This window comes from Triticum aestivum, chromosome 5B (genome assembly GCF_018294505.1).
Source record: "Triticum aestivum cultivar Chinese Spring chromosome 5B, IWGSC CS RefSeq v2.1, whole genome shotgun sequence".
NCBI lineage: Eukaryota > Viridiplantae > Streptophyta > Magnoliopsida > Poales > Poaceae > Triticum > Triticum aestivum.
The window spans coordinates 599,090,211-599,161,801 of record NC_057807.1 but is presented as its reverse complement, the minus strand read 5'-3'; the positions used below and the strand labels follow the sequence as shown (position 1 = coordinate 599,161,801).

Sequence of the window (71,591 nt, the reverse complement as noted above, 5' to 3'; positions counted from 1 at the left end):
ATTATATTTGATTTGATTTGAGCATGGAACTGGGCATCCCAGTTACCAACCATTTTCTTGTGAATGATGAGCGGAGTCCACTCATCGTGAGAATAACCCACCTATCATGGAAGATACTGACAGCCCCTAGTCGATACATGAGCAATTCGGGCATACAAAACATATTATTATTTGAAGGTTTAGAGATTGGCACATGCAAATTTACTTGGAACGGTAGGTAAATACCGCATATAAGTAGATATGGTGGACACTCATGGAAGAAACTTGGTTTAAGGGTTTTTGGATGCACAAGTAGTAACTCTACTTAGTACAAAAAATTTGGCTAGCAAAAGATTCTAAAAATCAAGCACCACGTGTTGGAGGATCCATAGCAATATAACTTCTATACAAAAATACCCAAACATAACTCATTAAGTTGTCTTCCTTGTCCAACTTCAACTAATTTGATCAAGTTTGAAAATAATTAATGGGGCTCACAATCATAGAAGATGTCCAAGATAGTATATTTATATGTGAAATCTCTCTTCCTTCAATATTCTTTGATGAATTGTTCAATTGACCAATACTATGTTTGCTAACTTTCAATAAATTTACCACCTCTACTTCTTATAAGTGAAGTCATTACTCCCCACGGTATAAGCATATGAAACATATATAAATTAAGATTTATGGTATCTAATTCATTCAACCATTTACTCATAGGATATAGGTGAAGCACAAGAGTAAATGACAAACTACTCCAAAAAGATATAAGTGAAGATCAATGAGTAGTCAAACAATTATTTAGCTATGTGAAGACTCTCTCCCATTTAGAAAATTTAGATCTTAAGTATTTTATTTAAAAATCAAGCAAAACAAAATAAAATGACATTGCAAGGATAGCACATATCATGTGAAGAAGCAAAAACTTAGGCTCAACCAAAACTGACCGATCATTGTTGAAGAAGAAAGGTGGGATGCCAACCGGGGCATCCCCAAGCTTAGATGCTTGAGACTTCTTGAAATATTAACTAGGGATTCCTTGGGCATCCCCAAGCTTGAGCTCTTGTGCCTCCTTAATTCCTCTTGTATCACGGTTTTCCTAAATCTTAAAAACTTCATACACACAAAACTCAACAAGAACTCGTGAGATAAGTTAGTATAAATCAATGCAAAACCTTATCATTTTCTACTGTAGAGAATCACTAAAATTATAATTTGACATTGCATACTAAATGCCTCGTCATATTCAACACTCCTATCCTCAAATAGAATAATTAACAAGCAAACATATGCAAACAATGCAAACATAACATCAATCTGTCTAAACAGAACAGTCTATAAATAATGCAAGAGGAATCATACTTCCCGAACTCCAAAAAATTCTGAAAAATTACCACAATTTAGAAAATTTGTTGTACCTTATTGTGTAAAAATTTCAAGATTTTATCATGTTCTGACTATTCACCAATATTCAAAACATAACATCAAACTTTCTATTTTCAAACAGCAACATATAGACTTGTAAAATAAGCATGGTAAAGGCTATACTTGACCTTTTTATTGAACTAAAAGATATAAAACATGTCTCTGAATAACAACAAGCAAATAAACAAAAGAAAATGATGCTCCAAGCAAAACACATATCATGTGGTGGATAAAAATATAGCCTCAAGTAAGGTTACCGATGAACGAAGACGAAAGAGGGGATGCCATCCGGGGCATCCCCAAGCTTAGTTGCTTGGATCTTCCTTGAATATTACCTTGGGGTGCCTTGGACATCCCCAAGCTTAGGCTCTTGCCACTCCTTATTCCGTAGTCCATTGAAACTTTACCCAAAACTTGAAAACTTCACAACACAAAACTCAACAGAAAATCTTATGAGCTCCGTTAGTATAAGAAAATAAATCACCACTTAGGTACTGTTGTGAACTCATTCTAAATTCGTATTGGTGTTATATATACTGTATTCCAACTTATCCATGGTTCATACCCTCTGATACTACTCATAGATTCATCAAAATAAGCAAACAACACATAGAAAACAGAATCTGTTTAAAACAGAACAGTCTGTAGTAATCAGGAAACTTCGTATACTTCTGTATCTCCAAAGATTCTGAAAAATTAGAACAACATAGAAAATTTGTATATCATTAATGTGTAGAAAATTCATATCAAAAGCACATTCTAGTGAATTTTCAAAATTCCTGGACTGAGAGCAAAAGTTTCTGTTTTTGCACAGAATCAAGTCAACTATCATCCACACTATCCCAAAGGCTTTACTTGGCCCTTTATTGAAACAAAAGCTATAAAACATGATTAATACAGTAACATAATCATACGAACACACAAAAACAGTAGGGGTAAATATTGGGTTGCCTCCCAACAAGCGCTTTTTGTTAATGCCTTTCTAGCTAGGCATGATTATTTCAATGATGCTCACATGAAAGATAAGAATTGAAACATAACAGGAGCATCGTGAAGCATATGACTAGCACATTTAAGTCCCACCCACTTCCTATGCATAGGGATTTTGTGAGCAAACAATTTATGGGAGCAAGAATCAACTAGCATAGGAAGGCAAAACAAGCATAACTTTAAGAATTTCAACACATAGAGAGGAAAGTTGATATTACCGCAATTCTTACAAGCATATATTCCTCCCTCATAATAATTTTTAGTGGCATCATGAATGAACTCAACAATATAACCACCACACAGATCATTCTTTTCATGATCTACAAGCATAGATATTTTATTACTCTCCACATAAGCAAATTTCTTCTCATCAATAGTAGTGGGAGCAAACTCAACAAAATAACTATCATGTGAGGCATAATCCAATTGAAAATTAAAATCAAGATGACAAGTTTCATGATTATCATCATTCTTTATAGCATACATGTCATCACAATAATCATCATATATAGCAACTTTTGTTCTCATAATCAATTGGAACCTCTTCCGAAATAGTGGATTCATCACTAAATAAAGTCATGGCCTCTCCAAATCCACTTTTATCATTATAATAAGATTCAACACCCTCCAAAATAGTGGGATCATTACTTACTAAAGTTGACACTCTTCCAAACCCACTTTCATCAATATAATCATCATAAATAGGAGTCATGCTTTCATCATAATAAATATTCTCATCAAAACTTGGGGGACTAAAAATATCATATTCATCAAACATAGCATCCCCAAGCTTGTAGCTTTGCATATCGTTAGCATCATGGATATTCAAGGAACTCATACTAACAACATTGCAATCATGCTCATCATACAAAGATTTAGTGCCAAACAATCTATTGACTTCTTCCTCTAACACTTGAGCACAATTTTCCATTCCATCATTTTCATGAAAGACATTAAAAAGATGAAGCATGTGAGGCAACCTTAATTCAATTTTTTAGTTTTCTTTTATAGATTAAACTAGTGATAAAACAAGAAACGAAAAGATTCGATTACAAGATCTCAAGATATACCTTCAAGCACTCACCTCCCTAGCAATGGCGCTAGAAAAGAGCTTGGTGTCTATTCCCTCCGTTCCTAAATATAAGTCTTTGTAGAGATTTCACTATGGACTACATACGAAGCAAAATGAGTGAATCTACACTCTAAAATGCATCTATATACATTCGTATGTGGTTCATAGTGGAATCTCTCCAAAGACTTATATTTAGGAACGGAGGGAGTACTACGCAACCTACTTCTTGTAGACTCGTGTTGGGCCTCCAAGCACAGAGTTTTGTAGGACAGTAGCAAATTTCCCTCAAGAGGATTACCTAAGGTTTATCAATCCGTGGGAGGCATATTATGAATATGGTCTCTCTCAAACAACCCTGCAATCAAATAACAGAGAGTCTCTTGTGTCCCAACACACCCAATACAATGGTAAATTGTATATGTGCACTAGTTCGGAGAAGAGATGGTGATACTAGTGCAATATGGATGGTAGATATAGGTCTTTGTAATATGAAAATAAAAAACCGCAAGGTTAGTAATAAAAGTGAGCAAAAACGGTATTGCAATGCTTGGAAACAAGGCCTAGGGTTCATACTTTCACTAGTGCAAGTTCTCTCAACAATGATAACATAATTAGATCATATGACAATCCCTCAACGTGCAACGAAGAATCACTCCAAAGCTCCTATCACGGAGAACATAAGATGAAATTGCTTGTAGGGTACGAAACCACCTCAAAGTTATTCTTTCTGGTCGATCTTTGGGCTATTCTTATAAGTGCCACAAACAGCCCTAGAGTTCATACTAAAATAACACCACATGACACACATCAATCAACCCTAATGTCATCTAGATACTCCAATGTCACCACACGTATTCGTGGGTCAATTATATGATATGCATCAAACAACTTCAGATTCATAATATTCAATCCAACACAAAGAACTTCAAAAGTATCCCAAGATTTCTATCGGAGAAAGGAATATGAAAACGTGTACCAACCCCTATGCATATATTACCCCAATGTCACCACAGGAATCCGCAATTTGATAACCAAAATATACATGAAGTGGATCAATAGAACATCCCATTGTCAACACGGATATCCCATCGCAAGACATACACCAAGTGCTCTCACATCCAAAGATTCAATCCGACATAACAAAACCTCAAAGGAAGAGATTCAATTCATCACAAGGTAGAGAGGGAAGAACACCATAAGATCCAACTATAATAACAAAGCTCGCGGTACGTCAAGATCGTGCCAAATCAAGAACACGAGAGAGAGAGAGAGAGAGAGAGAGAGAGAGATCAAACACATATCTACTGGTACATACACTCAGCCCTGAGGGTGAACTACTCCCTCCTCGTCACGGAGAGCACTAGGATGATGAAGATGGCCGCCGGTGATGGATTCCCCCTCCGGCAGGGTGCCGGAACGGGCGCCTGATTGGTTTTCCGTGGCTACAGAGGCTTGCGGAGGCGGAACTCCCAAACTAGTTTTCTTTCTGGGGGTTTATGGATTTATAGGAATTTTTTGCGCCGGTTTCACGTTAGGGGGGTCCATGAGTCAGCGACAAGGCAGGGGGTGCCCTAGGGAGGTGGGCGCGCCCTCCACCCTTGTCGTTGACTCGGGACTCTTCTGGCCCAACTATTTTGCTTCGGGGGCTTCTTTTGGTCCATAAAAAATCACCATAAATTTTTAGCTCCTTTGGACTCCGTTTGATATTCCTTTTCTGCAAAACTCAAAAACAAGGGGAAAACAGAAACTGGTACTGGGCTCTAGGTTAATAGGTTAGTCCCAAAAATAATATAAAATAGCATATAAATGCATATAAAACATCCAATATGGATAATATAATAGCATGGAACAATTAAAAATTATAGATACGTTGGAGTGGTATTAGTGGCGGCGAGACTGAGGATCCGCCCGTGTCGCCCCTGGGGGCAAAGCGGGGGCAACTGCCTTTTTCTTTTGATGCATTTATTGATGCTACCATTGGCACAACAACAACTTGGCAAGAGATGGGGCATGTCATCATGTTTATTGACATTATTCACTCATTGTGCATGCCATGACAATCTTTTTTTGAAACATGTAAGGCGTCAAACAAGATTCATGGGCTAGCATGTTGTACTTGGGCAGTGGGGGAGGATAGGGACTATGGAACATGCAGAGAAAGTAGGCCCTACATAATTTCTCAGTGGTGGGAGGCACCTGCTCGCCCTCATCGTCCTCATCCTCATCCACAAAGGTCTCTTATTGCTCTCCATCATGGATGAAGATCGTGCAACGGTTCATTGATAGCCTGACACCACCTGTTCATCCTTAATGGACTCGAGATGGCGCGATTTTCAGCAATGAAGACCGGGTCGACGCAGAGCTTGGTGAGAGCGATAGTGCCTGCTCGTTCTGCCTCAAGCTCCACCTCTACCATGAGGTGCTTCTCATCCATGATGAGGCGGAACGACTACCGCAAACCTAGGGCAGGTGTGGTCAACCATTGGGACCAACGAGATAGCCTAGTGATAACCCTTAAGTATAGGGGATCAGTTGTAGCCTCTTTCGATAAGTAAGAGTGTCAAACCCAATGAGAAGCTAAAAGGTAGAACAAATATTCCCTCAAGTTTTATCAACCACTGATACAACTCTACACACGTTTGACGTTCGCTTTACCTAGAACAAGTATGAAACTAGAAGTACTTTGTAGGTGTTGTGGGATAGTTTTGCAAGATAATAAAGAGCATGTAGGTAAGAACTAGGGACTATTTAGATAAATAAACAATTAAGTTAGTATAGCAAGTCTGGAAAAGTGGTGGTAGGAGTTGCGGAATTGTCCCTAAGCAATTGACTATGTTACTAGACCGATAGCAAGTTTTTATGTGGGAGAGGCCACTGCTAGCATGTCATCCTTTACATGGAATTCTATGCACTTATGATTGGAATTATTAGCAAGCATCCGCAACTAATAATGTTCATTAAGGTAAAACCCAACCATATCATTAAGATATATTGGTCCCCCTTCAATCTCGTATGCATCAATTTCTATGCTAGGCTGAAGCTGCTGTCACCCTTGCCCTCGAATACATAGTCCTATCAACATAGAATTAACCCTATGGTGTGATCCACACGCGCGCTCGTATGATGGGCACTAAAGTACATCATAATAACCACAAGCAAATTAAACCAATCATGGCAATTCACCAATCACTGATAGGACAACAAAAATCTACTCAAGCATGATAGGATGGCAACATATCATTGGATAATAGTATGAAGCATAAAGCACCATGATCAGGTAGAGAGTACAACGGGCTACAGGAGAGTGGGTCGTGCTAATTCTTGAGCTTCCGTTGTTTTTCCCTTGAAGAGGAAAGGGTGATGCAGCAAGGTAGAGATAAGTATTTCCCTCAGTTTGAGAACCAAGGTATCAATCCAGTAGGAGAAGAACGCGCAAATCACCAATACCTGCACAAACAATCAAACACTTGGACCCAACGCGAGAAATGGGGTGTCAATCCCTTCACGGTCACTTGCAAAAGCGAGATCTCATAGAGATAGATAAACAAAAGATAAAATATTTTTGGGTTTTTGATTTATAGATCTGAAAGTAAAAGATTGCAAAATAGTAGATCGGAAACTAATATGATGGAAAATAGACCCGGGGCCCATAGGTTTCACTAGAGGCTGCTCTCTTGAAGGCAAATAATATGGTGGGTGAACAAATTACTGTCGAGCAATCGATAGAAAAGGGAAAAGTTATGATGATATCCAAGGCAATGATTATGCAATATAGACATCACGCCCGTATCAAGTAGACCGACTCCTGCCTGCATCTACTACTATTATTCCACACATCGACCGACTCCTGCATGCATCTAGAGTATTAAGTTCATAAATAACAGAGTAACACATTAAGTAAGATGACATGATGTAGAGGAATAAACTCAAGCAATAATGTAAACCCCATGCTTTTATCCTCGATGGCAACAATGCAATACGTGTCTCGCTACCCCTACTTTGTCACTGGGTGAAATCACACAAGATTGAACCCAAAGCTAAGCACCTCTCCCATTGCAAGAAAAACCAATCTAGTTGGCCAAACCAAATCGATAATTTGAAGAGAAATACAAATATACCAAATCATGCATATAAGAATTCAGAGGAGATTCAAATAATATTCATAGATACGCTGATCATAAATCCGCAATCCATCAGATCTCGACAAACACACTACAAAATAAGATTACATCAGAGAGATCTTCAAGAACATCGAGGAGAACATGGTATTGAGAATTAAAGAGATAGAAGAAGCCATCTAGGTACTAGCTATGGACCCATAGGTCTGTGGTGGACTACTCACGCTTCATCGGAAGGGCAATACAGTTAATGTAGATGCCCTCCATGATCAAAACCCCTCTAGCAGGGTGCTGGAAAAGGCCCCAAGATGGGATCTCACGGGAACAGAAGGTTGTTGGGTAACATAGTAATTTCAAAAAAAATCCTACGCACACACAGGATCATGGTGATGCATAGCAATGAGAGGGGAGAGTGTGTCCACGTATCCTCGTAGACCGAAAGCAGAAGCATTAGCACACCGCGGTTGATGTAGTCGTACGTCTTCACGATCTGACTGATCAAGTACCGAACGCACGACACCTCTGAGTTCAGCACACGTTCAACTCGATGACGTCCCTCGAACTCCGATCCAGCCGAGCTTTGAGGGAGAGTTCCGTTAGCACGACGGTGTGGTGACGATGATGATGTTTTACCATCGCAGGGCTTCACATAAGCACTGCTACGATATTATCGAGGTGGATTATGGTGGAGGGGGCACCGCACACGGCTAAGAGACCCAAGGGATCAATTGTTGTGTCTCCATGGGGTGCCCCCTCCCCCGTATATAAAGGAGTAGAGGAGGGGAGGGACGGCCCTCTCTTGGGCGCACCATAGGTGAGTCCTACTCCCACCGGGAGTAGGATTCCCCCCCCCCTTCCAAGTTGGAGTAGGAGAAAGGGAAGGCAGAAGGAGAAGGAAGGAAGGGGACGCCCCCCTCCCTAGTCCAATTCGGACCAGTCCATGGGGAGGGGTGCGGCCACCTTTTGAGGCCTTTTTCTCCTTTCTCGTATGGCCCATTAAGGCCCACTACGAATTCCCGTAACTCTCTGGTACTCCGCAAAATACCCGAATCACTCGGAACCTTTCCGAAGTCCGAATATAGTCGTACAATATATCGATCTTTACGTTTTGACCATTTCGAGACTCCTAGTCATGTCCCCGATCTCATTCGGGACTCTGGACTACCTTCGGTACATCAAAACACATAAACTCATAATATAACCATCATCGAACTTTAAGCGTGCAGACCCTATGGGTTCGAGAACTATGTAGACATGACCGAGACACGTCTCTAGTCAATAACCAATAGCGGAATCTGGATGCTCATATTGGCTCCCACATATTCTACGAAGATCTTTATCGGTCAAACCACATAACAACATACGTTGTTCCCTTTGTCATCGGTATGTTACTTGCCCGAGATTCGATCGTCGGTATCTCAATACCTAGTTCAATCTTGTTACCGGCAAGTCTCTTTACTCGTTCCGTAATACACCATCCCACAACTAACTCATTAGTTACAATGCTTGTAAGTCTTATAGTGATGTGCATTACCGAGTTTGCCCAGAGATACCTCTCTGACAATCGGAGTGACAAATCCTAATCTCGAAATACGCCAACCCAACAAGTACCTTCAGAGACACCTGTAGAGCACCTTTATAATCACCCAGTTACGTTGTGACATTTGGTAGCACACAAAGTGTTCCTCTGGTAAACGGGAGTTGCATAATCTCATAGTCATAGGAACATGTATAAGTCATGAAGGAAGCAATATCAACATACTAAGCGATCAAGTGGTAAGCTAACGGAATGGGTCAAGTCAATCACATCATTCTCCAATGAAGTGATCCCTTAATCAAATGACAACTCTTTGTCCATGGCTAGGAAACATAACCATATCTGATTAATGAGCTAGTCAAGTAGAGGCATACTAGTGACACTCAGTTTGTCTATGTATTCACACATGTATCATGTTTCCGGTTAATACAATTCTAGCATGAATAATAAACATTTATCATGAAATAAGGAAATAAATAATAACTTTATTATTGCCTCTAGGGCATATTTCCTTCAGTCTCCCACTTGCACTAGAGTCAATAATCTAGTTCACATCATCATGTGATTCAACACCAATATTCACATCAGTATGTGATTAACACCCATAGTTCACATCGTCATGTGACCAACACTCGAAGGGTTCACTAGAGTCAATAATCTAGTTCACATCGCTATGTGATTAACACCCAAAGAGTACTAAGGTATGATCATGTTTTGCTTGTGAGAGAAGTTTAGTCAACGGGTCTGTCACATTCAGAGTCGTATGTATTTTGCAAATATTCTATGTCTATAATGCTCTGCACGGAGCTACTCTAGCTAATTGCTCCCACTTTCAATATGTATCCAGATTGAGACTTAGAGTCATCTGGATCGGTGTAAAAGCTTGCATCGATGTAACTCTTTACGACGAACTCTTTTATCACCTCCATAATCGAGAAACATCTCCTTGGTCCTTACTAAGGATATTCATGACCGCTGTCCAGTGATCTACTCTTAGATCAAAATTGTATTCCTTTGCCAAACTCAGAGCAAGGTATACAACAATTTTGGTACACAACATAGCATACTTTATAGAACCTATGACTGAGGCATAGAGAATGACCTTTTCATTCTCTTTCTATTTTCTGCCTTGGTTGGGTTTTAAGTCTTACTCAACTTCACACCTTTGCATCACAGGCAAGAACTCTTTCTTTGACTGTTCCATTTTGAACTACTTCAAAATCTTATCAAGGTATGTACTCATTGAAAAATCTTATCAAGCGTCTTGATCTATCTCAATAGATCTTGATGCTCAATATGCAAGCAGCTTCACCGAGGTCTTTCTTTTAAAAAACTCCTTTCAAACACTCCTTTATGCTTTCTAGAAAGTTCTACATTATTTCTGATCAACAATATGTCATTCACATATACTTATCAGAAAGGCTGTAGTGCTCCCACTCACTTTCTTGTAAATACAGGTCTTTCCAAAAGTCTGTATAAAACCATATGCTTTGATCAATTCATCAAAGCGTATATTCCAACTCCGAGATGCTTGCACCAGTCCATTGATGGATCGCTGGAGCTTGCACATTTTGTTAGCACCTTTAGGATTGACAAAACCTTTTGGTTGTATCATATACAACACTTCTTTAAGAAATATCTATTTAAGGAATGCAATTTTGACATCCATTTGCCAGATTTCATAAAATGTGGCAATTGCTAACATGATTCAGACAGACTTAAGCATCATTACGAGTGAGAAAATCTCATCGTATTCAACACTTTGAACTTGTCAAAATCCTTTCGCAACAAGTCGAGCTTTGTAGATAGTAACACTACTATCAGTGTCCATCTTCCTCTTGAAGATCCATTTATTTAACTTGGCTTGCTGATCATCGAGCAAGTCAACCAAATTCCACACTTTGTTCTCATACATGGATCCCATCTCAGATTTCATGGCCTCAAGCCATTTCGCGGAATCTAGGCTCATCATCGCTTCCTCATAGTTCGTAGGTTCATCATGGTCTAGTAACATGACTTCCAGAACAAGATTACCGTACCACTCTGGTGCGGATCTTATTCTGGAAGACCTACGAGGTTCGGTAGCAACTTGATCTGAAGTTTCATGATCATCATCATTAACTTCCTCACTAATTGGTGTAGGAATCACTGGAACTGTCTTCTGTGATGAACTACTTTCCAATAAGGGAGAAGGTACAATTACCTCATCAAGTTCTACTTTCCTCCCACTCACTTCTTTCAATAGAAACTCCTTCTCTAGAAAGGATCCATCTTAGCAACGAATATCTTGCCTTCGAATAGGTCTACCCAACAGTTTCCTTTGGGTATTCTATGAAGACGCACTTCTCCGATTTAGGTTCGAGCTTATCAGGTTGAAACTTTTTCACATAAGCATCGCAGCCCCAAACCTTAAGAAACGACAACTTTAGTTTCTTGCCAGACCATAGTTCATAAGCCGTCATCTCAATGGATTTCGATGGTGCCCTATTTAAAGTGAATGCAACTGTCTCTAATGCATAACCCCAGAACGATAGTGGTAAACCGATAAGAGACATCATACGTCGCACAATATCCAATAAAGTGCGGTTATGACATTCGGACACACCATAATGTTGTGGTGTTCCAGGTGGTGTGAACTGTGAAACTATTCCGCATTGTTTTATATGAAGGCCAAACTCGTAACTCAAATATTCTCCTCCATGATCAGATCGTAGAAACTTTATTTCCTTGTTACGATGATTCTCCACTTCACTCTGAAATTCTTTGAACTTTTCAAATGTTTCAGACTTGTGTTTCATTAAGTAGATATACTCATATCTGCTCAAATCATCTTGTGAAGGTCAGAAAATAACGATACCCGCCACGAGCATCAATACTCATTGGATCGCATACATCAATATGTATTATTTCTGATAAGTCACTAGCTTGTTCCATTGTTCCGGAGAACGGAGTTTTAGTCATCTTGCCCATAAGGCACGGTTCGCAAGCATCAAATGATTCATAATCAAATGATTCAAAGAATCCATCTTTATGGAGTTTCTTCATGCGCTTTACACTGATATGACCCAAACGGCAGTGCCACAAATATGTTGCACTATCATTATCAACTTTGCATCTTTTGGCATCAATATTATATGTGTATCACCATGATCAAGATTCAATAAACCATCAACATTGGGTGTATGACCATAGAAGGTTTTATTCGTGTAAACAAAATAAAAATTTATTCTCTGTCTTAGATGAATAATCGTGTCGCAATAAACATGATCTAATCATATTTATGCTCAACGCAAACACCAAATAACATTTATTTAGGTTCAACACTAATCTCGAAATTATAGGGAGTGTACGATGATGATCATATCAATCTTGGAACCACTTCCAACACACATCGTTACTTCACCCTCAACTAGTCTCTGTTTATTCTATAACTCCTATTTCGAGTTACTAATCTTAGCAACCGAACAAGTATCAAATACTCAGGGCCTACTATAAACACTAGTAAGGTACACATAAATAACTTGTATATCAAATATACCCTTGTTCACTTTGCCATCCTTCTTATCCACCAAATATTCAGGGCATTTCTGCTTCCAGTGACCATTTCCTTTGCAGTAGAAGCACTTAGTTTCAGGCTTTGGTCCAGCTTTGGGCTTCTTCACGGGAGTGACAACTTGCTTGCCATTCTACTTGAAGTTCCCTTTCTTTTCCTTTGCCCTTTTCTTGAAACTAGTGGTCTTATCAATCATCAACACTTGATGCTCTTTTCTTGATTTCTACCATCGTCGATTTCAGCATCACGAAGAGCTCGGGAATCATTTTTGTCATCCCTTGCATTATAGTTCATCATGAAGTTCCAGTAACTTGGTGATGGTGACTAGAGAACTCTACCAATCACTATCTTATCTGGAAGATTAACGCCCACATGATTCAAGCGATTGTAGTACTTAGACAATCTAAGCACTTGCTCACTAGTTGAGCAACTCTACTCCATCTTTTAGCTATAGAACTTGTTGGAGACTTCATATCTCCCAACTCGGGTATTTGCTTGAAATATTAACTTCAACTCCTGGAACATCTCATATGGTCCATGACGTTCAAAACGTCTTTGAAGTCCCTATTCTAAGCCGTTAAGCATGGTGCACTAAACTATCAGGTAGTCATCATATTGAGCTAGCCAAACATTCATAACGTCTGCATCTGCTCCTGCAATAGGTCTGTCACCTAGCGGTGCATCAAGGACATAATTCTTCTGTGCAGCAATGAGGATACACCTCAGATCATGGACCTAGTCTGTATCATTGCCACTATCATTTTTCAACATAGTTTTCTCTAGGAACATATATAAAAATATAGGGAAGCAATAATGCAAGCTATTGATCTACAACAACATAGACATGCAAAATACTATCAGGACTAAGTTCATGATAAATTAAAGTTCAATTAATCATATTACTTTAAGAACTCCCACTTAGATAGACATCCCTCTAATCATCTAAGTGATCACGTGATCCAAATCAACTAAACCATAACCGATCATCACGTGAAATGGATTAGTTTTCAATGGTGAACATCACAATGTTGATCATATCTACTATATGATTCACGCTCGACCTTTCGGTCTCAGTGTTCCGAGGCCATATCTGCATATGCTAGGCTCGTCAAGTTTAACCTGAGTATTCTGCGTGTGCAAAACTGGCTTGCACCCGTTGTAGATGGACGTAGAGCTTATCACACTCGATCATCACATGGTGTCTGGGCACGACGAACTTTGGCAACGGTGCATACTCAGGGAGAACACTTATACCTTGAAATTTAGTGAGAGATCATCTTATAATGCTACCGTCAATCAAGCAAAATAAGATGCATAAAGGATAAGCATCACATGCAATCAATATAAGTGATATGATATGGCCATCATCATCTTGTGCTTGTGATCTCCATCTCCGAAGCATCGTCATGACCACCATTGTCACCGGTGCGACACCCTTATCTCCATCGTAGCATCGTTGCTGTCTTGCCGACTATTGCTTCTACGACTATCGCTACCGCTCAGTGATAAAGTAAAGCAATTACAGGGCGATTGCATTGCATACAATAAAGCGACAACCATATGGCTCCTGCCAGTTGCCGATAACTTGGTTACAAAACATGATCATCTCATACAATAAAATATAGCATCACGTCTTGACCATATCACATCACAACATGCCCTGCAAAAACAAGTTAGACGTCCTCTACTTTGTTGTTGCAAGTTTTACGTGGCTGCTATGGGCTGAGCAAGAATCGTTCTTACCTACGCATCAAAACCACGACGATAGTTTGTCAAGTTAGTGATGTTTTAACCTTCTCAAGGACCAGGCGTAGCCACACTCAGTTCAACTAAAGTTTGGAGAAACTGACACCCGCCAGCCACCTATGCGCAAAGCACGTTGGTAGAACCAGTCTCGCGTAAGCGTACGCGTAAGGTCGGTCCGGACCGCTTCATCCAACAATACCGCCGAACCAAAGTATGACATGATGGTAAGCAGTATGACTTGTATCGCCCACAACTCACTTGTGTTCTACTCATGCATATAACATCTACGCATAAAACCAGGCTCTGATGCCACTGTTGGGTAACGTAGTAATTTCAAAAAAAAATCCTACGCACACACAGGATCATGGTGATGCATAGCAACGAGAGGGGAGAGTGTGTCCACGTACCCTTGTAGACCGAAAGCGGAAGCATTAGCACAACGCGTTTGATGTAGTCGTACGTCTTCATGATCTGACCGATCAAGTACCGAACGCACGGCACCTCCGAGTTCAGCACACGTTCAACTCGATGACGTCCCTCGAACTCTGATCCAGCCGAGCTTTGAGGGAGAGTTCCGTCAGCACGACGGCATGGTGACGATGATGATGTTCTACCGATGCAGGGCTTCGCCTAAGCACCGCTACGATATTATCGAGGTGGATTATGGTGGAGGGGGCACCGCACACGGCTAAGAGATCCAAGGGATCGATTTTTGTGTCTCCATGGGGTGCTCCCTCCCCCGTATATAAAGGAGTAGAGGAGGGGAGGGCCGGCCCTCTCTTGGGCGCGCCATAGGGGAGTCCTACTCCCACCGGGAGTAGGATTCCCCCCTTCCAAGTTGGAGTAGGAGAAAGGGAAGGGAGAAGGAGAAGGAAGGAAGGGGGTGCCCCCTCCCTAGTCCAATTCGGACCAGTCCATGGGGAGGGGTGCGGCCACCCTTTGATGCCTTTCTCTCCTTTCCCGTATGGCCCATTAAGGCCCACTACGAATTCCCGTAACTCTACGGTACTCCGCAAAATACCCGAATCACTCGGAACCTTTCCGAAGTCCGAATATAGTCGTCCAATATAGCGATCTTTACCTATCGACCATTTCGAGACTCCTAGTCATGTCCCCGATCTCATCCGCGACTCTGGACTACCTTCTGTACATCAAAACGCATAAACTCATAATATAACCGTCATCGAACTTTAAGCGTGCGGACCCTACGGGTTCGAGAACTATGTAGACATGACCGAGACACGTCTCTGGTCAATAACCAATAGCGGAATCTGGATGCTCATATTGGCTCCCACATATTCTACGAAGATCTTTATCGGTCAAACCACATAACAACATACGTTGTTCCCTTTATCATCGGTATGTTACTTGCCCGAGATTCGATCGTCGATATCTTAATACCTAGTTCAATCTCGTTACCGGCAAGTCTCTTTACTCGTTCCGTAATACACCATCCCACAACTAACTCATTAGTTACAATGCTTGCAAGGCTTATAGTGATGTGCATTACCGAGTGGGCCCAGAGATACCTCTCCGACAATCGGAGTGACAAATCCTAATCTCGAAATACGCCAACCCAACAAGTACCTTTGGAGACACCTGTAGAGCACCTTTATAATCACCCAGTTATGTTGTGATGTTTGGTAGCACACAAAGTGTTCCTCCGGTAAACGGGAGTTGCATAATCTCATAGTCATAGGAACATGCATAAGTCATGAAGAAAGCAATAGCAACATACTAAATGATCAAGGGCTAAGCTAACGGAATGGGTCAAGTCAATCACATCATTCTCCAATGATGTGATCCCGTTAATCAAATGACAACTCTTTGTCCATGGCTAGGAAACATAACCATCTTTGATTAATGAGCTAGTCAAGTAGAGGCATACTAGTGACACTCAGTTTGTCTATGTATTCACACATGTATTATGTTTCCGGTTAATACAATTCTAGCATGAATAATAGACATTATCATGAAATAAGGAAATAAATGATAACTTTATTATTGCCTCTAGGGCATATTTCCTTCAAAGGTTGTGGCGGTGAAAAAGTGTTTTCATGGATGCTTCTGGTGGTTTGGGAATATTTACAAATATATAGAAGGAAGATCTAGGTCAGGGGATCACCGAGGGTCCCACAAGGTAGGGGGCGCGCCCTACCCCCTGGGCGCGCCCTCCACCCTTGTCGTCGCCTCGTGGGTCTTCCTGGGTGTCTTCTAGTCCAAGAAAAATCATCGTGAAGTTTTCTTCCGTTTGGACTCCGTTTAGTATTCCTTTTGTGCGAAGCTCGAAAACAAGGAAAAAACAGAAACTGGCATTGGGGTCCAGGTTAATAGGTTAGTCCCAAAAATAATATGAAATAACATATTAATGCATATAAAACATCCAAAACAGATAATATAATAGCATGAAACAGTAAAAAATTATAGATACGTTGGAGACGTATTAGACCGCTGAATGTATAGATGGGGGAAGGTGATGAAGATGTTGGGGAAGATGACACATGTGTTGGTGTAGATTGCCGTCACACGATGATTGCCCCGACGGCGTTCCGGTGCCACCGGGAGTGAGGGGAGAGAGCCCCCTCCTCCTTCTTCTTCCTTGACCTCTCCCCTAGATGGGAGGAGGGTTTCCCCTCTGGTTCATGGCCTCCATGGCGGCGGGCGGTGGAGGGGCGAGAGCCCCTCCGAAATTGGATCTCTCTCTCTCTCTCTCTCTCTCTCTCTCTCTCTCTCCCTTCTGTTTCGTGACCCAGATTCTGGCCTTTCACCGTTTCTTAAATATCCAGAGATCCGTAACTCCGATTGGGCTGAAATATTAACACGTTTTTTTTATCCGGATATAAGCTTCCATGCGACCAAAGGACACCTCCAACCGACCTTCGGGGTGGCCACAAGTCCATTGGCCGCGCCCTGGTTAGGGGGGCGCGCCTCAAGGGCTTGTGGGCCCCTCTGGCATCGTCTTGCTTTGATTCCGCTTCCTAAAAATCACATATATTCGAAAAAAAATCTCCATAAATTTTTATCGCGTTTGGACTCCGTTTGATATGGATTTTCTGCGAAACAAAAAACATGCAACAAATAGGAACTGGCATTGGATCAGTATGTTAGTTCCAAAAAATGATATAAAATGTTGCCAAAAGTATATGAAAGTTGTAAAACATTGTCATGAAACAATAAAAAATTATAGATACGACGGTGATGTATCACCTAGCCACATTCGAGCATAAATCCCCGTCCTCATCCGAGGTCAGAGAAAGGGCGTCCGCTATGCAGGCTACATGCCTGGCCAATGCAGACGAACCACTGCCACGATCTGAGGGCGACGATCTGACGGCAAAAGCTTGTAGTATGTGATCTTTGTGCACACCCTTTCACATGACAAGCTCGGGCACGGACGGGATGTGGCCGTGCACACGGTGTGAATACCCAGACCGGGGGAGGTGGTGTGAGGGTGCCTAGGGTTTGTCTCACTTAATAGACAGAGCTTGACCTCTCACACGACACGCCGAAGTGGTGCCATGAATGCGAACAACAAACTATTAAGCCTCGGGGCAGACCGACGCATTTCTGCACGGGGTCCTGCATGTTGGTCCAACATGCGAGTGCGTCTAGGCAGGCTCAAATCCGTCACACATAGGTTGGATATGAGGGATGCCAGACAGCCCGAACGTACAAGTTGGCTTTGGGGGGCCCGGTCGGGTAGCGTTTTTGGATCCGGGCAATGTCCAAGTTGTTCGTCTGGACATCAGGGGGAAGTGGCGTTATGGTTATAGGTGCTCTAATATGTCCACCCGTAATTGCATGATCACTAATATCTTGAAAAAAACTCAAAAAAGTATCTTAAAAACAATTTCTATGATAAGCCAAAATACGACTTATAAAATGAACATGGACCAAATGCAGGGTAAACAAAACGAAGGTATGAACAATAGGATACAAAATTCTCAAAATCACTAATTAAAAGGTACCCATTTCAAAGGTCATTCTCTACCTTCTATGATGCTAACTAGAGCCGCAGTCCATGTATGTCACTTCTCACAATCTAGGAGTTTTTTTTATAGATTTGTTTTTTCAAAATAGTTCATCTTTTGAACCATGCATCCAAACCCAAACCGTTTTCACCGTTGAATTTCTTGCCTCCAGATTCAAAACTAGATCCCATGTCAATGTTTCAACAAACCTTTTTTTCGAAAAAAAGAAAACCAAGAAAAAGTAGGAAACTGAAAGAAAAACGGTAATAAAAACCCAAAAAGGAATAAAAACCGAAGCCCAGAAGCATAGTTTCAGTTTAGCCTTTTTTAGGAAGCACGGGCTTTTCTTTTCCCTTTTTTCGGAGAAGCGCAATGTGTGCTTCTCACGCAAAAGGACAATCTGTGCTTTTCCCTTTTTTCGGAGAAGCATAATGTGTGGTTCTCACACAGAAGCACAAACTGTGCTTTTCCCTTTTTCAAGGAAGCATTACTCTAATTTTCATTTTTTGGAAGCATAAATATTCTTCTCGCGGAAGCAAGGCTGCACTTTTCATGACCGTGTTTATTTTCTAGGAAGCACAACTGCGCTTCTCGGAGAAGCACATGTTGTGCTCCTCGCCCAAATGCGTTGCTTTCTGGAAAAAAATGCCAAAATAAAGAGGAAGCCAAGCAAAAGCCCAAAAAACCATATAAAATCCAAAAACATGTGCAAAAATAAAAAATAAAATCCCAAATATGCGCACAACACGCGACACGTGGCGGCGGTTGGATGCACGACACACTCTCAAATTCTAGTTTTTTTTACGGAGCGGTATATCATGGAGCTATCCATTTGGCTTGCGTTTTCGAAAGCGGGGCTAAATTTTAAGGAGCGAAGTAGTCCCATACAGGCCCCTGTGGCCCAAGGAAAGTTGCTCCCAAGTATTCTGGTCATCATCTCTTACAAATACATATGGGCCAAAGAGTTAAGGCCCAACTCAGCGCATCTCGATCTGAGCCGTCCACCCCTCTTGGTTAGGGTTCCTTTACGACCTCTAATAAGTACCACACGGGAGCCATCCTCGTACACCTCCGCCGCTGCACCAAGCAGATACGGAGACCCAATACGTCACTTCTCGCAATCTAGGAGTTTTTTTAATAGATTTGTTTCTTCAAAATAGTTCATCTTTTGAACCATGGGTCCAAATCCCGAACCGTTTTCACCGTTGAATTTCTCATGTTGAGATTCAAAACTAGATCCCAGGTCAATGTTTCAATGAATTTTTGTACGAAAAAAGAAAAGCAAGAAAAAGAAGGAAACTGAAAGAAAAACGGTAATAAAGCCCCCCAAAGGAATAAAAACCGAAGCCCGGAAGCATAGTTTCATTTTAGTCTTTTTTAGGAAGCACAGGCTTTTCTTTTCCCTTTTTTCGGAGAAGGGCAATGTGTGCTTCTCACGCAGAAGGACAAGCTGTGATTTTCCCTTTATTCGGGGAAGCATAATGTGTAGTTCTCACGCAGAAGCACAAACTGTGCTTTTCCCTTTTTCAAGGAAGCATTGCTCTATTTTTCATTTTTGGGAAGCACAAATATTCTTCTCTGGAAGCAAGGTTGTATTTCTCATGAAAGCAAGGTTGTACTTTTCATGACCGTGTTTATTTTCTAGGAAGCACAACTGTGCTTCTCGGAGAAGCACATGTTGTGCTCCTCGCCCAAATGTGTTGCTTTCTGAAAAAAAATATGCCAAAATAAAGAGGAAGCCAAGCAAAAGCACAAAAAACCATATAAAATCCAAAAACATGTGTAAAAATAAAAAATAAAATCCCAAAGATGCGCACAACACGCGACACATGGCGACGGCTGGATGCACGACACACTCTCAGATTCTAGTTTTTTTACGAAGCGGTATATCGTGGAGCTACCTCATTTGGCTTGCATTTTCTAGAGCGAAACTAAATTTTAAGGAGCGAAGTAGTCCCAAACAGGCTCCTGTGGCCCAAGGAAAGTTGCTCCCAAAAATTCTAATCATCATCTCTTACAAATACATATGGGCCAAAGAGTCAAGGCCCAACTCAGCGCATCTCGATCTGAGCCGTCCATCCCTCCTGGGTTAGGGTTCCTTTCCGACCTCTATAAGTACCACGCGAGAGCCATCCTCGTACACCTCCGCCGCCGCCGCAGCAAGCAGATACCGAGACCCAGTCCGCCTGCTGCGCCGCCGCCGCCACCTCCGCGATGAGGGCCAAGGTTCGTTCCCGATTCATCTCTACCTTTTGAACCGACTGCTCGATGTGATCTAGTGGTTCTCTCGGTAGCGCGCGCGCTCGGTAGTTGTAGTTGCGTGTTTGCGGTTCTCTGTGATGATGAAAACAGATGACGAGTCCGATGCAATCCATTCTATAAACCATGTGGACAATCGAGGCATTTGTCTGAGAGAACATTGGATTTTGTAGATGCAGCTTGTTCGTTTTGAGTCTAGATGCGTTTTGCATTGATGGGATTTTTTTTGTTTGTGGTTCTCCGTGATGATCAACACTGATTAGATGTCCGATACAATCCATTCCATTCAACCGTGGGGACAACACGAGGCATTTGTCTGAGAGAACTCTGGTTTTTTTCAAGCTTTTAATTTTGTGATTGCTGCTGTGTAGATGTAGGATAAGGTTAGATTTGTTTGGCCGCCTGTGTCACTCAAGTCAACTGGGCTATTGTTCTCTATGATGATGAAAACAGATGACGAGTCTGATGTAATCCATTCTATTACACCGTGTGGACAATCGAGGCATTTGTCTGAGAGAATACTTGTCAATGCCCCCTAACTTTGTCTTCTTCTTTCTTTGACGCAATTTCTGCATGTGTCTTCATTAGATTTGCTTGACTGCTGGTGTTCGGTACAATGTTGTTAGTGTTGTGTTTGTTCTCTGTGATGATTAAAACAGATGACGAGTCTGATGTAATCCATTCTATTACACCATGTGGACAATCGAGGCATTTGTCTGAGAGAACGCTGATTGCTTAGCTCGTTTTCTCCCGCTGTTTGTTTTGTGTATAATTGTGTGGTTGGCATGATGAGGAAGACAATTGCTGTCTGATCTATTTGATGATAAAATCCTCCTACTCATTCTGAATGTCAAACCGAATGCAGATCTCTGCTTTGCTTAAGTAGTTCTTTAGATATCTTAGCATAGTTGTTTCCTATTTGCCTTTGAAATCAGCTTTAGTTTGGGATATGATGAAGAACAATTGGTCCGTGTTTCTGAAAATCATGTGATGATAACCAATGAAACACTCAAATCTTCTGATTCTAAATCACATGAACTATCTTTCCATTTTCATGATTGAATTGTTGTTATGTTCCTATGCATCTCCTAGAGTGCTCATTCTCCCTACTTTTTTTTGTATAAACAATTGCGTCGGTTGGCATGATGAGGAAGACAATTGGCGTCTGATCTATTTGATGATAAAATCCTCCTACTCATTCTGAATGTCAAACCGACTGTGATTCTATACTTTGCTTAGCTGGTTCTTCAGATATCTTATCATAGTTTTTTCCTATTTGCCTTTGAAATTGACTTCAGTTTGGGATATGATGAAGAACAATTGGTCCGTGTTTCTGAAAATCATGTGATGATATCCAATGAAACACTCAATCTTCTGATTCCAAGTCACATAGTACTATATCTCAGTTTTCATATTGGAATTATTGTTGTGTTCCTAAGCATTTCCTGGAATATTTCTAGTGTTAATGAACTGTGCGGCTACTTTACTTTGCAGTGGAAGAAGAAGAGGATGAGGAGGCTCAAGAGGAAGCGCCGAAAGATGAGGCAGCGATCCAAGTAGGTGAACGAGGAGAAAGCTTAACCTTGTATCACTGCACCAGTCTGTTGGGATGATAGGGTCTTTTGGTTCCTGATATGTCTGGGTTGTTGTGATATTTGGGGGATGCCAACCCTTGTAACATGAGGATAATTATATGCTTTCCTTCCAAGGCTGGATATTTGGCTTAAGAAATATTATCGTCTATTTTTGATCTGTTGCCCTGCCTGTTCCTTCTTTTCTGGCATGCATCTGATGTTTTGAGTGTTATTTTAGTTTGTTTTGTTTCCATTTGCTTGTCGAAAGCATATTTACAACTGGAATTGCTATGAGTACTCAATCTGCCCCTACAACAAGCAGACCTCATTACGGAGCTCTTCCTCTGCAGCCGTAGTTTTGTTTCAGGCGCAGATTGAAAGAGAGAAACAATTTTACAACTTCTCTTATCTTTTAGATGATCTCTTGGCTTAGTGTTGAGAGTCATTTTTCTCCATTCTAGGGGTGCTCTGTACTTGTGATAAATCTTTAGAAAAAGAGAGATATGTGCAATCTTTCTCCTTTTTTATAAGGGGGCACATAGACTGCAGCCGGTGCTCCCATGCACTGTTTGAGTGCTCGAGGACGCGGCATACCAAACATGCTCAGAGGCATCTGCCCCTCGTTCGTCACAACACGGTCAGGCGCGAGGACGAGATCCACCGGGCCAGGAGTTGGAGTCCGAGACCCACCTTGTTGCCACCCCCAGCCAGGTTGGGAGCAGAGAGTGATTGCTGCTGTGATTAATTTGCAGGTGCATTTCTTCTTCCCTTGTTAGCCCTGTATAAAAATGGAAAGTATCCCTCTCCTGATTGTCTATATCTCTCCTTTGGCAAAATAAGGAAAGTATCTCTCTGTCGATTGCATGCATCTCTTACTTTCCTGGACTAATTGATTTACTTATCACTAATTAACAAATTTGCCAAGGGTAATTCAGTCCTAACATGTCTATAATTTTGTGCCTTGGTCACCATGCTGAAAATAATACACCTTACATAATGGAAAGGAGGAAGTATTAGTTAGGGAAAATCTCCTCTTGTTTAACTGCACAGCGGTTACTTAGCACCAACCGACGCATCTCTAGGATGCGCCTGTACGAACCGTCGCGACTTGTGCGACGCATCTCTTCAAGACATATATAAGCTGTACTCTGTCTACCTCAAAATACAAGTTGAACCACTTCAATTTCTTGAACGCATTCAAGGAGACATTTGTGGTCCCATCCAACCATTATCTGGACCTTTCCGGTACTTCATGGTTCTAATTGATGCATCTACATGATGGTCACACGTGTATCTTCTATCCACGTGAAACCATGCATTTGCCAAGATAATGAGGCAAGTTATTAAGTTACAAGCCCATTATCCAGAAAGCCAAATTAAGACAATTCGCATGGACAACGCTGCAGAATTCTCCTCACGTGCTTTCAATGATTATTGCATGGCCCTGTGGATTGAAGTTCAGCACTCCGTTCCATATGTCCATACACAAAATGGTTTAGCTGAATCATTGATTAAAATGATCAAACTCATTGCAAGACCTTTGTTAATGAATTGCAACTTGCCTACACACTGCTGACTTGATACAATTGAGGCCTACTGCATATCACAGTACTTCCCCTCTACAATTGGTACGTGGAAATCCTCCTAGCATTTCCCATCTGCACAAGTTCGGATGTGCTGCATACATCCCGTTCTCACCACCACAGCGGACATCCATGGGCCCACATAGGAAATTGGGGATCTATGTGGGGTACAAATCGCCGTCGATTATTAAGTACCTAGAACCACTTACTGGGGACCTGTTCACAGCCCGTCACGCTGATTGTATATTTAATGAGGAACACTTTCCGGCATTAGGGGGAGATTTCAAGTACCAGAAAGAATGCCCGGAAATTGATTGGAATGCTCAAGCCATTTCGTACTCTGATCCACGTACACAAGAGACTGAACTCCAAGTTTGGAAAATCATTAATTTGCAACATCTTGCAAATAACCTGCCAGATTCATTTACTGATCTAAAAGGTGTTACAAAGTCCTTAAATCCGTCCAGAAATGCGCCCGAAAGAGTGGAGGTACTAATAAAAACCACTCAACTCCCTATTCCTAAAAAGAGGGGGAGTAGTACGACCTCTGACCTGGAACAAGCTTCCAGCAAGCAACAAAGGAGATCGAGGAGAAAAACCCCGGAGTTAGTAAATGCAGGTCAGCTCAACATTGACAAACACCTTATGGGTAGTATACACCCAGTGGAAGGACAACCTCCACAACCCAGCTTCAGTTTGCACACACTGGCTGGGCCATCAAAACACCCAGACTCACGCGTATTGGGAAAACATGAAGAGTCACTAGGGGTGCAGGAAATTTCCATCAACTATATCGATTCTGGAGAATCTTTCGACCGTAAGTTTACGACTGTCAACATTTATTTTGCTGAAAAAATTGCAGATATCCTTATGACTGATCATGATCCAAAGACTATCGTTGAGTGCCAAAAGCGCTCCCACTGGCCTAAATGGAAGGACGCAATACAAGCAGAAATTGCCTCGCTTAACAAAAGAAAGGTATTCACTAAAGCAATACCGACACCTCCCAATGTTTTCCCTGTCGGATACAAATGGGTTTTTCTCCGGAAACGGAATGAGAACAATGAGGTGGTGAGATACAAAGCAAGGCTCGTAGCGCAAGGGTTCACGCAGAGACCCGACATTGATTTTGATGAAACATATTCTCCTGTAATGAGTGGAACCACTTTCCGATACCTTATATCTTTGGCAGTGCAAAACCGTCTATATATGCAGTTGATGGATGTCGTGACCGCATATCTTTACGGGTCACTAGATTTAGACATGTATATGAAGGTTCCTGACGGAATCTCTATCCCGAATACAAGCGCAAAATGCAACATGTATTGTGTAAAACTTAATAAGTCAATATATGGCTTAAGACAGTCGGGACGGATGTGGTACAACCGACTTAATGAGTTCCTTCTACAAAAAGGCTACTCTAATAGTAGTGATTGCCCATGTGTCTATCAAAAAGTCCTATACAGGATTTTGCATCATTTCAGTGTACGTCGATGACCTCAACATCATTGGCAACACACATGACATTGATGAAGCACACAATCATCTAAAGATAGAATTTGAGATGAAGGATTTGGGTAAAACCAAAATTTGCTTAGGTATTCAATTTGAGCACCTCACCTCAGGAATCATGGTATACCAAGCTGCTTATATCCAGAAAATATTGGAGAAATTCAATATGGACAAATCCTACCCATCTAAAACTCCCATGGTGGTTCGCTCTCTAGACGTAGAGAAAGATCCGTTCAGGCCAAGGGACGATGGAGAAGAAATATTGGGACCTGAGGTTCCATATCTTAGTGCCGTTGGAGCGCTCACGTATCTTGCAAATTGCACGAGACCTGGCCTCGCATTTGCAGTGAATCTACTTGCTAGACATAGCGCAGCTCCCACCAAACGCTATTGGTCCTGAGTTAAGAATATCTTTCGATATCTCCAAGGCACAAAGGATCTTGGCCTATTCTTTCAGTTCCAGAGAAATCAAGACTCTAATATGATTGGATACGCCGATGCTGGCTATTTATCTGATCCCATAATGCCAGATCGCAGTCCGACTTTGTGTTCCTACATGGTGGAACTGCCATATCATGGAAGTCTTCTAAACAGACTCTGGTGGCAACATCTACCAATCATTCTGAAATAATTTCATTATTTGAGGCATCACGCGAATGTGTGTGGCTTCGTAGAATGATAAACCACATACAACAGTCATGTGGAATTGGTTCTATAGAATCACCTACCATTATCTACGAAGATAATGCGGTTGTGTTGCACAGATGCAAACATGATACATCAACAGTAATATCACTAAACATATTTCTCCTAAGTGCTTTTTCCCCTGATCTTCAGAAAAAGGGGGAAATAAACATCTTGCAAATTAAATCATGTGAAAATCTTGCTGATTTATTTACCAAGTCTCTACCAAATTCTACATTCCAGAAATATGTTCATGGAATTGGTATGCGACGACTTCGGGACTTGCAAGAATCAGGGGGAGTGTCTCCTTGAACTGTACCTGTTTGAAGTATCATATTACATTTCTTTTTCTCTGTGAATTTTATGTTTCAGGTTCTCGTCAAGAATATTAATGAAGAATTGTCGGAGAAGAATCCTTTGAGATGATGATGCAACCTGGACAATCTTTCAAGATGACGATTCTACCTGATGATCCTATGACGATTCTATATAGACAAGCATAGACTAGGGGGAGTGTTGTGATTAATTTGCACATATATTAATTAGGGAAAATCTCCTCTTGTTTAACTGCACGGCAATTACTTAGCACCAACCGACGCATCTCTAGGATGCGCCTGTATGAACCGTCGCGACCTATGAGATGCATCTCTTCAAGACATATATAAGTTGTACTCTGTCTATCAACCAATACAAGTTTACTCTTAATTTTCTGAGTTCTAACAATTGCCACCCAGTCCTTGCATTTTTATGGCCGGTGAGAGCCAGGGATCCTCCAGCCCAACCGTCACGGTCGCTGGTGCCCTGCTTTGGCACAGGCCGTCCCGGGGCGTGTGTGCTTGTACTCGTTTATGTGGATCGAGACAAAGGGAAATACCGGACAAATACCAGCATAATCTAAGAAACGGGTGTAATTTTTCTAGGGCAAAAATGATCTTCTTTACAGGGGTGTATGTTTTACAGAGGGATTCGGCTGGAAACCGAAGTACCAACCAAGCGCTTAGCATCCAGGTTGCAGACGATGCTCGCACATGCATCGGAGTTCGAGCGCTTGGGCCAGGATAATCTCATGCCTATATGGAATCATGACGGGCAAGCCATCCACTCTCGAGGACACACACTAAACGTCCTCCACACAACATCCACACCTTGTGACCAGGAACCAAACCAAACAACCTCAAGAATCATCATTGTTTGACATGTTTTCACGATGCCACTCATTCCCAAGCCGCCATGGTGCTTCAGTGCACCACATTCACATCAACAAGTGATTTTGTCTTCACATGCTTACAACAAACAAAAGAGGCTAAAATGTGATGAGCAATGTGTTTGGTTAGGATCACAAACATTGTTAATCACGGGTCACAAGAATGCGTCTGTGCGTCGTGTGAACTGACTTCTAGAAAGGAAATAGCAAAGATGATACCATATACTACTTGTGGTCAAGTACTTGAGGTAATAACCTTGCACATGGCAAAGTTATTTTCAAGTCCCTCCCTGCAACTTTGATGGCTCAAGTACTATCGCAATTTATGAATGTCGGTAGGTGACTAATAGGAGAAGATATCAATCTATTACTATTTCATCACTAATTTTCTTGGGTTGAATCTATCATTTTGCTAGAGCTGTCAAACAGATCATGCTCAAGGTCAGGGCCTGACATATTTCAAACTTGAGTCTGCATCACGGGCTTAGCTTAAATCCGATGTGACCAAATATCAATACTAACCCCTGGACACTTTTTAGACAATGGAAGGATCACTAGGATGAAGCATTCAATGCACACACCTTATTTTTGTATGTGTGTACATACAAATAGCAACCGTGCTACACGATGATATGCTAACCTTGAAAATTTCACTTAATTTAAACCACGGACAAGAAGCAACATATTTTGCTCTGTGGTTGCTACTACGCATTAGATGTAGTGTGTGTGCACAGGTTGATAAGAGAAGATTTGCTAGGCCGCCCATGAGTCATGACATTCAAGTCAAATTGTCGGTATTTCTAGTGTTATTGTTCTCAATGATGATGAACAGAGGTTAAGAGTCAGATGTAATCTATTATACTAAACCGTGTGGAATAATGAGGCATTTGTCTCGGAGAATAGTTATTAAACTTGCCCCAGGCTTTTTTAGTCATTATATGTGCGTATGTATTTTGCTTGACTACTCCCTCCGTTCCTAAATATAAGTCTTTTTTAGAGATTCCAATATGGACTAAATACGGAGCAAAATGAGTGAACCTACACTCTAAAATATATCTATATACATCCGTATGTAGTTCGTATTGGAATCTCTAAAAAGAATTATATTTAGGAACGGAGAGAGTACTGGTGTTAGGTATAAATAGTTGATATTGTTGTGTTAATTCTCTGTAGCGATTAAAATATATGACGAGTGTGATGTAATCCATTCTATTAAACCATGTGTATAATCAAGGCATTTGTTTGAAAGAAGATGATTAGTCTTTAACTTTGTGACTCCATTTTAGGATTAACTGTGTTGTTGGCACAATGAGGAAGACAATCTACCTGATGAAAAAAAAAATCTTCCCACTCATTCTTAAGTTCAAAACGATTGCATATATGCTCTCTTTCGGAGAAAGATTCATCTCACTCTTTCATTCTTATCACTTTTTGCCAAATACTGTGTTGTAAGATCTGCCCTTGTTTCGTTTACCCTTGCTTTCTATTTGTTCATTTAACCAATTGATCATCACGCAATGAGGCCGATCAAGTCTGAACACTCAATACTCATGCTTCCAACAATTATATGTTTTCTTGTCCTACTTTGTACTCTTCACATTTAAAATTATATTATACATTGTGTACTGATTTGTACATCCTTTTGCAATTATGTGCCGTGGAAGAAGAAGAACATGAGGAGGCTCAAGAGGAAACGCCAAAAGATGAGGCAGCTACTCCAAAGGAAGCAAATTGCTAACTCATCAAACGTCAATAAGACAGGTTCGCTCATCTCCCTTTGCTAGGGTATCCTAGTCAAAAAGACCACAAGAGTGAAGAAAAGTTTGAAGTAAAAAAATTACATCTTCTTCATGAGGAAGATTTTGGAGTGAAGCCTCAGATTTTTAATGTGCACTCCATACATCCTGTGATAGATGTTTTCCTGGGCCGCTCATTCCAAGCAACTTATAAACTAAATAAGGTGTGTGTGTGTGTGTGTGTGTGTGTGTGTGTACTTTTACATCACACATATTGTACCTCATGGATATGTGTGTGCTTTCTTATATATGGCCCAACCAAGTCGACGGCCAACCTTAATGTAGTATATTTCATGATTGAGCATGATATGTTCCTAACAATCTGTTCCAACAAACTAGCATGTACTAGAATCATAGAGCATAGATGAGCATGGAATTTAAACCTATGAAGTATCATAAGGTGGCTGGTCATATGTGAAATGAGTAGTAGTTTGATGGTTATATATTGAGGCACACATAGAGCAAAATATAGTTGGTAGGTGTCATAAAGTAGATTTATTAAAAGTGCTTTCTTATTGGAATATGTCAAAGTTATACATTTAGACTACCCCATGAACTATGTGGCTGAAAAGGCAATTGGTAGATCTCATCCCTCTTTTTTCATGAAATGAATGAGCTAGATATAGTACATGTGTCTTTGCATAAAATATAGATGCACATAACCACAAATTTATTATGTCGTCATAACCAAAGTAACAATACATCAAAACAAAATGTTGTAAGAATAAGAAAAACTACCAAACGGATAATTGTAATTGCAATGCATGTCCAAAGAAATCATCATACAATACACACATATGATGTATTTTATTAGTAAGCCCTAAGTAAGGTAGCTTTCAGTTGTTTAAAGAAGACATCGATTAAGTTCCAAAATTTTATTTCAGTAGCCAAGCTAGATAAAACCTGGAGGAATGATGAGGTTGCAAGTCCGACAATGACCGAGCTCTTGAGAAAAATTTGAGTTTGCATAAGGAAGGGTTGGCCTTGGTATATACCGCTAGCTGATGTTGGTGGTAGGGTTGTATTGCCCAAAGGGGAAAGCCTTGCTCGAGTGACATAGGCATATGTTGACGATGTCGTTAGACATGCTTGAACTTTGCGGTTCTCCATGATGATGATGTTGGGGAACGTAGCAGAAATTCAAAATTTTCTACGCATCACCAAGATCAATCTATGGAGATTCTAGCAACAAGAGAGAGAGGGAGTGCATCTTCATACCCTTGAAGATCGCTAAGAGGAAGCGTTACAAGAACGCGGTTGATGGAGTCGTACTCGTGGTGATTCAAATCGCGGAAGATCCGATCTAGCGCCAAACGGATGGCGCCTCCGCGTTCAACACACGTATAGCCCGGGGACGTCTCCTCCTTCTTGATCCAGCAAGGGGATAGGAGAAGTTGAGGGAGAGCTCCGGCAGCACGACGGCGTGGTGGTGGAGCTTGCAGTTCTCCGGCAGGGCTTCGCCAAGCACTACTGAGGAGGAGGTGGAGTTGGAGAGGGGGAGGGCTGCGCCAGGGGCAAGGGTTGCAGCTCCCATACGCCTCCCCACTATATATAGGGGTGGAGGGGGCTGGTTTCTTTCCCTCCAAGTCCATTGGGGCATTGGAAAAGGTGGAGGAAAGAAACCACATCATTTCCCTTCCCAACCGATTATTCTCCCCCCTTTTTAGGGATCTTGATCTTATCCCTTCGGGATATGATCTTATTCCTTCTAAGGGGGGATCTTGGTGCGCCTTGACCAGGGGTGTGGGGCCTTGCCCCCACTACCCACGTTCATGTGGGTCCCCCCATGCAGGTGGGCCCCACTCCGGAACTTTCTAGAACCTTCCCGGTATAATACCAAAAAATCCTAAACATTTTCTGTTGGCCAAAATAGGACTTCCCATATATAAATCTTTACCTCCGGACCATTCTGGAACTCCTCGTGACGTCCGAGATCTCATCCGGGACTCCGAACAACATTCGGTAACTGCACACTAATTCCCATAACAACTCTAGCGTCACGGAACCTTAAGTGTGTAGACCCTACGGGTTCGGGAATCATGCAGACATGACCGAGACAGCTCTTTGGCCAATAACCAATAGCGAGATATGGACACCCATGTTGGCTCCCACATGTTCCATGATGATCTCATCGGATGAACCACGATGTCAAGTATTCAAGCAATCCCGTATACAATTCCCTTTGTCAATCAGTACGCTACTTGCCCGAGATTCGATCGTCGGTATCCCAATACCTCGTTCAATCTCGTTACCGGCAAGTCACTTTACTCGTTCCGTAATGCATGATCCCGTGACTAACTACTTAGTCACACTGAGCTCATTATGATGATGCATTACCGAGTGGGCCCAGAGATACCTCTCCGTCACACGGAGTGACAAATCTCAGTCTCGATTCGTGCCAACCCAACAGACAATTTCGGAGATACCCGTAGTGCACCTTTATAGCCACCCAGTTACGTTGTGACGTTTGGCACACCCAGAGCATTCCTACGGTATCCGGGAGTTGCACAATCTCATGGTCTAAGGAAATGATACTTGACATTAGAAAAGATTTTAGCAAACGAACTACACGATCTTGTGCTATGCTTAGGATTGGGTCTTGTCCATCACATCATTCTCCTAATGATGTGATCCTGTTATCAATGACATCCAATGTCCATGGTCAGGAAACCATAACCATCTATTGATCAACGAGCTAGTCAACTAGGGACATGTTGTGGTCTATGTATTCACACATGTATTACAGTTTCCAGTTAATACAATTATAGCATGAACAATAGACAATTATCATGAACAAGGAAATATAATAATAACCATTTTATTATTGCCTCTAGGGCATATTTCCAACAGTCTCCCACTTGCACTAGAGTCAATAATCTAGTTCACATCAGTATGTGATTGTAATGAATCCAGCACCCATTGGGTTTGATCATATCTCGCTTGTCAGAGAGGTTATTAGTCAACGAGTCTGAATCTTTCAGATCCATGTGTGCTTTAAAAATCTTTATGTCATCTCCTAGATGCAACTACCATGCGCTATTTGGAACTATTCCAAATAACTGCTCTACTATACGAATCTGGTCTACTACTCAGAATCATCCAGATTAGTGTCAAAGTTTGCATCGGCGTAACCCTTTACGACGAACTCTTTTACCACCTCCATAATCGAGAAAATTCCTTAGTCCACTAGTTACTAAGGATAACCTTGACCGCTGTCCTGTGATCCATTCCTGGATCACACTTGTACCCCTTGACTGACTCATGGCAAGGCACACTTTATGTGCGGTACACAACATATCATACTGTGGAGCCTACGTCTAAAGCATAGGGGACGACCTTCGTCCTTTCTCTCTCTTCTGCCGTGGTCAGGTCTTGATTCTTACTCAATACTCACACCTTATAACACAGCCAGGAACTCCTTCTTTGTCGATCTATTTTGAACTCCTTCAAAATCTTGTCACAGTGCGTACTCATTTGAAAGTACTATCAAGCGATTTTGATCTATCCTTATAGATCTTGATGCACAATGTTCAAGTATCTTAATCCAGGTTTTCCATTGAAAAACACTTTTCAAATAACCCTATATGCTTTCCAGAAATTCTACATCATTTCAGATCAACAATATGTCAACAACATATACTCATCAGAAATGCTATAGTGCTCCCACTCACTTCTTTGGAAATACAAGTTTCTCATAAACTTTGTATAAACCCAAAATCTTTGATCATCTCATCAAAGCGTATATTCCAACTCCAAGATGCTTACTCCAGTCCTTAAAGGATCGCTAGAGCTTTGCATACTTGTTAGCATCTTTTAGGATTGACAAAAACTTTCTGGTTGTATCACATACAACCTTTCCTCAAGAAAATCTTTGAGGAAACAATGTTTTGACATCCTATCTGCAAGATTTCATAAGTAATGCAAGAACTAATAATATAATTTTTCAACAGACTCTTAGCATCGCTACGGGTGAGAAAGTCTCATCGTAGTCAACTCCTTGAACTTGTCGGAAAACATCTTAGCGATAAGTCGAGCTTCCTTAATGGTGACACTTACCATCGTTGTCCGTCTTCCCTTTTAAAATCCATATGTACCCAACAGCTTACGGCCATCAAGTAGTTCTTCCAAAGTCTACACTTTGTTTTATACATGGATCCTCTCTCGGATTTTATGGCCTCGAGCCATTTGTTGGAATCTGGGCCCACCATCTCTTCTCCACAACTCGTAGGTTCATTGTTGTCTAGCAACATGACCTCCAAGACAGGATTACCGTACCACTCCAAAGCAGTACGCGTCCTTGTCGACCTACGAGGTTTGGTAGTGAATTGATCCGAAGTTTCATGATCACTATCATCAGCTTCCACTTCAACTGGTGTAGGCGCCACAGGAACAACTTCCTGTGGCCTGCTACAGATTGGTTGAAGTGATGGTTCAATAACCTCATCAAGTCTCCACCATCCTCCCACTCAATTCTTTCAAGAGAAACTTTTCCTCGAGAAAGGACCCATTTCTAGAAACAATCACTTTTGCTTCTGAATCAGAGACAGGAGGTATACCCAACTGTTTTTGGGTGTCCTATGAAGATGCATTTATCCGCTTTGGGTTTGAGCTTATCAGGCTAAAACTTTTCCACATAAGCGTCGCAGCCCCAAACTTTTCAGAAATGACAGCTTATGTTTCTCTAAACCATAGTTCATACGCTGTCATCTCAACAGAATTACGTGGTGCCCTATTAAAGTGAATGTGGTTGTCTCTAATGCCTAACCCATAAACGATAGTGTTAATTTGATAAGAGACATCATGGTATGCACTAAATCCAATAGGGTGCAGTTATGATGTTCGGACACACCATCACACTATGGTGTTCCAGGCGGTATTAGTTGTGAAACAATTTCCACAATGTCTTAATTGTGTGCCAAACTCATAACTCAGATATTCATCTCTATGATCATATCATAGACATTTTATCCTCTTGTCACGATGATCTTCAACTTCACTCTGAAATTACTTGAACCTTTCAATACTTCAGATTTGTGTTTCATCAAGTAAATATACTTAGCATCTATTCAAATCATCTGTGAAGTAAGTACATAACGATATCCACTGCGTGCCTCAGCACTCATTGGACTGCACACATCAAAATGTATTACTTCCAACAAGTTGCTTTCTTGTTCCATCTTACTGAAAACGAGGCCTTTCAGTCATCTTGCCCATGTGGTATGATTTGCATGTCTCAAGTGATTCAAAAACAAGTGAGTCCAAACGATCCATCTGTATGGAGTTTCTTCATGCATATATACCAATAGACATGGTTTGCATGTCTCAATCTTTTCAACAACGAGTGAGTCCAAAGATCCATAAACATGGAGCTTCTTCATGCGTTTTATACTAGTATGACTCAAATGGCAGTGCCACAAGTATGTGGTACCATCATTACTATCTTATATCTTTTGGCATGAACATGTGTATCACTACGATCGAGATTCAATAAACCATTCATTTTAGGTGCAAGACCATTGAAGGTATTATTCAAATAAACAGAGTAACCATTATTCTCCTTAATTGAATAACCGTATTGCGATAAACATAATCCAATCATGTCTATGCTCAATGCAAACACCAAAAACCAATTATTTAGGTTTAACACCAATCTCGATGGTAGAGCGAGTATGCGATGCTTGATCACATTAACCTTGGAAACACTTCCAACACACATCGTCATCTCACCTTCAGCTAGTCTCTGTTTATTCTGTAGCTCTTTTATTTCGAGTTACTAACACTTAGCAACCGGACCGGTATCTTAATACCCTGGTGCTACTAGGAGTACTATTAAAGTACACATTTAATATAATGTATATCCAATGTACTTCTGTCAACCTTGCCAGCCTTCTCATCTACCAAGTATCTAGGGAAGTTCTGCTTCAGTGACCGTTCCCTCATTGCAGAAGCACTTAGTCTCGGTTTGGGTTCAACCTTGGGTTTCTTCACTAGAGCAGCAACTAATTTGCCGTTTCATGAAGTATCCCTTCTTGCCCTTGCCCTTCTTGAAACTAGTGGTTTTACTAACCATCAACAATTGGTGCTCCTACTCAATTTCTACATTCGCGGTGTCAAACATCGCGAATTGCTCAAGGATCATCATGTCTATCCCTGATATGTTATAGTTCATCACGAAGCTCTAATAGCGTGGTGGCAGTGACTATGGAGAACCATCACTATCTCATCTGGAGGATTAACTCCCACTCGATTCAAGTGATTATAGTAGTCAGACAATCTGAGCACATGCTCAATGATTGAGCTTTTCTCCCTTAGTTTGTAGGTTAAGAAACTTGTCGGAGGTCTCATACCTCTTGACGTGGGCATGAGCCTGAAATCCCAATTTCAGCTCTTGGAACATCTCATATGTTCTGTGACGTTTCAAAATTGTCTTCCGTGCCTCAATTCTAAACTGTTTAACATTACGCACTAAACTATCACGTAGTCATCAAAAACGTGTATGTCAGATGTTTGCAACATCCACAAACGACGCTCGAGGTTCAGCACACCGAGCGGTGCATTAAGGACATAAGCCTTCTGTGCAGCAATGAGGACAATCCTCAGTATACGGACCCAGTCCGCATAATTGCTACTGTCAACTTTCAACTAAATTTTCTCTAGGAACATATCTTAAACAGTAGAACTAAAGCGTAAGCTACGACATAATTTGCAAAGACCTTTTGACTATGTTCATGATAATTAAGTTCATCTAATGAACTCCCACTCAGATAGACATCCCTCTAGTCATCTAAGTGATACATGATCCGAGTCAACTAGTTCGTGTCCGATCATCACGTGAGACGGACTAGTCATCATCGGCGAACATCTTCATGTTGATCGTATCTACTATACGACTCATGTTCGACCTTTCGGTCTCTTGTGTTCCGAGGCCATGTCTGTATATGCTAGGCTCGTCAAGTCAACCTAAGTGCTTCACGTGTGTAAATCTGGCTTACACCCGTTGTATGTGAACGTTAGAATCTATCACACCCGATCATCACGTGGTGCTTCGAAACAACGAACTTTCGCAACGGTGCACAGTTAGGGGGAACACTTTCTTGAAATTTAAGTGAGGGATCATCTTATTTATGCTACCGTCGTTCTAAGCAAATAAGATGTAAACATGACAAACATCACATGCAAATCATAAAGTGACATGATATGGCCAATATCATCTTGCGCCTTTGATATCCATCTTGAGGCACGACATGATCACCTTCGTCACCGGCATGACACCATGAACTCCATCATCATGATCTCCATCATCGTGTCTCATGAAGTTGTCTCGCCAACTATTACTTCTACTACTATGGCTAACGGTTTAGCAATAAAGTAAAGTAATTACATGGCATTATTCAATGACACGCAGGTCATACAATAAATTAAGACAACTCCTATGGCTCCTACCGGTTGTCATACTCATCGACATGCAAGTCGTGATTCCTATTACAAGAACATGATCAATCTCATACATCACATATCATTCATCACATTCTTTTTGGCCATATCACATCACATAGCATACCCTGCAAAAACAAGTTAGACGTCCTCTAATTGTTGTTGCATGTTTTACGTGGCTGCAAAGGGTGTCTAGCAAGAACGTTTCTTACCTACGCAAAGCCACAACGGTGATATGCCAATTGCTATTTACCCTTCATAAGGACCCTTTTCATCGAATCCGATCCGACTAAAGTGGGAGAGACTGGCACCCGCTAGCCACCTTATGCAACAAGTGCATGTTAGTCAGTGGAACCTGTCTCATGTAAGTGTAAGTGTAAGGTCGGTCCGGGCCGCTTCATCCCACAATACCGTCGAAACAAGATAGGACTAGTAACAGTAAGCATATTGAACAAAACCAACGCCCACAACTACTTGTGTTCTACTCATGCATAGAATCTACGCAATAGACCTAGCTCATGATGCCACTGTTGGGGAACGTAGCAGAAATTCAAAATTTTCTACGCATCACCAAGATCAATCTATGGAGATTCTAGCAACAAGAGAGAGAGGGAGTGCATCTTCATACCCTTGAAGATCGCTAAGCGGAAGCGTTACAAGAACACGGTTGATGGAGTCGTACTCGCGGCGATTCAAATCGCGGAAGATCCGATCTAGCGCCGAACGGACGGTGCCTCCGCGTTCAACACACGTACAGCCCGGGGACGTCTCCTCCTTCTTGATCCAGCAAGGGGAGATGAGAAGTTGAGGGAGAGCTCTGGCAGCACGACAGCGTGGTGGTGGAGCTTGCACTTCTCCGGCAGGGCTTCGCCAAGCACTACTGAGGAGGAGGTGGAGTTGGAGAGGGGGAGGGCTGCGCCAGGGGCAAGGGTTGAAGGAAATATGCCCTAGAGGCAATAATAAAGTTATTATTTATTTCCTCTTATCATGATAAATGTTTATTATTCATGCTAGAATTGTATTAACCGGAAACATGATACATGTGTGAATACATAGACAAACATAGTGTCACTAGTATGCCTCTACTTGACTAGCTCATTGATCAAAGATGGTTATGTTTCCTAACCATATAGATGTGTTGTCATTTGATTAATGGGATCACATCATTAGGAGAATGATGTGATTGACTTGACCCATTCCGTTAGCTTAGCACTTGATCGTTTAGTATGTTGCTATTGCTTTCTTCATGACTTATACAAAGTTCCTACAACTATGAGATTGTGCAACTCCCGTTTACCGGAGGAACACTTTGTGTGCTACCAAACGTCACAACCTAACTGGGTGATTATAAAGGTGCTCTACAGGTGTCTCCAAAGGTACATGTTGAGTTGGCATAATTCGAGATTAGGTTTTGTCACTCCGATTGTCGGAGAGGTATCTCTGGGCCCTCTTGGTAATACTCATCACTTAAGCCTTGCAAGCATTGTAACTAATGAGTTAGTTACGAAATGATGTATTACGAAACGAGTAAAGAGACTTGCCGATAACGAGATTGAACTAGGTATTGGATACCGACGATCGAATCTCGGGCAAGTAACATACCGATGACAAAGGGAACAACGTATGTTGTTATGCGGTTTGACCGATAAAGATCTTCGTAGAATATGTAGGAACCAATATGAACATCCAGGTTCCACTATTGGTTATTGACCGAGAATAGTTCTAGGTCATGTCTACATAGTTCTCGAACCCGTAGGGTCCGCGCGCTTAACGTTACGATGACAATTTTATTATGAGTTTATAAGTTTTGATGTACTGAAGTTTGTTCGGAGTCCCGTATGTGATCACAGACATGACAAGGAGTCTCGAAATGGTCGAGATATAAAGATTGATATATTGGACAACTATATTCGGACACCGGAAGTATTCCGGGTGATTTCGGAGAAAACCTGAGTGCCGGAGGGTTACCGGAACCCCCCCGGGAGAGTTAATGGGCCACATGGGCCTTAGTGGAAACAGAGAGGGGCGGCCAGGGTGGGCCGCGCTCCCCCTCTCCCTCTGGTCCAAATTGGACTAGGAGGGGGGGGGGCGGCGCCCCCTCTTTCCTTCCCCCTCTCCCCTTCCTTTCCCCCTCCTAGTAGGAGTAGGAAAGGGGGAGTCCTACTCCTACTAGGAGGAGGAGGACTCCTCCTTGGCGTGCCCACAAGGGCCGGCCGGCCTCCCCCTTGCTCCTTTATATACGGGGGTGGGGGGCACCCTAGAGACACACAAGTTGATCTACGGATCGTTCCTTAGCCGTGTGCGGTGCCCCCCTCCACCATATTCCACCTCAGTTATATCGTCGCGGAGTTTAGGCGAAGCCCTGCGCCGGTAGAACATCATAATCGTCACCACGCCGCCGTGCTGACGGAACTCATCCCCGACGCTTTGCTGGATTGGAGCCCGGGGAACGTCATCGAGCTGGACGTGTGCTAAACACGGAGGTGCCATACGTTCAGTGCTTGGATCGGTCGGATCGTGAAGACGTACGACTACATCAACCGCGTTGTCATAACGCTTACGCTTAACGGTCTACGAGGGCACATAGACAACACTCTCCCCTCTCGTTGCTATGCCATCACCATGATCTTGCGTGTGCGTAGGAATTTTTTTGAAATTACTACGTTCCCTAACAGTGGCATCCGAGCCTAGGTTTTATGCGTTGATGTTATATGCACGAGTAGAACACAAGTGAGTTGTGGGCGATACAAGTCATACTGCTTACCAGCATGTCATACTTTGGTTCGGCGGTATTGTTGGATGAAGCGGCCCGGACCGACATTACGCGTACGCTTACGCGAGACTGGTTCTACCGACGTGCTTTGCACATAGGTGGCTGGCGGGTGTCAGTGTCTCCAACTTTAGTTGAACCGAGTGTGGCTACGCCCGGTCCTTGCAAAGGTTAAAACAACACTAACTTGATGAACTATCGTTGTGGTTTTGATGCGTAGGTAAGAACGGTTCTTGCTAAGCCCATAGCAGCCACGTAAAACTTGCAACAACAAAGTAGAGGACGTCTAACTTGTTTTTGCAGGGCATGTTGTGATGTGATATGGTCAAGACGTGATGCTATATTTATTGTATGAGATGATCATGTTTTGTAACTGAAGTTATCGGCAACTGGCAGGAGCCATATGGTTGTCGCTTTATTGTGTGAAATGCAAACGCCCTGTAATTGCTTTACTTTATCACTAAGTGGTAGCGATAGTCGTAGAAGCAATAGATGGCGTAAACGACAACGATGCTACGATGAAGATCAAGGTGTCGCGCCGGTGACGATGGTGATCACGATGGTGCTTCGGAGATGGAGATCACAAGCACAAGATGATGATGGCCATATCATATCACTTATATTGATTGCATGTGATGTTTATCCTTTATGCATATTATCTTGCTTTGATTGACGGTAGCATTTTAAGATGTTCTCTCACTAAAAATTATCAAGAAGTGTTCTCCCTGAATATGCACCGTTGCCAAAGTTCGTCGTGCCCACACACCACGTGATGATCGGGTGTGATAAGCTCTACGTCCATCTACAACCGGTGCAAGCCAGTTTTGCACACGCAAAATATTCAGGTTATACTTGACGAGCCTAGCATATGCAGATATGGCCTCGGAACACAGAGACCGAAAGGTCGAGTGTGAATCATATAGTAGATATGATCAACATAGTGATGTTCACCATTGAAAACTACTCCATCTCACGTGATGATCGGTTATGGTTTAGTTGATTTGGATCACGTAATCACTTAGATGACTAGAGAGATATCTATCTAAGTGGGAGTTCTTAAGTAATATGATTAATTGAACTTAAATTTATCATGAACTTAGTACCTGATAGTATTTTGCTTGTCTATGTTTGTTGTAGATAGATGGCTCATGCTGTTGTTCCGTTGAATTTTAGTGCGTTCCTTGAGAAAGCAAAGTTGAAAGATGATGGTAGCAATTACACGGACTGGGTCCGTAACTTGAGGATTATCCTCATTGCTGTACAGAAGAATTACGTCCTAGAAGCACCGCTGGGTGCCAGGCCTGCTGCAGGAGCAACGCCAGATGTTGTGAACGTCTGGCAGAGCAAAGCTGATGACTACTCTATAGTTCAGTGTGCCATGCTTTACGGCTTAGAACCGGGTCTTCAACGATGTTTTGAACGTCATGGAGCATATGAGATGTTCCAGGAGTTGAAGTTAATATTTCAAGCAAATGCCCGGATTGAGAGATATGAAGTCTCCAATAAGTTCTACAGCTGCAAGATGGAGGAGAATAGTTCTGTCAGTGAGCATATACTCAAAATGTCTGGGTATAATAATCACTTGATTCAACTGGGAGTTAATCTTCCGGATGATAGCGTCATTGACAGAATTCTCCAATCACTGCCACCAAGCTACAAGAGCTTCGTGATGAACTATAATATGCAAGGGATGAACAAGACAATTCCCGAGCTCTTCGCAATGCTAAAGGCTGTGGAGGTAGAAATCAAGAAGGAGCATCAAGTGTTGATGGTCAACAAGACCACTAGTTTCAAGAAAAAGGGCAAAGGGAAGAAGAAGGGGAACTTCAAGAAGAACAGCAAGCAAGTTGCTGCTCAAGAGAAGAAACCCAAGTCTGGACCTAAGCCTGAAACTGAGTGCTTCTACTGCAAGCAAACTAGTCACTGGAAGCGGAACTGCCCCAAGTATTTGGCGGATAAGAAGGATGGAAAAGTGAACAAAGGTATATGTGATATACATGTTATTGATGTGTACCTAACTAGAGCTCGTAGTAGCACCTGGGTATTTGATACTAGTTCTGTTGCTAATATTTGCAACTCAAAACAGGGACTACGGAATAAGCGAGCACTGGCCAAGGACGAGGTGACGATGCGCGTGGGAAATGGTTCCAAAGTCGATGTGATCGCGGTCGGCACGCTACCTCTACATCTACCTTCAGGATTAGTTTTAGACCTGAATAATTGTTATTTGGTGCCAGCGTTGAGCATGAACATTATATCTGGATCTTGTTTGATGCGAGACGGTTATTCATTTAAATCAGAGAATAATGGTTGTTCTATTTATATGAGTAATATCTTTTATGGTCATGCACCCTTGAAGAGTGGTCTATTTTTATTGAATCTCGATAGTAGTGATACACATATTCATAATGTCGAAGCCAAAAGATGCAGAGTTGATAATGATAGTGCAACTTATTTGTGGCACTGCCGTTTAGGTCATATCGGTGTAAAGCGCATGAAGAAACTCCATACTGATGGACTTTTGGAATCACTTGATTATGAATCACTTGGTACTTGCGAACCGTGCCTCATGGGCAAGATGACTAAAACACCGTTCTCCGGTACTATGGAGAGAGCAACAGATTTGTTGGAAATCATACATACAGATGTATGTGGACCGATGAATATTGAAGCTCGTGGCGGATATCGTTATTTTCTCACCTTCACAGATGATTTGAGCAGATATGGGTATATCTACTTAATGAAACACAAGTCTGAAACATTTGAAAAGTTCAAAGAATTTCAGAGTGAAGTGGAAAATCATCGTAACAAGAAAATTAAGTTTCTACGATCTGATCGTGGAGGAGAATATTTGAGTTACGAGTTTGGTTTACATTTGAAACCATGCGGAATAGTTTCGCAATTCACGCCACCCGGAACACCACAACGAAATGGTGTGTCCGAACGTCGTAATCGTACTTTACTAGATATGGTGTGATCTATGATGTCTCTTACTAATTTACCGCTATCGTTTTGGGGTTATGCTTTAGAGACGGCTGCATTCACATTGAATAGGGCACCATCAAAATCCGTTGAGACGACGCCTTATGAACTGTGGTTTGGCAAGAAACCAAAGTTGTCGTTTCTTAAAGTTTGGGGTTGCGATGCTTATGTGAAGAAACTTCAACCAGATAAGCTCGAACCCAAATCGGAGAAATGTGTCTTCATAGGATACCCAAAAGAGACTGTTGGGTACACCTTCTATCACAGATCCGAAGGCAAGACATTCGTTGCTAAGAATGGATCCTTTCTAGAAAAAGAGTTTCTCTCGAAAGAAGTGAGTGGGAGGAAAGTAGAACTTGATGAGATAACTATGTCTGCTTACTGTGACATCTACACCAATTAGTGACGAAGATAATGATATTGATCATGAAACTTCAGATCAAGTTTCTACTGAACCTCGTAGGTCTACCAGAATAAAATCTGCACCAGAGTGGTACGGTAATCCTATTCTGGAAGTCATGTTACTTGACCATGATGAACCTACGAACTATGAGGAAGCAATGATGAGCCCAGATTCCGCAAAATGGCTAGAAGCCATGAAATCTGAGATGGGATCCATGTATGAGAACAAAGTATGGACTTTGGTTGACTTGCCCGATGATCGGCAAGCCATTGAGAATAAATGGATCTTTAAGAAGAAGACTGACGCTGACGGTAATGTAACTGTCTATAAAGCTCGACTTGTTGCGAAAGGTTTTCGACAAGTTCAAGAGGTTGACTACGATGAGACTTTCTCACCCGTAGCGATGCTTAAGTATGTTTGAATCATGTTAGCGATTGCCGCATTTTATGATTATGAAATTTGGCAGATGGATGTCAAAACTGCATTTCTGAATCGATTTCTGGAAGAAGAGTTGTATATGATACAACCGGAAGGTTTTGTCGATCCTAAGGGAGCTAACAAAGTGTGCAAGCTCCAGCGATCAATCTATGGTCTGGTGCAAGCCTCTCGGAGTTGGAATAAACGCTTTGATAGTGTGATCAAAGCATATGGTTTTATACAGACTTTTGGAGAACCCTGTATTTACAAGAAAGTGAGTGGGAGCTCTGTAGCATTTCTAATATTATATGTGGATGACATATTGTTGATTGGAAATGATATAGAATTTCTGAATAGCATAAAAGGATACTTGAATAAAAGTTTTTCAATGAAAGACCTCGGTGAAGCTGCTTACATATTGGGCATTAAGATCTATAGAGATAGATCAAGACGCTTGATTGGACTTTCACAATGCACGTACCTTGATAAAGTGTTGAAAAGGTTCAATATGGATCAGGCGAAGAAAGGGTTCTTGCCTGTATTACAAGGTATAAAGTTGAGTCAGACTCAATGCCCGACCACTGCAGAAGATAGAGAGAAAATGAAAAGGAGTTCCCTATGCTTCAGCCATAGGCTCTATCATGTATGCAATGCTGTGTACCAGACCTGATGTGTGCCTTGCTATTAGTTTGGCAGGGAGGTACCAAAGTAATCCAGGAGTGGGTCACTGGACAGCGGTAAAGAACATCCTGAAATACCTGAAAAGGACTAAGGATATGTTTCTCGTATATGGAGGTGACAAAGAGCTAGTCGTAAATGGTTACGTCGATGCAAGCTTTGACACTGATCCGGATGATTCTAAATCGCAAACCGGATACGTATTTTTATTAAACGGTGGAGCTGTAAGTTGGTGCAGTTCTAAACAAAGCGTCGTGGCGAGATCTACATGTGAAGCGGAGTACATAGCTGCTTCGGAAGCAGCAAATGAAGGGGTCTGGATGAAGGAGTTCATTTCCGATGTAGGTGTTATACCTAGTGCATCGGGACCAATGAAGATCTTCTGTGACAATACTGGTGCAATTGCCTTGGCAAAGGAATCCAGATTTCACAAGAGGACCAAGCACATCAAGAGACGCTTCAATTCCATTCAGGACCAAGTCCAAGTGGGAGACATAGAGATTTGCAAGATACATACGGATCTGAATGTTGCAGACCCGTTGACTAAGCCTCTCTCACGAGCAAAACATGATCAGCACCAAGACTCCATGGGTGTTAGAATCATTACTATGTGATCTAAGATTATTGACTCTAGTGCAAGTGGGAGACTGAAGGAAATATGCCCTAGAGGCAATAATAAAGTTATTATTTATTTCCTCTTATCATGATAAATGTTTATTATTCATGCTAGAATTGTATTAACCGGAAACATGATACATGTGTGAATACATAGACAAACATAGTGTCACTAGTATGCCTCTACTTGACTAGCTCATTGATCAAAGATGGTTATGTTTCCTAACCATAGACATGTGTTGTCATTTGATTAATGGGATCACATCATTAGGAGAATGATGTGATTGACTTGACCCATTCCGTTAGCTTAGCACTTGATCGTTTAGTATGTTGCTATTGCTTTCTTCATGACTTATACAAAGTTCCTACAACTATGAGATTGTGCAACTCCTGTTTACCGGAGGAACACTTTGTGTGCTACCAAACGTCACAACGTAACTGGGTGATTATAAAGGTGCTCTACAGGTGTCTCCAAAGGTACATGTTGAGTTGGCATAATTCGAGATTAGGTTTTGTCACTCCGATTGTCGGAGAGGTATCTCTGGGCCCTCTCGGTAATACTCATCACTTAAGCCTTGCAAGCATTGTAACTAATGAGTTAGTTACAAAATGATGTATTACGGAACGAGTAAAGAGACTTGCCGGTAACGAGATTGAACTAGGTATTGGATACCGACGATCGAATCTCGGGCAAGTAACATACCAATGACAAAGGGAACAACGTATGTTGTTATGCGGTTTGACCGATAAAGATCTTCATAGAATATGCAGGAACCAATATGAACATCCAGGTTCCACTATTGGTTATTGACCGAGAATAGTTCTAGGTCATGTCTACATAGTTCTCAAACCCGTAGGGTCCGCACGCTTAACATTACGATGACAGTTTTATTATGAGTTTATAAGTTTTGATGTACCGAAGTTTGTTCGGAGTCCCGGATGTGATCACGGACATGACGAGGAGTCTCGAAATGGTCGAGACATAAATATTGATATATTGGACGACTATACTCGGACACCGGAAGTGTTCCGGGTGATTTCAGAGAAAACCGGAGTGCCGGAGGGTTACCGGAACCCCCCCGGGAGAGTTAATGGTCCACATGGGCCTTAGTGGAAAGAGAGAGGGGCGGCCAGGGTGGGCCTCGCGCCCCCTCTCCCTCTGGTCCGAATTAGACTAGGAGGGGGGGGGGCGCCCCCCCCTCTTTCCTTCCCCCTCTCCCCCTTCCTTTCCCCCTCCTAGTAGGAGTAGGAAAGGGGGAGTCTACTCCTACTAGGAGGAGGACTCCTCCTCCTTGCGCGCCCACAAGGGCCGGCCGCCTCCTCCTGCTCCTTTATATACGGGGGGGGGGGGGGGGCACCCTAGAGACACACAAGTTGATCTACGGATCGTTCCTTAGCCGTGTGCGGTGCCCCCTCCACCATATTCCAACCTCGGTTATTAACATCGCGGAGTTTAGTGAAGCCCTGTGCCGGTAGAACATCATCATCATCACCACCCGTCTGCTGACGGAACTCATCCCCGACGCTTTGCTGAGATTGGAGCCCGGGGAACGTCATCGAGCTGGACGTGTGCTGAACACGGAGGTGCCGTACGTTCGGTGCTTGGATGGTCGGATCGTGAAGACGTACGACTACATCAACCGCGTTGTCATAACGCTTCTGCTTACGGTCTACGAGGTACGGGACAACACTTCTCCCCTCTCGTTGCTATGCCATCACCATGATCTTGCGTGTGCGTAGGAATTTTTTTGAAATTACTACGTTCCCTAACAAGGGTTGCAGCTCCCATGCGCCTCCCCACTATATATAGGGTTGGAGGGGGCTGGTTTCTTTCCCTCCAAGTCCATTGGGGCGTTGGCAAAGGTGGGAGGAAAGAAACCCCGTCATTTCCCTTCCCAACCGATTATTCTCCCCCCTTTTTAGGGATCTTGATCTTATCCCTTCGGGATATGATCTTATTCCTTCTAAGGGGGGATCTTGGTGCGCCTTGACCAGGGGTGTGGGGCCTTTCCCCCACTACCCACGTTCATGTGGGTCCCCCCATGCAGGTGGCCCAACTTCGGAACCTTCTAGAACCTTCTCGGTACAATACCGAAAAATCCCGAACATTTTCCGGTGGCCAAAATAGGACTTCCCATATATAAATCTTTACCTCCGAACCATTTCGGAACTCCTCGTGACGTCCGGGATGTCATCCGGGACTCCGAACAACATTCGTAACTGCACACTAATTCCCATAACAACTCTAGCGTCACCGAACCTTAAGTGTGTAGACCCTATGGGTTCGGGAATCATGCAGACATGACCGAGACAGCTCTCTGGCCAATAACCAATAGTGGGATCTGGATACCCATGTTGGCTCCCACATGTTCCACGATGATCTCATCGGATGAACCACGATGTCAAGGATTCAAGCAATCCTGTATACAATTCCCTTTGTCAATCAGTACGTTACTTGCCCGAGATTCGATCGTCGGTATCCCAATACCTCGTTCAATCTCGTCACCAGCAAGTCACTTTACTCGTTCCGTAATGCATGATCCCGTGACTAACTACTTAGTCACACTGAGCTCATTATGATGATGCATTACCGAGTGGGCCCAGAGATACCTCTCCGTCACACGGAGTGACAAATCCCAGTCTCGATTCGTGCCAACCCAACAGACACTTTCGGAGATACCCGTAGTGCACCTTTATAGCCACCCAGTTACGTTGTGACGTTTGGCACACCCAAAGCATTCCTACGGTATCCGGGAGTTGCACAATCTCATGGTCTAAGGAAATGATACTTGACATTAGAAAAGATTTTAGCAAACGAACTACACGATCTTGTGCTATGCTTAGGATTGGGTCTTGTCCATCACATCATTCTCCTAATGATGTGATCCTGTTATCAATGACATCCAATGTCCATGGTCAGGAAACCATAACCATCTATTGATCAACGAGCTAGTCAACTAGGGACATGTTGTGGTCTATGTATTCACACATGTATTACGGTTTCCAGTTAATACAATTATAGCATGAACAATAGACAATTATCATGAACAAGGAAATATAATAATAACCATTTTATTATTGCCTCTAGGGCATATTTCCAACAGATGAATACACTGATGAGTCTGATGCAATCCATTTAGTTGAATTGTGTGGACAATCCATTCATTTGATGATAAAATCCTCCTACTCATTCTTAATGTCAAACCGACTGCAGATCTGCTTTGCTGAGTTAGTTCTGTAGATATCATAGAAAGTTGTGTCCTATTTCAATTTGAAATTGACTTAAGTTTGGGAAATGATGAAGGACAATTGGCTCGTGTTTCTGAAAATCACGTGATGATATCCAATGAAACACTCGATCTTCTGATTCCAAGTCACATGCTGCTATATCTCAGTTTTCATATTAGAATTATTGTTATGTTCCTAAGCATTTCCTTGAATACTACTAGTACTAATGAACTCTGCGGTTACTTTACTTTGCAGTGGAAGAAGAAGAGGATGAGGAGGCTAAAGAGGAAGCGTCGAAAGATGAGGTAGTGATCCAAGTTGGCAAACAACAAGGAGAAAGCTTAACCTTATATCAATGCACCAGTCTATTGGGATGATAGGGTCTTTTGGTTCCTGATATGTCTGGGTTGTTCTGATATTTGGGGGATGCCAACCCTTGTAACATGAGGATAATTATATGCCTTCCTTGAAGGCTGGATATTTGGCTTAAGAAATATTATCGTCTATTTTTGATTTGTTGCCCTGCCCATTCCTTCTTTTCTGGCATGCATATGATGTTTTGAGTATTATTTCAGTTTGTTTTGTTTCCATTTGCTTCTTGATTTACAACTGGAATTGCTATGAGTACTCAATCAGTCGCTCGTGTCTGTAGTTTGTTTCAGGCGCAGAACAATTTAATATCTTCTCTTAGCTATGAGGATCATTTTTCTCCGTTCTAGGGGTGCTCTATACTATACTCCCTCCATCCCAAATTACTCGTTGCTGAAATGGATGTATCTAGAACTAAAATACATCTACATAGATCCATACGTGTGACAAGTAATTTGGAGAGTACTTGTGATAAATCTTTAGAAAAACAGAGATATATGTGCATTCTTTCTCCCCTTTCTTACAAGGGGCTTTGAGTGCTTGAGGACGCATCACATACCAAACATGCTCATCTGCCTCTCGTTCGTCTTGCTGCCACCTCAGCGGGGACTAAGATCCCAGCGGGGCCGCAAGAACCGGTAGATAGCAAGCGCCGCGTCACTGAGCTATCACCCTCCCGAGCGCTCGTCCTACCACAACACGGTCAGGCGCAAGGACGAGATCCACCGGGCCAGGAGTTGGAGTCTGAGATCCACCTTGTTGCCACCCCCAGCCAGGGTGGGAGCAGAGAGTGATTGCCATCCAGTCCTTGCATCTTCGATGGCTGGTGAGAGCCAGGGATCCTCCAGCCCTACCGTCACGGTCGCCGGTGCCCTGCTTTGGCACAGGCCGTCCCGGGGCGTGTGTGCTTGTACTCGTTTATGTGGATCGAGATAAAGGGAAATACCGGACAAATACCAGCATAATCTAAGAAACGGGTGTAATTTTTCTAGGGCAAAAACGATGATCTTCTTTACAGGGGTGTATGTTTTACGGAGAGATTCGGCTGGAAACCAAAGTACCAACCAAGCGCTTAGCATCCAGGTTGCAGCCGACGCTCGCACATGCACCGGAGTTCGAGCGCTTGGGCCAGGATAATCTCGTGCCTACATGGAATCATGTCGGGCAAGCCGTCCACTCTCAAGGACACATACTAAACGTCCTCCACACAATATCCACACCTTGTGACCAGTAACCAAACCAAAATGCCTCAAGAATCATCATCGTTTGACATGTTTTCACGATGCCACTCATTCTGAAGCCGCCGTGGTGCTTCAGCGCACCATATTCGCATCAACAAGTGATTTTGTCTTCACATGCTTACAACAAACAAAAGAGGCTAAGATGTGATGAACATGTGTTCGGTTAGGATCACAAACATTGTTAATCATGGATCACAAGAATGCATCCGCATGTCGTGTGAATCAACTTCTAGAAAGGAAATAACAAAGATGATACTATATACTACTTGTGGTCAGGTACTTGAGGTAATAAACTTGCACAAGGCAAAGTTATTTTCAAGTCCCTCCCTGCAACTTTGATGGCTCAAGTACTGTCGCAATTTATGAATGGCGGCTGCAACTTTGATGGCTCAAGTACTATCACAATTTATGAATGACGGTAGGTGACTAATACTAGAAGATATCTATCTATTACTATTTCACTAATTTTCTTCGATGGAACCTATCATTTTGCTAGAGCTGGCAAAGAGGTCATGCTCAAGGTCGGGGCCTCGGATATTTCACACTTGAGTGAAAATATGGTTCACCGCCACGGGCTAGCTTAAAGCCAATGTGACCAAATATCAATACTAACTCGTGGACACTTTTTAGACAATGGAAGGATCACTAGGATGAAACATTCAATAGCAACCGTGCTACACGATGATATGCTAATCTTGAACATTTACTTAATTTAAACCACCGATAAGAAGCAACACATATTTTGCTCCGTGGTTGCTACTACGTATTAGATGTAGTGTGTGTGCACGTGTTGATAAGAGAAGATTTGCTAGGCCACCCATGAGCCATGACATTCAAGTCAAATCGTCGGTATTTCTAGGGTTATTTTCTCTATGATGATGAATAGAGGTTAAGAATCCTATGTAATTTGTTATACCAAACCGTGTGGAATAATGAGGCATTTGTTTGGGAGAATACACATTAAACTTGCCCCAGCCTTTGTCTATTTTTTTAGTCATTATGTGTGCGTATGTGTTTTGCTTGATTACTCCATCCGTTATGTGTGCATATTGGAATCTCTAAAAAAGAATTATATTTAGGAACGAAGGAAGTACCGGTGTTAGGTATAAATAGTTGATATTGTTGTGTTAGTTCTCTATAGTGATTAAAATATATGACGAGTGTGATGTAATCTATTCTATTAAACCATGTGGATAATCAAGGCATTTGTCGGAGAGAACATGCTTAGTATTTAACTTTGTGACTCCATATTAGGATTAAATGCGTTGTTGGCACAATGAGGAAGACAATTGTTGTATGATCTACCTGATGATAAAATCTTCCTACTCATTCTGAAGTTCAAAACGACCGCATATATGCTCTCTTTCGGAGAAAGATTCATCTCACTCTTTCATTCTTATCACTTTTTGCCAAATAATGTGTTGTAAGATCTGCCCTTGTTTCATTTACCCTTGCTTTCTGGTTGTTTATTTAACCAATTGATCATCACGCAATGAGGCCGATTAAATCTGAACACTCAATACTCATGTTTCCAACAATTATATGTTTTGTTGTCCTACTTTGTACTCTTCAAATTTAAAATTATAGTGTACATTGTGTACTGATTTGTACATCCTTTTGCAATTATGTGCAGTGGAAGAAGAAGAACATGAGGAGGCTCAAGAGAAAGCACCAAAAGATGAGGCAACTACTCCAAACGAAGCAAATTGCTAACTCATCAAACATCAGTAAGGCATGTTCATTCATCTCCCTTTGCTAGGGTATCCTAGCCAAGAAGACCACAGGAGTGAAGAAAAGTTTGAAGAGAAAAATTTACATCTTGTGCATGAGGACTATTTTGGAGTGAAGCACCAGATTTTTAATGTGCACTCCATTCACCCTATGATAGATGTTTTCCCGTGGCCACTCATTCCAAGCAACTTATAAACTGAATAAGGTGTGTGTGTGTGTGTGTGTACTTTTACATCACACATATTGTACCTCATGTCGATATGTGCTGTGCTTTCTTATACATTGCCCAACCAAGTCGACGACCAACCTTAATGTAGTAGATTTCATGATTGAGCATGGTTTGTTCCTAACAATCTGTTCCAACAAAGTAGCCTGTACTAGAATCATAGAGCGTAAATGAGCATGCAATTTAAACCTATGAAGTATCATACAGTGGCTGGTCATATGTGAAATGAGTAGTAGTTTGATGGTTATATATAGAGGCACACATAGAGGAAAATATAGTTGGTAGGTATCACAAAGTAGATTTATTAAAAGCGCTTTCTTATTGGAACATGTCAAAGCTATACATTTAGACCACCCCATGAACTATGTGGCTGAAAAGGCAGTTGGTAGATCTCATCCCTCTCTTTTCATGAAATGAATGAGCTACATATAGTACATGTGTCCTTGCATCAAATATAGACGCACATAACCACAAATTTATTATGTCATCATAACCAAAGTGACAATACATCAAAAGCAAACTGTTGTAAGAATACGAACAACTACCAAATGGATAATTGTAATTACAATGCATGTCCAAAGAAAGCATCATACAATACACACATATGATGTATTTTATTAGTAAGCCCTAATTAAGGAAGCTTTCAGTTGTTTAAAGAAGACACTGGTTAAGTTCCAAAATTTTATTTTAGTAGCCAAGCTAGATAAAAACTGGTGGAATGATGAGGTTGCAAGTCCGACAACGACCGAGCTCTTGAGAAAATTTTGAGTTTGCATAAGGAAGGATTGGCCTTGGTATATATCGCTAGCCCATGTTGGTGGTAGGGTTGTCTTGCTCTAAGGGGAAAGCCTTGCTCGAGTGACATAGGCAGATGTTGACGTTGTCTTAAGACATGCTTGCTACTTTGTGGTTCTCCATGATGATGAATACATATGACGAGTCTAATGCAATCCATTCAGTTGAATTGTGTGGACAATCAAGGCATCTGCCAGAGAGAACATTGAATCATGTAGATGTAGCATGTTGCTCTGTACTAATCAAATTATTTTTGGTTTTGGTCCTCTGTGATGAAACACCGATTAGATGTACGATAGAATCCATTCCATTAAACCATGGGGACAATAGAGGCATTTGTAGAACACCGATCTATTTTGTTACTTCTGCTCTTTGAGTAGACTTAGTCTTGATAAGATTCGATTTGCTTGGCCGTCTATGCCAGTCAAGTCAACCCGTTGATATTTATGGGTTTATTTCTCCATGATGGTGAACGCAGATGAAGAGTCCATGCAATCCATTGTATTAAACCGGGTGGACAATCGAGACATTTGTGTGAGAGAGTATGTTTAGTTTTTAACTTTGCTATTCAATTTTAGCTTAATTGCGTCATCAGCATAATGAGGAAGATAATTGTTCTTTGGTCTATTTGATGCTAATATCGTCCTGCTCATTCTGAATGTCAAAATGACTACATACGTTCCCTCTTTGTAAAAAAGGTTCATCTCATTCTTACAATCTTAACATTTCATTTTTTGAATATTGGATTGTAAGATATGTCCTTGTTTTCTTCACATTTGTCATTGTTTTCTTTATTCTTGCTTTTCGTTTATTCATTTAACTGGACGGTCAACACACAATGAGGCAGATCAAATCCAAACACTCAATCCTCACGTTTCCAACAAAAAAACTACATGGTATTGTTTTCCTACCGTGCATGGTTTACATTAAACTTGTGTTGTACATTGTGTACTGATAAAGCGTCATATGGTGTGTACTGATAAAGCGTCATATGGTGCATCAACACTGTTAGAAGGTTAGGATATGAAGAGATAATTAGTTCCCAAGAGGGAATCTGAAAGTGATTGGTAACATGGTGAGGTTGGAGAAGGGTGTCAGATCGTATTGATCCAATGACTAAGAGCTAGAGAGCGTAACTTGTAAAGGAAATTATAACCATGCTTGACCTTGAGAGGGTCTTAAAGCTTCGTGTCAAAAAACTATGGGGTATGATGTTCTTTCCTGACACCCTAAAAAGTCCTGATGGTTCACTCTCCGCGACGCCTATCTCAAACTAGCTGGTGACCAAGAAGGGTCCAGCATTGCACATGATGGAAACCGGAGGATGTGGGCTCACATTTGGTGTGCACAAGTCCCTCGGCATATCCCTATCTTCGCTTAGAAGCCCGCTGTCCGTCTAATTTGACCGATGCAAGCACACACCGAACACCTTACCTCAATGTTCTATTTGCGGTGTCCAGGCTACAATGAGTACCATGCCTTTACGGTAACATTTAGTGATCAGTGGAGGACCAGGCTGCAGATCATGGCTAAGCAACATTGTGGATGATTTCCATCATTTTGCCGTTACAACTTCAAGGATTAAGGTTTTCAAAATTCGTCGGCGGGACAACGGTGTTACCCATTAACTAAATACAAATATAATTGGAAAAATATCAGGTGTTACAGAAGCTTAGGTGCTACCATGATACGTACTCCTTTGAGCCGTTGGATTTAAGATATAAGGGTGACAACCATGCTCTTGGACTTGCACGTAAATATAAGATTTTTCAAGGGTTTTGCTTCAAAGTTGCAGGAGTTGTGCCAATGACACGCGAGCTCGTATCACATGAGCATCTAAGCTCCTGTATCACCTGATACTCACTCAAATACAATTTCCTGGATTACTCTCAGCGAAATGACATGTTGCTCAACATGTGTTTTTTTTGTTGCACACCAAATTTCTTCAATGTTTTGATTGGTTCAAACCATATCAAGGAATAACTAGGTGTTTCTATCTCCATGCTTACCTATGTGGCGTGTTTACCCATGTGCCGCAACTATTCAACAAAAGGATTACTAATTATTTGCCTCACTCTTAGGTGGTTGTTTTCTTTCTCCGATGCATTCGTGAAAAGTTGTATGCTCGCTACCATAAAAAAGGGTAAAATTAGTATGCAATTGGCGGCTGGAGTTCGCCCTTGCATGCTGTCTAATCAAGGCTTCTTCCATCTTCATATGTACAGAATTTGGAGTAGTTAACTATGCTGGTGACCATCAGCAAATAGGAGCACTGCATTTCTAATGTGGATTAGAATTTTCCTTATATGGATTAATGTATTTCCTTATATATAGGGGACCAAATATTTTTGACCCTGATAAGTGTCGCACGCGTGGCACGAACACATGGTAACTCTGAACGTTTTCTATGGCAAGTTTAATGACGCAAGGATGAAAACTTTAGTTATGAAGTATGGCAACTTTCTTTTTGATGAGAAGTTTCAGTTTTTTTTGTTTGTTTTTAATTTTCAGATGGCAATTTTAGTTGTAAAAAAACATCAGAGTCGGATTGCTTCATGCCACATATGTGTCATTTATCATTTGGAATATTTTTTTGGTCGGCTTTACCGAAGCGCTAGGGAGCGGACGCGGCTTCCTAAACAGGTCCTCATTGTATATACATATATTTATTTTTTGCTTTTTTTCCGTGAATACGCAAGGTGCGTATCATTTCATTGATACTGAATAATCGAAAAAACGTGCAAGGGAAGTCGTTGCCCGCACGAGGTTATGCTGTCAGGTTCCCCAAACAGACCAAGCAGACTTCAGTCCACCAGCCGATACGGCAGATCCCCGGCCTCCGGCGACCGGCATGCCCGCGCCACCACCGCCGGCTGGCGGACGGCGGCGGTGGAAGCACCGGCTGAGCCCCACGCTCGCGCGGGACCGCTGCTACGCCCGCGCTTTCCGCTCCGCCGGCCTCCGCCAGGCCGCCGTGCCGCTCCCCGACGGCGCCGTCGTCCACTTCTGGCTCCCGCGCCCCGACCCGGCGCTCCACCCCGTCCTCCTCCTCCACGGCTTCGGCGCCAACGCCACCTGGCAGTGGGCCCCCTTCCTCCGCCCGCTCATCACCGCCGGCCTCGCCCCTTTCGTCCCGGACCTCGTCTTCTTCGGCAACTCCGCCTCCCCTGCCGCCGACAGATCCCCCGCCTACCAGTCCGCCTCCGTCGCAGCCGCCATGGCCGCCCTCCCCGGCGCGCCGCAGAGGTACAGCGTCGTCGGTGTCAGCTACGGCGGCTTCGTGGCCTATCACCTCGCCCACGCCTTCCCCGCCGTGGTGGAGCGGCTCGTGCTCGTAGCTGCGGGTGTTTGCCTCGAGGAGGCCGACCTGGCGTCCGGGCTGTTTGCCGTGGACGACATCTCGGAGGCGGCCAGCCTGCTGCTGCCGCAGCGGCCGGAGGATCTGAGGAGGTTGGTGGAGCTCACCTTCTGCAAACCGCCAAAGTTCATGCCGTCCTGTTTCATCAGGGATTACATCAGGGTAGGTAAAACTCAGTGACCTGACAACTAAATTAGCTTCATTTCGTTGTGCTGCATTGTTGCGTGATTGAGATTGTTCACCGATGATTAGCTCGGGTGCTGGAGCTTAGAACTTGTGAATCAATTCATAATTACTACCTGCGGCTCTATAAGTCAAATTACATAGAAAAAAATTGCCGCGCCTATTGGTTGAATTGTTGAATGTCAGGTGATCTCTATTAGTTGCAATTTTGACAGTCAGAGGAATTCAGCAATTAGTCGGTGTAAGCTCCTTAGGATACGATGCTTAGTTTTTTCTAATACATATGACATCAAATGATTCTCCCCCACCCTTTTCCCAGCCTCATGGAAAACGAAAACAGGAATGCACATTGTTTTAGCACGGATACAGGAAGCAGCCTCTGCTGCTAAATGTCGCAGCTCATAGATAAAACTAATAGGCCATATAAACGGGGTCTCAGCTTTGACGGACATAAGAATCCATGAGTTGCTCAGCCTTGCCTTCATGAAAATAAATACTCCATCACATTTGTATTCGCTAATACTCCGTATGTTATTTTTTACCTGATATTTTGATTTCTCAAAGTCTTGAAGATGCTACTTTGACCATTACATTCTACAACTTCACACCGTTTTTGTAAATATACTGGTGGTGAAGTTCAGAAACTTTGACAACAAAGATTCTTGGATGATATGAACAAAACAACACTAGCATAACAGCAATAGCAACATTTCAGCTAATCTAGCTGGCTCCCCTCCCCTCCCTGGCTGCTCCCGCGAGCGCCGCCGGGGGGAAACCCTAGCCCGCGGTGCGCGGCCCCCTCCTCGATTCTCCCTCCCCTCGCCGCCGCCCCAGCGTGCTGGCGGGCTAAGCCCGGCTAGATCGGGCGGCGGCGGGGCCTCTTCCTCCCCCGCGCGGCGCTGGATGGCGCGGGCCATCCTTGTTGGGCGGCGGTGCGACGCTGGCCCAGGGCGCGGCGGCGCGGCGACGGTGGCCCGCGACGGGGGCGCGGCTTGCTGGCGGCGGCGCGGGTGGCTGGGACGGGCTGGGGGCGTGCCCCGCTTCCGGCGGCGGCGGCGTTTGGGCGCGGCCCAGATCCATCGCGGCTGCGACTTAGGTGCTCTGGGCCCTTGTGGTGGCGGGGCTCCGGCTCGCCGCAGGTGGTGGCCTGCTCCGGTGGCTGCCCCTGCTGCAGCGCTCCCTGGTGGTGGTGGACCTGCCGGCCCCCGGCCGATCCGGCGATGGCAGGTGCTGCGGGTTGCGCTCGGCGGGGATGTGGGCTACCACGGCGTGGTGGTGGCTCATGGCGGTGGTCAGGATCGTCTCACGGCGGCGGCTGGACTTCTTCGGCGTCGGCCCGTTGGTGAGCGGCCTGTGGAGAGCTTCAACCCCTCTTCTCGATGCTCGGGCGCAATCTTCGTCGGTGGGATGGCCCTCTCCCTGCTGCGACCCATCGCTAGTCCCGTGCTCGGGCAGCAGGACCGTGCTCGTCTCGCGCCCGGCAGCAGGACCTCCTCGTCTCGCGCCCGGCAGCAGGACCGAGCCTGTCTCGCGCCCGGCAGCAGGACCGAGCCCGTCTCGCGCCCCGCAGCAGGACCAAGCTAGTCTCGCGCCCGGAGCTGTAGGACGAATCGATGGACTTGTGTGCCCCGGGATCTGATCGTCTCGTCCGTTGGGGTAGCGGCGGGTGTCGGTTGTGGTGGTTCCTAGGTCTTGGATTCCTGGGCGGCGGCCCTGGTGGTGGTTGCACGGTGCTCACGGGCAGAGCCCGTCGCTTGGTGCTGCCCGGTGGTCATGGCCGTGTGGGCGGCGTGGTTGTCGGGGTGCGGCGTTCGATGGCAGTGAGTATTGGCCGGGGTGAAAACCTGCTCTTTCTTCGGACAGACCGGCGGCGGCGTAGCTCGTTCCCTTCTTGAAGGCGTCGTCGCGGCTCTCATTGTCTGTCGTGTGGCTCCGGGAGAAACCTTGATCCTCGGATCGGGCGGTGGCGGCGCTCCCGTGTCGTACCCTTCCTGAAGGCACCGTCTTGGAGCCCACGGTTCGTCGTATGCGGCTGCATCTCTTCGTGGTGGGTGTTCACTGGTGGAGTCCCGGTTGCTTGTGTAGTGCTGGGGGTCGTGTTGCTGCGCTCAGCGCCTATGTATCCCGCCTTGGGTGTGTGCATGTGTTGTGGTGGTGTGCGTCTGTACCTGGATGTTGTTGGTCATTGCTTTGTTTATAAAGCGGGGCGAAAGCCTTTTTCGGTAAGATTCTTGGATGTCAAGTGAAAATGATCAGACATAGCAGTTAAGATCAATGGTGCATTGAAAATATCAGTGCAATCTTATGATTTTAATCACGTTCTTTGAATTTCACAAACTTGTTTAGTTATTCTATATGATTTTACCCACTGGTAAGGTCTCATTTGTTGGAACGGAACCTCATCAGTTATCATTATCACACAAACAGAAAATTAACTGAAGGAAAGATGATAATACAAATATCTTTGGTAAAATACCAATACCATGCGTCAATTCTTTAGGCAACCAAGTAATAAACAACATTTTTGACACGATACTCCTATATCTAGGCTGCTAATTTATCGTCTTGTAGAATACTATCAAACTAAGTATTAAGCTCTACACCAAGCAATTAAGAGAGACAACGACATAAATCATAAATGATACTGATGTGGCAGTCTTAGACCCATCATCATATCGATCTTGTGTCATAATGACAAATGAAGCTCACAGAACCAAAACGTTACATCATAACTCCAAGTTAAGTAGCTTGCCTAAATAATTTAATGTCGAAACGTTCAAGTGCAGCATTTTTAATGTCAAGAACATCTACGAAGTTTCTTAGATTCACTTCGTAGTTCCTACTGCACTTCTTGCTGTAATTCCGTTGCTAGGTTGTATTGGTTAAGTTTTGGAAATCAAATGCATACATTATTTACTTGTTTACACATTTTTGTGAGTGCTTTTACACTTATTTAATTCTGCTGTGCTAGTACCTTTATACACATTCCATGTTGGCAGGTTATGTGTACTGAAAATGTGAAAGAAAAGACCGAGTTGTTATATGCCTTGATCAGTGGTAGGAAGCTTTCGGACCTTCCTAAAATTAACCAGGTATTGATTCACATTTTATATCTTGTATTGTTCAATGGAAGCACACAAGTTGATGCCTGTCGTCATGTTTTTGGTTCTTCAATTATTATTTTACTTAACTTTTAATAATATTTGTGTCACATACTATGTGAATGTGGCAGCAAACCTTGATAATTTGGGGAGAGCAAGACAGGGTTTTCCCATTAGAACTTGGCTTGCGATTGAAAAGGTTTGTCTAGTTACAACTTAAACTTTTATCGTATGCAAGCCTTCTATCTCAATGCAATTAACATTGGCGTAAATTCAGACATTTGGGGGATACATCGGAATTAACAATCGTCAAGGATGCTGGCCATGCCATAAACCGTGAAAAGCCTGCAGAGCTTTGCAGACTTATAAAGAACTACATCATCGATCCCTCGGTCAAATACCGGGATGATCGCAAGGTACCAACCCTGCTTTAAATAAACATAATTTTAATAAGAAAACCGTTGCCCATCATACCACTAGTGATTGCGCACATGCAATGCACCTATTGACTAGTAATGGCATATTAGGATCAAAATATTCCAAGTTACTACTCGATTAATACGAATTAAAAGGAACATGTTGCAAGCACATGGAATTCATACATATTTACAATTACATCAAATATTCACTTAAATCGGCAAGTTAAAATTTCCATGTGTTCTTCTGTGGAAATAATTCACTGTGTATGAGTCGTCACATAGTTATAATGCTCCTTTTCTGTCTGATAAACAAGACGACGGCAACTGAAAAAGCAATATTTCAAAACCCAATATCTGGTAGAAACCACCCACCCGGTTATCAAATGCACATTCTCGAAGCCATCTAAAGAAAGTTTTCTCTGCTGTTACTGGCCTTTTGGAACCTCTGAGGAACCTTTTTCTATTTGTTAGCAGGGATGTTGGAAGTTTGCGTTAAGAAGGTTTGCTGGATCGAGCCTGAGGAAGGTGGACTCAAGCCGGCCACTGATATAATGCACATATATATTGACTTGTATACCACGTAAGAAATTCCGACTCTCGTCCGTGTCTGTCTTGACATTGATAACGGGTAAGTGTTACCACCAACGTATCCTAAAGTCTGCAGTGTGGATTGTGTTGGAGTGCTGGTCGCACTGAACCTTAAGGGCCTGTTTGATCATCCATTCAATTTGTATAGAGAAATCATGTGTTCTTCGTGTGGTGCAACCAAACAACTATTACTAACTTATGTGGGATTCCAAATGCCATGACGTCCTATTCTTGCGGGTTTTCTATTTTGCATTTTACGAATCCTGCAAATGAAAAGGACCTAAATAAGAAGCAAGGTCAATCAGGCCCAACCTATTGACATCATTCTCTGAATTCAACTAGTTTATATATTTGGTTGCTGGCTTTATGTCGGATAGAAGGGGTAAACTGACGCTGGGTTTAATATTTTCTTTCTGAAGAGGATTTGATATATTTATAGTCCTCTGTCGACCCAACTCAGCAAGAATTCGTGCCATGGTGACTGTGGTGGCCTTCTCTGTAGGAGGGGCGATCCAGATAGATTGTAGTGTTTGACTCCAGTGTGTACACTGCAGCCCCTAGACAAACACATTTACACTATTCCTCCTGAACCAGTCAAGACAAGGCTTGCCAAGTTGTGATTCTCTCTGCATCGGCAGGAAAGAATTGTTAGGCGGACTCGCTCCCACCGATATCCAACCAGCCACGGAATTTTGGCATTTTCAGGACCAACTTATTGCCTTACGAAAATCGGCACCAACATGTTGGCTTACCCTTTTAGGACTGTCGTTTTTTCCTTTTCCATTAAGAACAGGACAGTAGCAATAGAATCTCAAATTTGTTCATTTCTCTCCATCACATCCAAACTACCACTGTATTTGGATTTCTCATGAGTAGTTAACACTCAAGAATGTTGTATGAACTATACTATGGTGTACAATACTTTCATGGAGAATCAACGAATGTGAATAAAAACATATCGATATGGGGAAAAAATTGTCAACATGAAAGAGTATTCTTTTTGATACACAATGGGAGTTCTATTTGTAGCTAACAATGAAGAGAACCAATGAAGAGGAAATAGAGAAAACACATGTGGAAAAAGAGCTAAGAATTGGAGAAAACTAGAACTAGCAAAACAAATTATGGGTGGAACCGAGGCTCTACTCGAGATCTTCTACAAAGCTGGAAGTGAAGAACTCACAGCAAGCATAGGAGAGAAGAGGACACTTGTTATCAATCAGGACCTAATCGTGGTAGATGTTCTCCCGAAGCCACTCATTTCGAATAAATTATCAAGTGAATAATATGTGTGTATGTTACCACACACATATCGCACCTCCTGCCGATACATGTTGCTTCGTTATATGTTGTTGGCTCAGAGTCAATCTTCAATCTCAGTGGTGTGGATTTCATCATCGATCATGGGTTGTGATCTGCACTGTCGCCCAACAAGATACTGTACGCACAACCTGTGATCTTAGAGGAACCCGTAGTTGAACTGTGAACAATCACGGCCGGTCATATATAAAGTGAGTAGCATTTTGATGGTTATATATAAAGGATACATTCATAGCAAAATACAGTCGGTAGCTGACATATAAATTACATTTATTAAAAGCACTGGCTCAGTGGAAGATGTGAAACTTATACCTGTAGGCTGCCGTATGAGCTGAGTAGATGTAGCACATTACATCTCTCTCATCACTCACCGCACATGAGGGTGCGTGAGATTTTAGCTAAGTCTATTGAGTGTCAAGCCACATGGTGTCTTCTTCAATCTCCTTCCGTGCACTTTGTTTTTAACTGTGTAGCAGATATAATGTTTTGAATATGTTTATGTCAAAGAATTAATGTTATCTTCTTGCTTTTTAAACCCTATTAATTTTGTCCTTGTGAAGGCAAATGCCTAATGAGCTCTTTGACAAGTTAAAAGCACTAACACTATCTGGAGAAATATCTTGGTGAAGCGTTTCTTCCTTCCCTTGCCTATACCATTTGCAGTGATATAGTTATTTTTTGGTTTCCCCTGCTGCTTTCATAGAGAAAAATTGCATGAGTTTCTACAAATTCACCAAGTTTCGTCCTGCCTTTGCTAGAAAGGTGAATGAGAAGAGTTGCATGCTCTCCTAGTACAGTTAATCAGTACGTCAAATTTTACTACTAAATTCTAAGTCAGGTTCTTGTGTTTAAGCTAGCCAAGGATTTCGATTCAAAATTTTAATCGATTAACTAATCTAAAAAAAATGTAAGTTATTCAAGGTCCTAAATAATTAGCAGCATAATTGCTACTTGGTTTGTTTCTTCATGCACACCCGTGCATAATGTTTGCAAGTGTGTAACAGAAACCACTTCAAAAATCAATATTAAAAATATGTTCGGGGTCAAAGAATCAAAGTTTCCGGGACCTCCTACAGGCTGTCCTCTTTACCATCTTCATGGTCTGCAATGGAGAAGCCCTCTACTTGAGTTTCTTGATCAACGGTTGCCTGTTGTTGTTCTTGTGCAACTGTTGGCGTGTCGACATCGCTGTCAGTAGACATATGAGATATGACACATCACGTGAGAAGAGGTACCTGAAGGTGAGGGGATATATCCCGACATACATACATGGTGCTATTGCGTTGGATCGAGACTGAACAGTGACGTGGCTAGCCATGTGTGGATCCATTTGTGTTCGATTTGTGCAACGACTAAGATGTAGGCAAGACGATGCGATTGCGGTATGGTCTTTGTCGCAAAGGTTGGCAACTTTCTCCTGGCATGGCTTGTTATTGAAACCGAAGTTTCCTTGTCTTCCACATGTTTGGCGATCGTTTGGCATGAGACGGTGTGGGCTTGATGTTCTTATTAAGGTCTTCTAAACATTAATGGTGACTATCTACCACATATCTGAAGTGTTCCAAATCATATTGCACAAACATTAATTATCAGAGATAGCACATGTTCCGTCACATCTAGACTAGTAGCAATCAATAGGCCATGTACACAAGTACTCGAAGAAAAGCACTGTGCGAAGTAAGAAAAATTGACCGCTGACTCGCTTAATTAACTACCAGCTTAACCGCTGACTCGCTTAATTAACTACCAGCTTATCTGCTAAACATCAAGATAAAACCATGATCGGGGGGAGGGGGCGGATGAAAAAACAAGAATTGATGGACATAACCATCTTTATTAAAGTTGATGCAAGGCGGCAAGGCCAATGTCATTAACAAGTGAAGTACATAACAGAAGTAACTACGGCAGCGACAATTCAGTTGGGAACTCGAGCTCATCTACACCCGATGAATAGTAAAATCTGAACAAATAGTATAAGGATTAAAAAAAGTATGAATATTTTCTTGCATGTAAAATGCTTCAATGCACAAGAGGCGCACAAAAAATCATGGACCTAGGCGCGGAATCGGCGCTTTACAGTAGCACAATTACAAGATATGAATCTAACGGCTAGAACTATATCGATTTCTTTCGCAACAACACCTTAAAAAAAGGATAGACACCGTGCTGCAGCCGTTGTCACGGATACAACTTCTTCAACAAGATAACAAAACAAGTTTGTCGCTGCCAAGCCCGACCAACAAAGGCCAGAGCAAGGGTTTTCACCCCGGACATGAAGCGTGTTCAGAACACCATCTTGGTAGCGGATCTTCCGACAGCCATGTATGCTAGTACTCCACACTAGGCCAGAGTGGCACTACCAGTGCTTTGTATGCCCACCTAAGACCATCACTATGGCCACCAGCCATGTCGCATTGCAGAACTAGCTCCTGCCACTTCATTGATCGGGAAGACGCCGGTGCACCCCTGCCGCATCATTGATCGGGGGCCACTTGGCCGCCGACAACCACCGGATGTGTTCCTGTCACCGCCGGGCGCCAGATCTGTAGCGCACAGGGCCGCTGCCGCCGCCGGCACCACATCACGCGCCATGTGAGCAACCACTCATAGTCATCTTGTAGACGACTCACACTACCATCCATCGAACGTCGAGGGAGCCCGGCTCCACCAGTCCACCTGGACAAGGGTCCTTTAGCCCAAGGCCGCCGCCCCGACACGAAAGAATCCTTGTTGTAGAGTTGATCGGACTCCTCAAGCTTCCACCCTTCTGCCTAGGACCGCTACCAGCCCGACACAAAGGGGCTTTCGTCGTTGTACGCTGAGCGGCCGAGAGGGAGCTCAGCTCCACCCTCACGCCTACCAGATCGATCCGCTCATATGATTTTGACACCGACTCCAGTTGTGCCAGCATTTCCCACGCCCACACCGGCACCGTCACTCACTATTGGCAGCCGCCGCCCCGAATGCAACAACCCAGAGAAGCCACTGCCTCCACCATGACATATTCCTCTACCGAGATCCGCTCCATCGAGATGGATCCACCCGCCACTGGTTCTGCCGTTGAGTCCTACGGAGGCCTCTGTCGCATGGTTTTCAATTTCAGTTCGAGAAAATTTCAGCACCAACCAAAATCACTGAAATTCAGTAATTTCAGTTTGCATTTCAGCCAAAGGGCCGAAATATTCACTTGATTTTAATTAAATATTTGAAATTTTCAAAACATATTTTGAAATATATTTGATTTGTTGTGTACTACTGAAATTCCTGAAATATTTTGGCCGAAAGTAATATTTGAGTGTCTACTGAAGTTGATGAAATTCAATGAATTTCAATGAAATCTCACTGAAAGTGAAAACCATGCTCTGTCGCTGCCATGGAAGCCCCTCTGCCGAGATCCCTTCAACCTATCCGGAGCACCAATGCATACGAGGTAGAGGCGGTAGGCATGGCGACCAGGGCCAACATGCTTCGACACACTAGGAGAGGCAGCCTTCATCAAGAAGTGCATGTGGGCCCACACTCCACGCTACTTCCGCCGAAGCGGCCCTCTGTTGCATGGAGGCGGTTGGCTGCCTGTGCGGAGCTCGATGCCCGATGCGGCGACCACTTCTCCTAGCGGCTGCGCTCACTGTGACAGTGATAGGTGGCCGCACCAACGCCACTGGCCACCTGCGGCTGCACGAGCAAGGACGAGGGCCCATGGCCGGTGCGGACACCAATGCCAACAAGGGAGGATCACTCATCCTCATTTTTCGGATCCGAGTGTTTTTCCGGGCGAGAGAGAGAGAGGTAAAGTGCAGAATAGGGGAAAAAAGGAGCAGTACTATGTGTAACGTGTTAGTATATTTTTCGATAAAGGATGTTTTTTTATTGACTCATAATATAGCATTGAGGGATACAATCATAATGAGTATAACACCTGGCCTGTGCATAGCTAGAATGCACACAACCAACACTAACACACATAAATGATCACGTTCGCGTGGAGCAAAGTCATACAAGACCGAAGCTATGCCAGACGGAGTGATAAAAAGAAAAATTCCCAAAGCGATTCGACAATATACAGTGGTGACCATCGGCACCTATCATCTCTTGACTACACAAGGAATACGAGAAAGGTTCTTCAAAAGCAACGCCTCCATGAAGGGAACGGCGCACAAGCGCTGCCGTCGCTGGGTCCAACCACCAAAGGTCAGACCATGGGTTTTCACCCTGAAGGTCAGGAAATTTTTGTGTAATGTGTTAGTATATGGGTGCTTTAGATCATATTTACACTTGTATTCCAAAAACCAAAATGTAAAAATTTCCTGACACAAAACCCTGCTAAACGCAGTCTACCCAGCTGTGTCTTTGAACACCCGATGTTCATTGTTTTTTTGAGCAGCTGTGGTCGGGTGCTGTTTCACCATGTCCAAGAAGGAGAGTTGTTATTAACCCCAAGCAAGTTCTTGCTCAAGAACCTCTGCTCGAGCCACCGCGGTGCCTGCAGATCGCCTGTAGGGGGGCACTTGCGGCGCAGCTTGCTGCTAATCTCTGCGGGTGTGCCTTGTTTTCCAATTAAGTAGCATTAGTATCTAGGCTATTGCCAGCACACGCCCTTGCTCTAGATTTACAGCGCTGGGGTCAGGCTAACATCTCGCTTGGACTGATCCAGGCTAGGAAAGCCAAACGAAAGATCCTCCAGGCTGCACCGGCACCTTTTGATGTGTGCAACGAATTTGTTGAACATAATTTCACGATGCCACTCATTCCGAAGCCGTGCTTTTATGCATCACAATCGCATCATCCGAGTGATTCTCTCAGCAAACGCTTACCGAACGGAAAGGAGAGCCTAGGACTAGGAGGTGTGGGGCTGGGTCACAAACATTACGTGTATGTGTTTGTGAACTACGTATATATTTGTAAGCACAGAACTGCCAAGATTATATATATGGCTTGTCGCAAGAGACTCAGAAGTAATAAGCCAGGTGCATATGTCGAAGTTATTTCCACAGTCTCTCTGCCAGACTGCCACAATGATAGCTCGAAGTACGGCTGCAATTGTGAATGATGATAGGTGGGTAGTAGAAGAAACCAGTCTATTACTTTACTCATTTTCCTGAGTGGAATCTCATTTTACTAGTGTCGGGCAATGGTATGGTGATCAAGGTCGTGGTTCAATCTATTTCAACCCATCCCATGGTCTATTCTTACAGTGTTATCTTCGAAGAGGGAGGATAACTTCCGTCTGCATAGATGGATGCACAGAATCATATATTATAAGTTATTAAACAATGTAGAGCAAAGCAAAACACCAATGCCGAACAAGGTTCTAATAACCCCAGGCCATACAAATTGGACCTGCCTCGCTGCAGTATCTCCTCAAAGCCTACCATGAAGCTTATGACTCTCTCGAAACGGCTTGCGCCCAGCTATATTAATATAGTAAGAGCATTACTACTAGAACCCTCAAACCCTCAAATCCTTAAAGCAGTTTTAAGGGTTGAGAAGTGCCACTTTTTGACATTTTTAAGGGTTGGAAAACAGGGGCAAATACTAGAACCCTCAAACCCAACCCTTATAACGGAATATTCCGTCGAGCACCTCGGGCATTCCGTCGAGCACCTCGTGCACGACGGGCGGAGGGTCGGCGAGTGGGGGCGCGGGCGCGGTCTTCGTCCGGGAGGTGGTCCTCTTCACGACCGGGGTCCCTCCCGCGGCGAGCTTGGCCATCGCAGCACCCTTCGGCCCAACCGACGACGTCTTCCGACGGCGCTTGGTGGTGGGCGGCTGCGGCGGGGCAAGGGAGCAGGTGGGGGCCAGGGCGACTGCGGGCCGCGGAGGGACGACGTGCTGGCCAGCACGCCGCCGCTTGGCGCCGAGGACGTGGGTGGCTGCCACCACCGACGCGACCTGCGCCTGGCTCGGGACAGGCGGCTGCTGGGCCGACGTGGGCGTCGCGGAGGCGGCGATTGGGGGCGGGGCGACGGGCGGGGCAAGGGAGGAGCACTAGTAGAAAAAGGGTCAAATGTGAGACACATTAGTCCCGGTTTGTAACAGAACCGGCACTAATGTCCATTAGTGCCGGTTCCAACGGCTAGGCGGGAGGAGCTCTTTAGTACCGGTTCGTGGCGAACCTTTAGCACCGGTTCGTGCCACGAACCGGTACTAAAGAAAGTGGTGGCAGGATGTTGTCAGAGTGGGGCCCTTCCAGCACCTTTAGTACCGGTTCGTGGCACGAACCGGTACTAAAGGTCGTCCTATATAAACCCTTCGTCCACCCGCACTCTGTTCTTCCCCCTTTGCCCTCTCCTCTCCTCTGTTCTTCCCTTCTTCCTCTCGAGTTCATCACAAAATTTGCCCCAAATTTGTCAAGATTTGCAGGCCCTCATCCATTCAAATGATCACCAAGGTTAGCAACTTTGTCCTTTCATCTCTCATTGCTAGATTAGCTCTTGCATTGGTTTATATAGTGATTAATTGTGGGTTTTAGTAATTTGGGAGGAATTATATGTGGTAGTATTTGATTTATATGCAATTTGAGGTCAAAATAACACTTAGTTTGCATATGTAGGTGTGGTTTACTTAGTGCCTTCTAAATCTCCGTCGTAACCACCGTCGATCGCCCGCACCGTCCCGTCGCCGGCACCACCTTGTGGTGAGCCTCTTGTTCATGAAATTTTATATAAAAAATTGATGTTTGTGTGATTTGGATATATAGTTACTCGTATAATAATTATCTTACCCGTACGTTGTTTGTTATACATAGTGCCATGGTTTTGATATCCGTCCCCGTCGGCCCTCGTCCTTGTTATGATTCGGATGTGGTATATTCTCTTTTAAAACTATTTGTTGCATTTCGTGTTTATGACAAATTATGCCCATCAAGTTGACATAGATATTTTTATCTAGGAGGTATGTGAACCGGAAATTCCAACCGACCCTATTGTCGAGAGGTTAAATTTAGTTGAAAGAGAAAACGAGTACTTGAAAGAAAAATTGAAAAGAATTGAGGGGGAGAAGATGGAATTGGAGTTGCATGTTGCCGATGTCGTCGATGATCACAAGATCAAGATGGAGAAAATGCGCTTGAAGATTAGAAAGATTAGAAAATATGCCATCGATAGTGAGGCTTGGTATCATTATGCTGTTGGATCAATTGTTACCTTAGTTGCGATCTTGATCGCATTTGTTGTTGCATTTAAATGCTTTAGCTAGAGAGTTATTTGTTTGTTGCATTTAAGTGTTGTATGAACTTTATGTATGAACTTGTATTAATTTGGTCTATTCGGTGTTGTGTAATGAAGATGAGCCGGCAATGGATGTACGATGACCGATGCTCTCCCCAGTTCGTTGAGGGCGTGCATACTTTTCTGCTTGCGGCTGAGGCAAACAAGCGGGCGGATGGTTTTATGCCTTGTCCATGTGCTGGCTGTAAGAATGGTCGCAATTACTCTACGTCAAGAACCATTCACGTCCACCTGTTTGAGTCCGGTTTCATGCCCCACTATAATGTTTGGACCAAGCACGGAGAAAGAGGGGTTATGATGGAAGACAATGAAGAAGAAGAGGACGACGACAGCTATCCTGGCCATGGGTTCCCTGAATACGATGATACAACAATGGGGGAAGAAGCTGAGCCGGTAATGCGGGAAGAAGCTGAGCCGGCAATGCGGGAAGAAGCTGAAGAAGAGGCATCAGATGAGCCCGTTGATGATCTAGGTCGGGCCATTGCCGATGCAAAGAGAAACTGCGCAAGTGATTTGGAGAAGAAGAAGTTGCAGCGCATGTTAGAGGATCACAAAAAATTGTTGTACCCGAATTGCGTAGGTGACAAGAAAAAGCTGGGCACCACACTGGAATTGCTGCAATGGAAGGCAGAGAATGGTGTATCTGACAAGGGATTTGGAAAGTTGCTGGTAATGATAAAGGATATGCTTCCAAAGGACAACGAATTGCCCGAGAGTACGTACGAAGCAAAGAAGGCTGTCTGCCCTCTAGGGTTAGAGGTGCAGAAGATACATGCATGCCCTAATGATTGCATCCTCTACCGCGGTGAGTACGAGGATTTGAACGCTTGCCCGGTATGTGGTGCATTGCGCTATAAGATCAGCCGCGATGAGCATGGTGATGTCGAGGGCGAGCGCCCCAGGAAGAAGATTCCTGCCAAGGTGATGTGGTATTCTCCTATAATACCACGGTTGAAACGTTTGTTCCAAAACAAAGAGCATGCCAAGGCGATGCGATGGCACAGAGAAGACCGTAAGAAAGACGGAAAGTTGAGAGTACCCGCTGACGGGTCGCAGTGGAGAAAAATCGAAAGAAAGTACGGGAAGGAGTTTGCAGATGACGCAAGGAGCGTATGGTTTGGTCTAAGCGCAGATGGCATTAATCCTTTTGGGGAGCAGAGCAGCAACCATAGCACCTGGCCTGTGACTCTATGTTTGTATAACCTTCCTCCTTGGTTGTGCATGAAGCGGAAGTTCATTATGATGCCAGTGCTCATCCAAGGCCCTAAGCAACCCGGCAACGACATTGATGTGTACCTAAGGCCATTAGTTGAAGAACTCTTACAACTGTGGAATGGAACAGGTGTACGTGCGTGGGATGAGCACATGGGGGAAGAATTTGACCTAAAGGCGTTGCTGTTCGTGACCATCAATGATTGGCCTGCTCTCAGTAACCTTTCAGGACAGACAAACAAGGGATACCGCGGATGCACGCACTGTTTGGATGATACCGACAGTATATATTTGAATAGTTGTAAGAAGAATGTGTACCTGGGACATCGTCGATTTCTTCCGAGCAGGCATCCCGTAAGAAAGAAAGGCAAGCATTTCAAAGGTGAGGCGGATCACCGGACGAAGCCTCGCCACCGTACTGGTGCTGATGTACATGATATGGTCAAGGATTTGAAGGTGATATTTGGAAAGGGTCCTGGCGGACAACCTGTTCCAAAGGACGCTGACGGACGCGCACCCATGTGGAAGAAGAAATCTATATTTTGGGACCTGCCATATTGGAAAGACCTAGAGGTCCGCTCCGCAATCGACGTGATGCACGTGACGAAGAATCTTTGCGTGACCCTGCTTGGCTTCTTGGGCGTGTATGGGAAGACAAAAGATACACCTGAGGCACGGGAGGACCAGCAACGTATGCACGGAGAAGACGGCATACATCAGGGTCATGCAAGCTACGCTCTTACCAAAGAAGAGAAGGAAATCTTCTTTGAATGCCTGCTCAGTATTAAGGTACCGTCTGGCTTCTCGTCGAATATAAAGGGAATAATAAACATGGCAGAGAAAAAGTTCCAGAACCTAAAGTCTCATGACTGCCACGTGATTATGACGCAACTGCTTCCGGTTGCATTGAGGGGGCTTCTACCGGAAAACGTTCGATTAGCCATTGTGAAGCTATGTGCATTTCTCAATGCAATCTCTCAGAAGGTAATCGATCCAGAAATCATACCAAGGTTACAGAATGATTTGGTGCAATGTCTTGTCAGTTTCGAGTTGGTGTTCCCACCATCCTTCTTCAACATCATGACGCACGTCCTAGTTCACCTATGCGAAGAGATTAACGTTTTGGGTCCTGTATTTCTACACAATATGTTCCCCTTTGAGAGGTTCATGGGAGTCTTAAAGAAATATGTTCATAACCGTGCTAGGCCAGAAGGAAGCATCTCCAAGGGCCATCAAAATGAGGAGGTCATTGAGTTTTGTATTGACTTTATTCCTGACCTTAAGCCGATTGGTGTTCCTGAATCGCGGCATAAGGGCAGACTGGATGGAAAAGGCACGCTAGGAGGGGAACAAATAATATGTATGGACGGACATTCTCTCACTGAAGCACACTACACAGTTCTACAGAATTCCGCCTTGGTGGCTCCGTATATGGATGAACACAAGAATTTGCTACGCTCCAAACACCCGGAGCGGTCTGATGACTGGATTACACGTGAACAAACCAGGAGTTTCGCCAGCTGGTTGCAGACACGTACCATGCATGACACCTCTATTGAAGATGACCTGTACTTGCTGTCCCAGTTACCATCTTCGAATATAATGACTTTCAAAGGGTACGAGATAAATGGTAATACATTTTACACGATCGCCCAAGATAAGAAGAGCACCAACCAAAACAGTGGTGTCCGCTTTGATGCAGAAACCAAGACGGGAAAGGAAACATATTATGGTTATATACAGGACATATGGGAACTTGACTATCGACGTGGTTTAAAGGTCCCTTTGTTTCGGTGCAAATGGGTCAATATGACACGAGGCGGGGTAACGGAAGACCCGCAGTACGGAATGACAACAGTGGATCTCAACAATCTTGCGTATGCAGACGAACCATTCGTCCTAGCCAATGATGTGGCACAGGTTTTCTATGTGAAGGACATGTCTACCAAGCCAAGAAAAAGAAAAGATAAGGAAGCGAATGCATCGTACGATGAGCCAAAGCGGCACATAGTTCTTTCTGGGAAGAGAAACATCGTGGGAGTGGATGACAAGACAGACAAGTCAGAAGATTATGAAAAGTTTGATGAAATTGCTCCATTCACAGTGAATATTGACCCGAGCATCCCGTTAAATGATGAAGATTTTCCATGGTTACGGCGCAAAGGGACACACGCGAAGAAAAAGTTTCACACCCAAAGATCTGGGATGTGATCGGCTTCACTAGCTATCATCACTTTCTTCTGTGTTTCGCACCCAGAGGGGAATCTCTGTAATAGTTAGGGTAGT

The 71,591-nt window shown here is 43.2% G+C and overlaps 1 protein-coding gene, 1 long non-coding RNA gene, 16 other non-coding genes and 1 pseudogene across 19 annotated transcripts; all 19 read left to right on the top strand.

Moving 5' to 3' along the window:
• The first annotated feature begins 20,463 nt into the window (after positions 1-20,463).
• LOC123113522 (uncharacterized) lies at positions 20,464-22,405 on the top strand. Its single transcript, XR_006456065.1, has 2 exons — positions 20,464-20,620; positions 22,148-22,405. It is a non-coding gene; the product is annotated as an uncharacterized lncRNA (long non-coding RNA).
• Positions 20,726-20,811, top strand: LOC123118330 (small nucleolar RNA SNOR75). Its single transcript, XR_006457874.1, has one exon. It is a non-coding gene; the product is annotated as a small nucleolar RNA SNOR75 (small nucleolar RNA).
• LOC123118339 (small nucleolar RNA SNOR75) lies at positions 20,891-20,978 on the top strand. The gene has a single exon (XR_006457884.1). It is a non-coding gene; the product is annotated as a small nucleolar RNA SNOR75 (small nucleolar RNA).
• On the top strand, positions 21,086-21,172 carry LOC123118333 (small nucleolar RNA SNOR75). The gene has a single exon (XR_006457877.1). It is a non-coding gene; the product is annotated as a small nucleolar RNA SNOR75 (small nucleolar RNA).
• On the top strand, positions 21,292-21,378 carry LOC123118331 (small nucleolar RNA SNOR75). The gene has a single exon (XR_006457875.1). It is a non-coding gene; the product is annotated as a small nucleolar RNA SNOR75 (small nucleolar RNA).
• LOC123118085 (small nucleolar RNA Z105) lies at positions 21,434-21,500 on the top strand. Its single transcript, XR_006457707.1, has one exon. It is a non-coding gene; the product is annotated as a small nucleolar RNA Z105 (small nucleolar RNA).
• LOC123118058 (small nucleolar RNA SNORD18) lies at positions 21,598-21,679 on the top strand. Its single transcript, XR_006457684.1, has one exon. It is a non-coding gene; the product is annotated as a small nucleolar RNA SNORD18 (small nucleolar RNA).
• LOC123118088 (small nucleolar RNA Z105) lies at positions 21,791-21,857 on the top strand. The gene has a single exon (XR_006457710.1). It is a non-coding gene; the product is annotated as a small nucleolar RNA Z105 (small nucleolar RNA).
• Positions 21,955-22,035, top strand: LOC123118055 (small nucleolar RNA SNORD18). Its single transcript, XR_006457681.1, has one exon. It is a non-coding gene; the product is annotated as a small nucleolar RNA SNORD18 (small nucleolar RNA).
• Positions 22,406-28,023: 5,618 nt separating the features above from the next.
• On the top strand, positions 28,024-28,110 carry LOC123118345 (small nucleolar RNA SNOR75). Its single transcript, XR_006457889.1, has one exon. It is a non-coding gene; the product is annotated as a small nucleolar RNA SNOR75 (small nucleolar RNA).
• Positions 28,111-28,374: 264 nt separating this feature from the next.
• Positions 28,375-28,461, top strand: LOC123118343 (small nucleolar RNA SNOR75). The gene has a single exon (XR_006457887.1). It is a non-coding gene; the product is annotated as a small nucleolar RNA SNOR75 (small nucleolar RNA).
• Positions 28,462-47,595: 19,134 nt separating this feature from the next.
• LOC123118060 (small nucleolar RNA SNORD18) lies at positions 47,596-47,676 on the top strand. Its single transcript, XR_006457686.1, has one exon. It is a non-coding gene; the product is annotated as a small nucleolar RNA SNORD18 (small nucleolar RNA).
• A 2,334-nt stretch (positions 47,677-50,010) lies between these two features.
• On the top strand, positions 50,011-50,097 carry LOC123118349 (small nucleolar RNA SNOR75). Its single transcript, XR_006457892.1, has one exon. It is a non-coding gene; the product is annotated as a small nucleolar RNA SNOR75 (small nucleolar RNA).
• Positions 50,098-50,275: 178 nt separating this feature from the next.
• LOC123118341 (small nucleolar RNA SNOR75) lies at positions 50,276-50,362 on the top strand. The gene has a single exon (XR_006457885.1). It is a non-coding gene; the product is annotated as a small nucleolar RNA SNOR75 (small nucleolar RNA).
• A 49-nt stretch (positions 50,363-50,411) lies between these two features.
• Positions 50,412-50,478, top strand: LOC123118092 (small nucleolar RNA Z105). The gene has a single exon (XR_006457714.1). It is a non-coding gene; the product is annotated as a small nucleolar RNA Z105 (small nucleolar RNA).
• Positions 50,479-52,011: 1,533 nt separating this feature from the next.
• Positions 52,012-52,098, top strand: LOC123118342 (small nucleolar RNA SNOR75). The gene has a single exon (XR_006457886.1). It is a non-coding gene; the product is annotated as a small nucleolar RNA SNOR75 (small nucleolar RNA).
• Positions 52,099-52,159: 61 nt separating this feature from the next.
• LOC123118348 (uncharacterized) lies at positions 52,160-52,241 on the top strand (annotated as a pseudogene).
• Positions 52,242-52,352: 111 nt separating this feature from the next.
• On the top strand, positions 52,353-52,438 carry LOC123118344 (small nucleolar RNA SNOR75). Its single transcript, XR_006457888.1, has one exon. It is a non-coding gene; the product is annotated as a small nucleolar RNA SNOR75 (small nucleolar RNA).
• Positions 52,439-54,653: 2,215 nt separating this feature from the next.
• On the top strand, positions 54,654-59,785 carry LOC123113521 (2-hydroxy-6-oxononadienedioate/2-hydroxy-6-oxononatrienedioate hydrolase). 2 transcript variants are annotated; one of them, XM_044534787.1, is made up of 5 exons: positions 54,654-55,415; positions 58,436-58,528; positions 58,669-58,736; positions 58,815-58,953; positions 59,428-59,785. In XM_044534787.1, the coding sequence occupies exons 1-5, from the start codon at positions 54,747-54,749 to the stop codon at positions 59,506-59,508; spliced, it is 1,050 nt and encodes a 349-aa protein (XP_044390722.1). In that variant the 5' UTR covers positions 54,654-54,746; the 3' UTR covers positions 59,509-59,785. The 2 variants fall into 2 exon arrangements, with proteins under 2 accessions (XP_044390722.1, XP_044390723.1); XM_044534788.1 differs by having other exon boundaries at positions 54,658-55,415; positions 59,431-59,785.
• The last annotated feature ends 11,806 nt before the right edge of the window (positions 59,786-71,591 follow it).

Excerpts from the sequence above, each read along its gene's own strand:
- LOC123113521 (XM_044534787.1), top strand. The coding sequence starts at position 54,747 with ATGCCCGCGCCACCACCGCCGGCTGGCGGACGGCGGCGGTGGAAGCAC. Across the intron at positions 58,529-58,668 it reads ACCTTCCTAAAATTAACCAG|CAAACCTTGATAATTTGGGG; the intron begins GTATTGATTCAC and ends TGAATGTGGCAG. Across the intron at positions 58,954-59,427 it reads AATACCGGGATGATCGCAAG|CAGGGATGTTGGAAGTTTGC; the intron begins GTACCAACCCTG and ends TCTATTTGTTAG.